Here is a 72,089-nt window from a genome sequence, read left to right on the forward strand (position 1 = left end):
GGACCTGGAGAATATTATGCTAAGTGACATGTGCTAGTCACAGAAAGACAAATACCATATGATTTCACTCACATGTGGAGTCTAATGAACAAAGTGAACTATCAAGGAAAATAGAGACAGACTCATAGATAGAGAGCAGGATGACAATTAGAGGGGAGGCAGGTCAGGGGGTGGAGGGATTGAGTAAAAGGGAACAGGATTCATGGACATGGACAACCGTATGGTGTTGGCCACGTAAGAGGAGGTATAGGGGACTAAATTGTAATAGAAAAAATATAATAAAGAAATGAAAACCTCTTTTCCAAAAGCAAATAGCCTCCTTTTATAATAGTTTACCTTGCTAAAATGTATTTTCTTAAATTACATTATCCACATGCCCTGGAACCCAAATGACTTTGTAATGAAATGATTCTCAATAAGGCATTTGCAAGTCTGATAACTGGCTACCTTATGGCCATCCCGAAGCATCACTTAGTGTTTCCCTTAAAGCTCATTGCACTCCAACCAACCCTTTGACCTCATAGTCTTACCCTACTTTCCCTGCTTTGACTCTTATCTTACCTTCTACCTCCCCCTTGTCAATCTATTCTACTTATAGCAGAGGCCTAAGAACACAGACAGACTCCAGAGCTCAAATCTCTGTTTCACCTCCACTAGCTGAGAGTCCTTATATAGCTGTATGTTTTAGTTTTTTCATCTGTGAAATGGGGATAGTTGCAGACTTACATTACATACATGCAATTAATATATAAACTTAACTTTATGTACATCAAATACTTAGGATAGTAACTAGTATGTAAGTATTTGATATTTTTATCATTATTCCTGGCAGAGGCTCTTATTTTTTAAATTTATTTTAAAGAGTGTGTTTAGTTTTACAGAGAGGGGAAGGGAGAAAGGGAGAGAAACATCAATGTGTGATTGCCTCTCACATGCGCCCTACTGGGGACCTGTGCTGCAAACCAAGCATGTGCCCTGACTGGGGATCGAACAAGTGACCCTTTAGTTTCCAGGCTGACACTCAATACACTGAGCTACACCAGCCAGGGCCATCTTATCTTATTCTAAAAATATTTTCTGACTAACATTGTGTTGCATTTCATAAATAATGCATCATTAGTACATTTCCTGAGAACAGAGACCATATAGATACAAACTTCTTTCCAAATATCTAGTTCAAGTTAGACTTATTGATGAAAAAACAATAAAAGTCTATGGAAATTAGATTTTCAAGTTTTCATATTTTTGCTACTGGTTACAGAAGAGCAGCCTTCTCACGCATAAAACTCCTCTTGGCTACTACTTTCAATGCTATGACTCTAATTTAATGACCCAGATCTTAGCACTTAGCCTAAATAATTTACATTGGAAACTAAATCCTAGAGGTATAACTTGGGATAATGGATGGGAAAGAGTGTCCAAAATACAGAAGTCTGGGATTTGCCCATTTTCCTAACCCTGCACAGGGTTTCATCTTCTGCAGATTGATATGATTGCAGGAAGCTGTGGTTTCACAGAAAATTACTCTGGTGAAAAGCTGAAACCACACAGGACTTAGGAGAAGACCTGATCAAGACACCTTGCAGTCCTCCCAAGGCTGACCCTGCACTGCAGATGCCCATGCTCCAGCATCACCCTCCAGCTGGGCACCTGTTCACTCGGTGGGGCGTGCTCTCAGGGGCACTGCCGTTTCTCAGCTTATGGACCACCAGGAGCTGTCATGGCTGCAGGTTGCTGGAGAGCCTAGTTAATCTTCAAAATATGTCTTTTTTGATTGCATGCTATAACATTATTCTTGCAAGTGCCATTTTCTGAAGGACTTCTAGAGCAATAGAAGGAGCCATAAATCACTTTCTATCACTGGGAAAAACCATGTGTCTGTTTAAGTATACAAGCATCTTCAGAGGGCCATTTGTGATTGCAGCATTTTTAGACTTAATAGAGCCACATAATAAAGCAAACTCTGTCTGAGCATTTAAGTGTCCTCTCTCTGTAGTTTGAAGCACAGAGATAAAGATAAGGGTATATTGGGGAGGAAAACATATTTCTCCCAGAGAGGCAGAATAGGCAGTATGATTGAAGTACCGAGAAAAAGGATAATGATTAGAATTTCAGGTATTCTTGAGCTAGTGGATCAATTCAAAATGCATAAGTTTTTCAATTTTTAGAGAAAACTATAAATGAAAAAAATTGTCATGCTAGTCTACACTCAAGTATTGCTGACTTGGAGTTTTTACAAAGCAATTTATATTGCTATGAATTGGAGATGGCAAAGATCTGCATTATCAGTGCATCTGTCCACCTGTTAAGTTCTTAAATTCAATTTTTCTTGAGTCTTTGATCTTAAAATAGTAACAAAACTATTGCATTCCTGTTGGATAGACATGTAACATAAGAAAAAAGAATGACTGTATTTATGTATTTATTTTTTAAAAAGCTAAGGAGAGAGAGCACTCTAAAATAGAGGTAATATTTATAAGAGGTATTTTAAAAATGTGACTAATCTGCTTCTCTATAATTAGATAGTGAAATGGGACATTGCAAACCTGGGAATGGGAGAAGAAAATTATCTCTCCCCATAGAAGTGATAGTCGGAATTTTCTGTTTTTATTAGAAAGAAGAATTAAACCTAAGAGTGTGATATCATCCTTTATCTTTTTTTGCTAACATTTTGGCCCATTTAAGAATTAAAATAATTACAGTTTCCTCAAGTCAGTAAGAGAATTCTCAAATACATGCTTAGAATGAAAAGATCAGAATGACCATTCTTTAATCTGAACAAGTAATTTATAGGATTATTAAAAATCCAGGTTTTTGACTATCCTCACTTCAGAGCAAGACATAATTAAATTATGACAGAATAAGGAGCCATGAATCTGCTATATCCGGTAATCACTCAATAAGTTCCAATGATAATTGAAAGCCGGTTAACGCAAAACTCTGCTATTTGTCTTTGATATACATGAGAACTCTCCGAACATTTCATCTAAATCACTTTGAGACACCCAGGAGCTTGGTACTACAATGCAAACAGACCCATTTTTATACCTCAGGTAGTGGTACCCATTCTTTAAAAGGTACACCACATAACTATAGGCAAAAGGCTTTTTCATTTTATTATATAACCATGACAGGAACTCAATTTAATAGTATAATGACTGAAACCAGCCATCCATAGCAGCAAAAATTTAATAGCAACCTTCTCTGGAATGCTGATGAGGAGCACTTCCCAAGAAATTATTACAGCCTCTTCAGTTTACAAAACAATTGGCTTTAATCTCTGATACTGTTAAGCAGTAGGGAGCAGATAGGCACATTAACATATCTTTACTTTTTGCAAATAGCATTTAATACATTGTATTCAGACACTGTTGGCCTAAGCATCCTATGTCAAACAGTTGTATAGTTGAGAGAAATGTTCAAGGATTTCTTTTTTCCTTAAAGGCAAAACAGTGCTCACATGCCCATGATGGGACTTAGGAGGGTTTGTATATTGATGAAGTTTGAAGTCAAAGAAACATTGAACATGTGTCCTTAAGGAAATGTACAATTCCTTGACATAAGTTTAAGTTTTAATAGAAAGAAAACTATTAAGAAGTTTTCTCAGTTCAACATAGAAGCATTAGCTTCATTAAGTCCATGCATTCAGCTTGGAGCGTGAAGTTACACTGTGGCCTCCCCACGCCAGTGCTTCGTCTGCTCTATGGTTTCCCATATTAAAACCTTTTCCATTATTGCGTGAAAGTCATGTGAATTTCCAATATTCTCTTTCTCAAGGGAGCTAGATTTTTAAATTGTTGTTGTCTTTAGATAACATGGAAGAAAGAGCTTAATGAGACTTCTAAAGTTGAAGGTTGGACTCGGACCTTTACTGGAATATTTGTGTTCAGCACGTGCTGGGTTGTACTTCAAGGCACACCATGGACCTGTGGCACACCTCCCTGGAGCATCAGGTTTCCTTGATGATAGGCAGTATACTTATTAACTTTGTGTTCGAACAGACACAATATGTTGTGAATACCTCAGACAACTTCCTGCATTTTAAGATAGTAAAATATAAAACTTTAAAGAAACTTCACATTTGCGCTGCACCACTGCAGAGGTGGGCTCTCAGGTTCCCAGGAATAAGCACACCTGCCTTTTAGGGAGGCCGTTGTGGGAGACAGGTCTGAGGGGGGCTGACTGAGCAGTAGGCACACGACTCACTGTCTGTAGAAAGCATGTGTTGGATTACACATCAAGCTGAAGAAATTCAAACATAGTTTTGCCTGGATGCACTCTGATGGCATGCTTTCTTTAATGGCGAATATTAGTAGAATTGGGTAAAACTCAGTTTTTGAATTCTTGACCTCATACTTAAAATGTAACAAAGCTATTGTGGAATTAATATAGGCATTATTTATTAAGAGAGAGTAGATGCATCAACCTGCTTCACACTTTTAACTTCTGACCTCTTTTGATTTGTCCCTTGGGTTTGTGGGGAGAGTTTCTTCTTGATCATCATCTATCTCACACTCATGAAGCTCTCCTACTTCCTAGGCTCTACCGACAGGTTAGCTGGTTGGACCATTTTGACTGAATTGCTGCTTAACTGCATTATGTATATAAATATCCTAACAGAAACAGTTTATAGGTATAAATTACCATTTTCTGATCTGATGTACATCTGTATCAATGAACATACTTTCTATGGAGAACTTCAAGTACACTGATGATCTTTCCTTTCTGAACATAATGCCATCAAACAGTCTGTTAGTCAAGGGAAATATCAGGCCCTAGCCCTACCTTCAAAGAGTTTAGTCTGTCATGGGAGATGAGGTAGAACACAGAACAGTTTTAGAGAAAGTGTGCACTGTACGGTGTTAAATGAAACAAAGAGTCCACTGGGCTGGGGTGGCTGTAACACCACGGTGGCCTTCCTAAGCAAACTGAAATCTAAGTCTATAAATGTGTCAGGCTTATGAAATCAAAACCCTAAGGTCAAACAATCACAGCCAACTAGGCTTTAAGCCATAGCCAACCAAGTAATTTCTTTTCCTTGCCTCTGCACTTTATATCTTTCCCCTGGCTCTGGTGAGCTGAGTGTTCCTAACTGCTTCTGCTTTGGTACTGTCCGTGTCAAACAGACTGCTGCTCAAATAAATTCTTAAAATTTTTAATATGCCTTTGTTTATCTTTTAATGAAGGTGTGGAAATAGAAGTTCAGAAAGAAAGTTGTGGACCAAGACACAGAGCCTTTCTTTATAGCTTATTTGAAAACCCCTAACAAAGGGCACGTATTCCAGTGTTAAAGGAGGCACTAGTCTTAGTGGCCATAGCTCCCCAGACTTTTTAAAGCAATCCCTCTTTTCTGGAGAGCTTTCAGATGATCCTCACAACAATCCTGGGAGCCAGGCTTCTATTTCACAGAGGAAGAAACTAAGAATCACAAGGTCACAAACCTAAAAAGAGTCAGCACAGCACTGGACCCCTTGCCAGTGATTTTGAGTTTAGAGATGTTTTCTCAAATACTATGCTGCAAAGTTTCATGCTGCCTAAGTACTTTATACTTATGACTTTGTATTTATGAGTATGACCTTGATAGTCACATTAAAAGAAATCAGCTCTTGAACTCAAACCCTGTACCTGGGTGTTTAGAAACAAACAAAGTAAATATTTCTCAAAATGAGTTCTGTGGAACTCAGAAAAGAGGAAAATGAGAGTATAAACTTGGGAAATACTATCTACTATAGGCCTCTCTAAGAGACTCAGTATTTATGGCATAGAAAAGACCAAGAGAAATACGACAAAAATAAATTTGTTTACTGATTTCCCAAACTAATTTGGACCTGGATCTTCCTTTCCACACCACTTATTAACAGTTCCCATAACTTGTCCCTGGCTGAGTATCTCAATTGCTTAGAGCATCATCGTTCTGATACAACAAGCTTGTGGGTTTGGTCACTGGTCAGGGCAAGAACCAGCCGGTGCTTGCACAAATAAGTGGGACAGCAAATTGATGTTTCTGTTTCTCTCTTTCAAATCAATAAATAAGTGTAAAAAGAAGAACAATTCCCATATTAATACTGAATTAAAGGTTATTTCAGAAATCTCCCTTTTACTTGAGTAGAACTGAAAATATAAACCTAGTTTGAAATTTCCAATGCCAAACTGGGTAGTAAATGCCTGGAATATGAATCTCATTCCCCTCTAACTTTGAAGGTCCCTATAAAGAAAGAAGAGGATCTTTCAGTTTCTTTTTTCCTTCTGCTTCCATCCTTTGGCTGTTTCCAGGACTGTTAACCACCATGCTGTGATGGTTTGAAATAGCCAGCCTCACTATGAAAAACTTTGATAGATTCAGCATCTCTTTATTTTCCTCCCTGTAGTGATCATTGTGGCACAAAATGATTTTTGAGGTTATGGGATAAGAAAAAATTTCTATGAAAGCAGGTCTTATTGATCCTATTGCAGGAGGTCTTATCACCGAGGACGGAAGATGTGGTTACTGAACTGCTTTTTACCAGCCTATGTAAGAGTCGATGCATTAAGTTGAAAAGAATGGGCTTAGATCATAAATCTGTTCTTTGGGGAAATTACAGATTCGCACTCTTTGAAGATATTTATTTCCTGAAAGTTCTTAATTTATGTTTATTCATTTTCCCCAGTTGATTTCAGCCACAAAGATAAGAAGAAAAACTTAATTCTTTACTGTGGCCATGCCTGGTCAGTGATTAGCATGAAAATATTTTCTAAGTTGTCCAAAATTCCATTAAAATAATTATATTTTGCTGCTTTCATTGGCATGCCTCTGTGTGTCTGATACGGTTTAAATCTTGTTACTTTGTGAATATTCTAGTAAAATCCTGAAGAAAAAAACCTGAAAGAAAATGCACCCAGTTATTAACAACAGTAGTTTTTGTAGGAAAGTGTAATGGTGAGCAATTATATTAATTTTTCTAATATCTTATGTGTGTTTCACACTTTCTACAATACTATAATAACATCATGTAATATTACTATGAAAATAGGAAAAAATATAATACAATTATATAAATTTAAAATTAAAGTCCTATTTCTTCCAAAACTCCAGATGTGATTTAAAGCTTTTTGTTTTCCCCTCAGTACTACCTTTAAAAAAAGGGGAGGGGAGAAAGTTAATGTATAATATTTCCAATAGTGATGCTTTGTTAAAATTAAATGATCACATAATGATGATTAAACATCTAGGTCTGCCTCCAATAAAGAAATGAGGAATGGCCTAATTACTGTAGTTTTCCAGTAACAACCTATTCATTTATCATTTCACTGAACATCACAACCAGAGTTTTACAAAAGAGTGTTTTTCAATCTGTAATTTCCCTGCGCACAAACAGGTTTCTTTTGAACCGACTGAGGTATTTAGCTGATACTCACTGAGGAGAGCCCTCTAAACTTTACTGTAGGGTCAAAAGTGCCTGAGGAGACTAATGCTGATTTATATGTCTCAGGTTTTGGGAGCGATTCCCCACAAAAATGTGAGACTAGGCATCTATCAGTCTTTCCCAACTTGTGTTTCTTATGCAGATTTATTTCCCATATAGATTTGCTTTGCTATTGGTTTTGATGTAGGTAAAGTTGGAAAGACTTTACAGGAAAGATTTGGAAAGTCAATTGAGATTGTTTTCTTTTCCCTCCTGAGAGAGATGGGGAAGAAGTTTAAATGAAGAGGTAAGGCTTTTTTTTTTTTTGAAGACACAGGAGGAAATATTGTATGTATAAAATATATCTCTGGGATTATTCCCTAGACTCACAATCAGGTGCCTAATTTAGCCATTCCTGTTTGACATGTTTTAGTGATGTTTTCTTAACTTCTCCATGTCTGACTATTCATAAGGCTAATAAATCTTGATGAAAAAAATTTTCCCAATAGTCAATGTTGAATTATCCTCAAATTAATTATAGGTTTTATGTAGTCTCTAGACCTCTGGGTTCTCCTCTATATCTTCTTTAACCACCTTAGTTGATGCTATGTCATGAGCTGCTATAGAAAATGAGATAATTGTGAAGTCCATATCACTTAGGAAACCCACACTAAGGGTAAGGTATTTCTTCAGAAGTGTATTAGAGGAACATTTAAAAAGACACAAGGAAGAAAGCATGTTACTAATGACTTGGCAGTGATTAAATCCTTGGATTATCTTATTGTCACCTTTCAATCTACTTTTCCAATCATTTTTTTTTTCAGTTCATCTCTCATGCATCCTGGATTCTAGAAGAGCGCTTTTTGATGGGACGTATAGACTGGTATAGTTGACTTTGATATCGCTGTCTCTTCCTGCTTTCCCTCCTGGTTGAGAATCATTGCTCTAGCCATGCCACATTTTTTTTTGAATACTTTGAAGGTTGGCCTCCTTATGAAACTGTCTGACCCTCCCGTTTCCTCATTTATAATGTTCCTCCCACCACTTCTCTGCTCCACTTCCTCCTAGATGCCACTCATTTTTTAGGAACTAGGTCAAGCAGTGCCACTTTTTGAAGATGTCACTGACTTCCTCTGTATTTCCATTGTACCTTGAAGTGTCTTTCTTTCAGCACATAGGATATGCTATGTTATGATTATTTATTCACACATCTGTCTCTTCCATTAAGATGTGAGTACCTCAATATCAGATAGTGGCTTACTCATCTTTATAATCCCATCACCTAGAAGAGCCCAGGAAGACATAGTTTCACAGTAAATACTGGCTTAATCATTCTTTGCTGAGTGAATTGTGGATCTGAAGGCTGTATAAAACAATTCTGGCAGCTGTGGTTGTAGAGAAGAATTTTAAAGGGATGAGCTGTATGTTCTGAAGGAATGGGTGGTCCATATGGTGCATCCTGGACAGTAGAGGGAAGTGGAGAACAAAAAGAGAAGAGTAGGTTTTCTGATACCAAATGTCAATTATTATAATATTTTTCTTAGAGCCATCCTGGACATGTCCTCTATCCCTTTCTTAGGCATTTATCTACTAGATAAATAAATTAATATAAAATGTGATCTCTGCTTCAAATCATCAGGGTTTGTTTTGTTTGTTTGTTTGTTTATTACTGTCTCACATAGAATGATGAAATTCTAAGAATTTTCCTGATTCTTTCCAGTCTGTGTTTATACATTAAGTTCATAAAAACAACCCAAATGACCTGATAGGAGAGCTTCCTGACTGACCTTTATGTACCTTCAATGGTTAAAGATCTCATGGTGAGGAAAATGACTTTGGAAGCTATGGAGATAGAGCCATAGATGGTTCATTAAATGGGACAAAACCCAGCCTAAGTCAGTGAAATAATGTGCATTTTAGAATGTCATTGGGGGCAAGAGGTGAGGTGAGGTATGATTTAGTTCCCTACACACTGGTTGCATCTCAGATATTTTGGGTTTAAACTCTCTAAGATTTGAGTCACAACATTTCTTTAAACTTTCTTTCTTTTTTTTTTTTCTGTGAGCAGAATTGAGTGCTCTGCTGGGTGCTGCACTCAACCATCCTGACTTCCTTCCTAATTGCACAAGTGGCTGAGCTCTTACAATGCCATATTTCTGTTCATTTGCATTTGCACAATATACTTCACTGTGTGCTTTAAATGCACCATTTGAATGTTGAGTCCTGTCTCCTTTTGGTTCTTACAATGGCCAGGCCCACGAATAGGGCAAGTCTGAGGAGAGCTTCTACAATCTCAATACGAGATTGTCTTCTTGTAGTCGGCCAATATTCAGCTGGCTTCTGAGGAGGTGCTGAGCAGTAATTCAAATGGAAGAACACAGCAATAAGTAGAGGGAAAGAACACCCAAGGTGATCATTTAGAAATCATTTTCAGGTCAGAATAAAATAACATGGGATTTGTTTTATTTTATTCCAAACACCATATAATCAAAAGGGTCTCAGGTTCCCAGGGAGTTCACTACATGGGGTTTCTTTATTGGACTGTTAAACAAAGCCTGAAAGAATTCTTGCCCTGTATTCTCTTCCTAACCCACATACTAGTTTTCAAATAAAATGGAGGGAACTCTCCAGTCAGATAATATGATTTCATCAAATGCTGTAACTTCAGTTTCTAAAGAAGGTCTGCTTAAATATAGAGTGCATTTGAGGTAGCAGACATATTCATAATGTGGTCTATCATGAATTTTGAACATATTCTCCTTTCAAAGTAACTAAATAAGGAAAAAGCTTCTGAGTTGTCCTGAATGGCAGAATCAGAGATGGAGGGGTGCTGATTCAGTCATTCCATACTGGCTTGTGCTAAATAGTTTTCTATGGCAGGTTTTTCTCAGTGACGACACTGCTCACATTTTAACTAGAAACTTCTTTGTCATGGGTGGTATTCAGTGCAGTGTGAAATGTTTAGCATAGTCCCTGGCCTCTACCCACTAGATGTTAGTAGTGCTCCTCTTGTTTTGACAACCAAAAATATTCCCATATAGTGCCAACTATCCCTTGAGGGGGGTCAAGATTGCCTGCGTTGAGAATAATTGCTCTATAATAGCAATCTTGGTAGCTGTGATCAGCCTAGTTGAGCAGTATTTTTATTCAGGAAGCATAACACCTAAGAAGATCCTTTTGATGCAGTGCTGAGGTTTGCCTTGTATTGTGGAGAGTGAACATTTGCTAATATCTCCAGTTCACAGATGAAGTGACCTGGACTTTCAGAATTTATGTTGTGATTTTCTCACCAGGCTGTGCCCAGTCATGGTCTCAGACTCTCTCAGCTCTCTCACTACAGGCCAGGTAGCACCATAGACTACTCTCCCTGTTGGTTTCCCAGCAACATTGCACGTTGTTTTTTACATATTAAATCCTAATATCAGCAGATTATTACTATTACTTTGAAATATTTAGCTTATCAATAAGATATCAGCAGTGATGCTGTTCTGTAATATTTCAAATTAGAATAAAAATTTTATACTTTTTTTGTGATTCACAATTCGGGTTTATAAATCTGCACTCACCTGAAGTTATAAACCCAGGGTTTAATTTATGAAACCTGCCAGCAAATCTTAGCAGTTTGCTTTTGATTTATGTTTCTCTTCGTTCTAATGGTAAGTGTAGCCAAACCATTTTTAGTGTTTTGTAAGTCCAAAAATTAATTTCCATATCTTTAAATTGGTTTATAAATCCTAATGTAGATTTACAAGTCCAGAAACAGATTTTCAAATAATGCCAGCAAATCCTAAATAAAAAGACTTGATTTACAAACATGGAATTTGCACCTGGTTTTCCAGGAAGTGATTATAAATCAGGAGTTGAGAGCACCCCTGGCAGAGTGAGCCTCGCTCTCTCTGGGAAGTCCTGCTCTCCTCGGTGAATCGCACAGGGCTGATTTATAAGCAGCAGCCCTGAGCTGGCCAAGCTCCTCTGGTTCTGACAAACTGGGGCTGGTGAGGGAGAAAGGGCCACATCCCACAGGCTGGTTAAAACGCCCACTAATCAGACTGAAGACAGCAAACCATTTGTTTTCTTTGTCAGCATTGGGAAGTGGTATCCAGATGTCAAGACTCCCATTTCTTCCTGAGTAAAACAGCAGACTTTTATGTGAGATGTTATGCTCACATTGTGCCTCACTGCCCAGGGCCAGGGCCAGGGTGAAGAGAGTGTGTCCTTTCTCAGATTGGGCTGAGGACTGGCATGTGTGTCTTGTCCCTTGCTGTTACAACGCTGCTGAAGATGTCTGGCCTGTGTCAGAGTATACACCAAACCAGGGACAATGGTCATTCTGGAGAATGGGCTGGAGGTAGACGGGAGGAGAAGTGGGAAATTGCATTTCTACTTTATTTACTTCTGAGCTATTTGAATGGCTGTCACAGTGAATGTATAGTAATCTCATTATTAAAGAAAGTTTTCTGAAAGGGAGTTTATCAGAAATACAAAGGGAATGAGGGGTTTTGTTTTTCTGTGCTCTTTAGTAAGTACCGAAAGTCGCCTGCCTCACACAGGGATCCTTTGTTAACTAGCATCTGTTCCACTCTTCATAGCTGCCCCTCACATTTATAAAGCAGATTAGGGTCCTTCCATAAAATGCTTTTTTGTTTACTCATCCTCTTTCCTGTGAACCAGTCATGATCCGATGTGGAAAATGAAGCTCCTAGGCAATAATGGCTTACTTTCACCCCAAAATATTTAAGTCAAAGGGACAATATTTGGAGCAGCTCTGATTTCTGGTTTTAAGACCATTGCTCTTTCCCCAGAACCATGTAGATGGCACACACAGACCTGCTTGCTGCAGAGGCCTGACGCACACCCTGTCTCCTCTGGTCTAGTGACCGGAGTGGCTGTTTACCCTTGTGTTATGCCGCAACCTGTGGTTCCACTAAAGCTGTGCCAGGACGATCTTCTTTGAAAAGCTATGAGCAATTAAATCCATTCTTTCTCTCTCTCCACCCACCATTTCACTGAGCCAAGTTTTGTCCAGTTCTTTCAAAAGTCTGTTCAAACACAATTTTTTCTTTTTCTTTCTTTTTGAGATAAAGTGGCCTTCTTGACCACTACACCTCAGATTTCTCTTTCAGATGACCATTGCTTTGATTGTTGGTTCATCTGACAGGTAATTATGCATCTCCTCACCTCAAGTCTGTCACTGTTGGTCAGAAAGCTGCCTGGATTTAAAACGGGAACTCTGAGCTTAGGTTCTGGCTCCACACTTGCTGGAAATGAAGGCTGATAAGCTTCAATTTGTTTAAGTGAGAGTATATTTTCACTTTCCAATCTGTTGAACACAGCGATTATAACACCCAAATGAAATAAAATAGGAGAAAATGTTTTGAAAACCTTAAATGCTATGTAAATAATGTAAATTACTAAGGTATGCCCACAGTTCAGGATCTGAAAACTTTAAAAATGGACTGGGACCATGATGTTTAACAGTTACTTTAATAGTGACTTGGACATAGTAAATGCAGCTCCATTATATAGTATTTGAATTTGCATTATGTAAATTTGAAGTATATGAAATATTAATAATGTCTTATTTTGAAATAGGGAATCCTCCAAATTAAAAAATAGTTCCCAAAAGTATACAATTTCAAAGCTGTTGGGATGTGTACATTATAAACTATGTATATGATATTGTAATTTGGCAGTGCAGCTTTAGCTGGTAAAGAGAAACAGCACTCACTCTTTGACAGAATATTGGGAATAAGCCTTATCTCCATGTGCTGAATGAAATGTGCTAGTTTAACTTTACTTATTATCATGAAACAACATAAAGAGTCGATAGAAACGTCATTAAACTTCATCAAGTAGTGGTGTTAGCAGTAGGGCTCTGAAGCCCCATCCCTTTTCTACCTTCCAGAGGAGTAATCTTGCAACATAATTTTGGTGTGATAATATGTCCATTTTAGTGTGCTATGATTTAGCAGAAAGAACTCTGGGAAACATTAGAAATAATCCTGAGTAAACTAAACAGGAACAGTTAGGCAGGCTTCTCTTCAAATTCTTTAGAGTTGTCTCATATTCAGTCGAGGATAATGGGAAAGCGTTAGTAAGAGTGTGGGGACATATCTGTACAATAGACATCACTGTATTCAGCCCCTAGACTGCAATGAGTGGAGTGGAATTCACTATGAGAATGAAAGCCTCTATTTAAATTTATTCCTTTGAGGAAATTACCCTTGGATTTTGCAAATTTTGAAATATCTCTTTAAGAATACCTCTCTTGCATAAGATTGGATTTCTCTGCAATGAATATGGTGAATATATAGCTCCTAAAAATTGACAACTGGGTACTGGAAACATTATAGGTAAGACTGTAACCTTTAAAATGTTGTCTCTAATTTCCAAGATCTTTTTATTTCTAAATCTAGATGATCAACTTCTTACAAGCAGGAAGCAGTCTATTTCATATACTTTGGACTGCCTCAACATCTAGTAAAAAAACAGGTATTTAATAGATATTTTGGAATAATTTATTGAAAATATATACCTCTGTTGTACATAGACTTTATTTTAGATCCTAATAAGAATTTTACCCCATGAATGACTTTAAAAGATTATTTCAATAAATTGGATGCTTTGTTCACAATAAGTCCACTGATTTGTACCTGGGCTCAGAGCTAAGATGTGATTTAAAGAGGCCTGCTGATTACTAAATGATTGTGTAAATCTTTGCTTGTTGTCAGAAGCCCTGTACTGAACACCGCGGCATGCTAAAGAGATGCTCTCCAGTCTAAACAAATAAATCAGATAATCCTACCATTATATAAGGATCTATGGACTTAATGAAAACCTTAACAGAGAAGATGTGTAATAAAAATATTTATGTACATCGCTTAATCTTATGGACAGGGAGAAGACCTGCAGCCTGCACACACAAGCAGTGCCCCCATCCTGACGCTCCCTCCTCAATGTCTGAGTTAGAACCATTGAACTGCCAAATGCTCATGCATGTATTAATTCCAGGTAGGTATAAAGTTTCTAACAATATTGAGCATTTAAAATAACCAGTAGAACCAATTAAATGGATATGCATCTCTTCTTTATGAGAATAAAATTCAAAGGGTTGTGAACTTGGATGGGAAAAAAAACTTTACATCTGTAGTTTCAATAACCTTTAACTAAAATTTTACATTCCTATCTGTAATGAATGTTGGCAGTGAACCACTATGGTAATGAGTAGTAGGTGTGACCTCAACACAGTATTTGCATATTACTGTTGATGCAGATATCTTTAAATACCACGTATGCCCATCTCTACTTAGAAATTATGGTCATTACTAGACAAATCCACTAGATCTTTTTATTAAATGCATTAATAAAGAAGCACATAGATCACTATATTGCAAATTTTAAAATGATATCTTTATGATATAGTTAGTTCCCTTTTAAATCCCACTTGTTTTATGTTTTGCATTTAAGAACATTTCTGGGAAGAAATGCAGAAGAGTCAGAGGGCCCTCACAGGGCCTATGACCAGGCAAGGGTAAGAAACCCTGGGCTAATGGCAGTTAAAACTGTAGTTGGATTGTCTTCATTTGGGAATTAACTGTCCCTAACCTTCGAAGCCCAGGAGCCTAACTCACAGCTGACAAAAAAAAGATTCTCCTACTGACCAGGTCTCTGATGAGGGGCCTGAGAGGCAGCACTTTGTTTCCACTGGGTCAGAAACGTCTGCCCAAGAAAAGAGGTCATCACCATTTGCTCTTTGTGACCCCCCCGCCTCCTCCCACCTCCTCTTGTACCCCTGCTTCGATATGTAGGTTAAAAAGTACTTTTACTCTATCTCTTTGGATGTTCTCAAAAACAGGTATATTATCTTTTAAAAAGCCACATAAAACAGAACTGTACTTAATTCTCTGTGCCTTATGAATAGGCATGAGATTGCCATGCAGCCATTATTATATATAGTGATTATGTCTACAAAAGAGTAATGGCAGTAACAATAATTCCCAAAGCTGTTCTTGTTCATTGAGATGAGTGATATTTGTTACTTTAGAAAATATTTCCTAATTATATATGGCTACTTCCTTGCCAAGTGCTGACCAGAACTGGCCTTCCCTTTCCAAGCTGACAGAAGGTTTCAGGTTGAAAGGAATTTGGACTTAAAACTGAATTTCTAATCTGACCAGCTTCCCAAATTGGGTTCCTGTTCTTGGCGAAAATGCACTCTGTATATTCCCAGAAAGTCATCAGTTTTTCATAGGGACCTTTCAAGTGTCAACATCTTAAACAAGAAAATGTGCCATGACAGAAGGAAGCAAGAATGGAGAGAATACATTGAGTTGATCCTGCTGAAAAGAAACTCTTGCTGTACCAGAGCTTTAGTCCTGGGAACCTTTTGATCCATGGCTCCTTAGACCAGCTGGGCCAAGAGGGAGCATGAGCACTGTGGAGATTTTGTTCCATTTGCCCTGAGGTGGGTGGTCTGGAATACTGAGTCTGTTTGTGCCTCACACTGTATTCCCTGAGAAGCACAAATATATATCACTTCATTCTTTATTGAAATTGGATTCCTTCCACTACATACTTGATTGTTTGATATTAATACAATTCTTTCAAATTCAAAGTTTTAGTAAAAAGTTGGACATGAAAAGTTGATTCCCCCTCATTTCATCTTAATAGATATTGAATGTCTACCACGTGCTTGAGATTATCCTAGTTGTTATAGCAGATACAGTGTTTGTTCTAAGAAAATTCAATCCAGAATAATTGATTGAACAAAGACATAATGGTTGTAGGTGTTTGAGTTAAGGGGTTCATGCCTTAAGAGAAGTAGATCAGAGAGTAGACCAGAGATGGTTGGGAATGGTTTCTGGCAGAGGGAATATTATAAGGGAAAGCAAAGTGTTGGGTAACTATGACATGGGTGAGAAACAGTGAGTAGTCTAGTTTGTGTGGAACATGATGTTTGCATTACAGAGTAGTGAGGAGACAGATACAGGGGAGTTTACTAGGCCATATTGTGGAAGTTCTTCATTTAGTTGAAAGTCACGGGAAAAAATAGAATACGTTTAACTGGGTCAGAGCTGTGCTTAGGAAAATTAGTTTGGCAATAGCATGTAGAATGAATTGAAGAGTGTAAGTACCACTCAAGGAAAAAGAGAGACTGCAGTAATCCAGCTAGGGAATAGCATAGGAATTCAGCAGCTAATTTGGGGCCTGGCTCAGTAGAGCCAATGAAGTTATGATGCTATGAAGCTGGCCTTTTGCAGTGGAAGGGGAGGCATTCAAGAGGCACAGCTTTCCAGCTTAACACCAGCTTTATAGGAGACAGGGGAGAAGATGTCAAGATGATTTGGAGGCTTGAGGCCTAGGTGACTGAAAGGAAGAGAGAGATAATGGACGTAAAGAAAGTGAGGGAAGCTGGCCTATTGGGTGAGGAAAATGGAGCAACTCAGAAGATCAATTTGGGGTATACTAAATTTAAGTTTTAATTGAGGCTTTTGAGTGGAGGTGACCAGCAGGCTGTTAGCAATTTGTGTATGGAACTGGAAGAGAGATAAGGATCAAAGTATACACTTAGGCATCGTTTAAAAGGAAGTAATTTTGAAGCTATGGAAAGCAATGAGGTTCCTGAGAAGATGAAGAGAAGAAAGCTGAAGTTAGAACATAAGCAAATGTCAACTGTTGTTGTAAAGGTGTAGATGAAGGCACCCTGGGAGGAGGGCTTGCAAGAGCCCTCCAGCACTAGGCAGGAAACTTAAAGAGGGGTGGATACAAGCCTGAGGTCAGAGCATACTTGCCCACTGAATGTGAGTTGGGGCATGTGAAGCACTAAGGAGGTAGGCCTGCCTTAAGGACACCACTGGGACTTAATTTTAATGAGTGGACCCAGTGTTGCCAGATTTTCTGAGGTTTTGAGAAGCCATAACTCTAGATTATAATGAAAATTATGGGGTTGTAATACATTAAGTGAGACTTTTCAAAATACTGTGCAGAACAGATATAATATATTTATAGACTTTGACTAGACCTGGGTCACAGAACTCTGCTTCTGAAGTGGATAGAGGTAGAACTGCCAGAGAAATAGAATTAGAGCCAAATTCCCATAATTCATAGGATTTACTAATCTCTATGATGTAATGAGAAGTGAGAATTTTAAATTGAGCAGGTTACGTTTTTCTGGGAAGCTAAAGAGGACAAAAAGTGAGAATGATGCATTGAGTCTGATAAGTCGGAGGCAATAGGTGACTCTCTAGAGACCAGTTTCAGCAGTAAGGTGAAGTTAGAGGTCAACTGAAGAGAGAGATATGCAAGTGAAGAGAGAGATATGCAGGAAAGGGAAAATTCTGAGTAGCTATTCTGGGTGGATAATCTGACATTGCTTTTGGTGGGCAGGCTGATGGGAAGTCTTTGGTAGCTAAGAACTGATTAAGAACATTTCTTGAGAAAGATAAAAACTTTACAAATTACTGCATTATTATGAATGAATTAGGAGAGCAATTCGATCACTTGGAAAATGCTCTTCTTTCAATACATGTAAAATATGGATTCTTGCTGAGATGTCTAAGCTGCTTCATCTAAATTATATGCTAAAGTAGAGAACAGATGTTAAATATGATTAAGACCAATTACAAATTCCACAGCACAATACTGTGTTTTACTTACATTAGTCTCCCCGCTGGCTTAGGTGCCATCCGCTTTGCCTTTATTTCCTGTTCATACCTTCAGGGTAGCAACATGAGGGATTTAAACAATTCCGACTGGAGCCTGACAGTGATACACAGATTCAAAAAGAATTGCCTCAGCAAATCTAAACTTCTAACATAAGGCTCATTGGAAAGGGAAGAAGAGTGTCTTTACTTTGCATATAAAGTAGATTATCAAGTTGGTGGACTGGCATATCAGTGCCTGTATCAAAACTAAATTTTGACTCAATTCTGGGTAGATTTTTCTGGATTTTTAAAAATCCTTTCAATAGCTATTGCTATCTGGAGCATAGGACAGTCTGAAGCCTACATTTTGTCATCCAGGGACTTGGAACAGAGATGCACTCACATACTTGGAGGAAAAACTGGTTTTAGTATCAACACTTTGGTAGCTTGTGATGAGACTCGATCAGGAATGAGGCAGCTCCAGGGACTTGCTCCTCTCGAGGCCTCCTGGTCCCCATCCTGTGCCTCTGCTGGATCAATGCCCAGGCTCCTCCCCCTTTCCTCTCCCGGGGGAGTCGTCTGTTGACTCACAGACCAGCCTCCTCAGTACTTCAATTCTCATTCAGACCTTGTGGGCATTCTGATGCTCCTTATTTCATGTACTTCAGCTCTCACTATCAACTGCTTCAGTTTCCTGCAATTTGTTCCATAAATGTCCTGGGAGAGAAATCTCATGGTTTCTGCTTATCTTTTTTGGGGGGTGGTGGAGGGCCCCAGACTACTGGCTAGCTTTTGGATTGGTTGGCCTTCTGTCAAGTCACCATCTCTGGCCAAATACTTTTGGTGGGAGTTTGTGAAGCATCTGATTAAATGTGTCTGCCCCTTGAGCAAGATTTGTAAATCTGGAAAATTTACTTGAATGGGACCATGAAGAGTATACTTAATATGGAATTTGTCTTGTTATTCTCATTGTCTAACACAGGGAAGCCCTCAATAAGTATCTGTTGAAGAAATGGCTGACTGACTGACTGACTGACTGAGTAAATGTACTAGCTTTGTCTTATGATTAGATGTATGTGCAAGTGTTTCTATGTGTGAGAATATTCTCACATTTGACACTAAAACATGTTCACTTATATACTTTTTAATTATTGCAACTGGAAAACTGAATGACAGGAAAACCCTCTTGTGCTGGAGCATCATCTGATTTAAAAATAGCTATATTTCTTATTAGGGTTTTAATGGTAAAACATATTCTAAATTCTTTTTAATTTCCAATCAGTCACTGGTTTTCTGCTCAATAGCTCACTCTCTCATTCCATCTTTTTTTTTTTTTTGTAAAATGGGGCCAATAGAGAAATCCAAGTTGATTTAAGCATATATCTTTCTTACAAAATGAGTCAATTAATAGTTTAAAACTCTTGATTTCTTGGGACTCAAATCTCATAAGAAGCTGATCATCATAATTCATTGTCAGAGGCAATTCTCTCAATTCCAATTAGAGTTAGAAGTTTCTAAGAAATTCTGAGTACTTGTAATTTGTATATAACATGAGCTATGCTTAAGTTATTCATTGGCTTGTTTGGGGATAGGTTTTTTTTTTCTCTTTTTCCCACTCCTTATTTTCTGAATGGATAGAAACCTCAGCCTCTTTTTTTTCTTGCCTTTCCCCATCTTTTTTCTATTATTATCCATTCCAAGATAGTCATAGTGTTAGTATCTCATTTATTTATTGAAGTTTTAGTAAATTATTGAGAATGTTACATTATGGAGGATTACTGGTGTACACATTTATTTGGAATGGAATGCATGACAGAATAATTAAAAAATATTTCCTCATTTTCCTTGATACCACTTTCCCCCTCTCACCTTCATCAGCAAATTATAGATATTAAGAAACCACAATGCAAAAAGGAAATGCTATTCTAATGAAACTATGCTTAGTGATATTCAGTAATTTCTATTTCACAGAGATAGGCTCCAGCAGTGATACATCTACTGTGGATTGCATGCTGACCCTTTAATGTCAAAGCAGAGGGTAATATTCAGGATAAGAACACAGATAGACAGAGGAAGCTGCAGGAAGCCAGGAGAGGGCAGCTGAACTAGGAGAGTGGCAGGCCTTGGGTCAGGCCAGTTTCGACTTCTGGAGCTTGAGTTTTTAATGGAGTGTTTAGTAAATTAATAACAAACAGATAAATAATTAAAAGTATCAAAATGAGTGTAAGAAGGCATGGGACAAACCAGCTAGCTAGCAGAGATCATGTTCTCCCTGTCCTATAAGGTATCAAAATCTAGTGTGGGATTCAGAAATATACATGATTATAATAAAGACTAGGGTAGAGCTCCTAACAGATATCAGCTTGGGTCTTCTTGGGTCTAGAGATATAGATAGCATTGCCTCCTATCTCTGATTATATGGCTTGAGTACATGTTAGCTTTCTAAATTTTTTTTCAGATTCACAGGGCTTACACTACTATGGTCTGGTTCCTATCTTATGCCCAATTCCTCTGCTTACTTTTTTATAGCACAAAGATTTGGCCTATATTGGTTCCCAAGTGTAAATTGCTATGCCAAGATTTCTTTGCATTTTTATAGAATGTACCAACAATTTCAGGTTATTTGTGGAGGGAAATCATTGAGTATTACTTAATCTGCTTTTTTAGAGTCCCCTGCCCTCCATCCCTTTGTCTCTGACTCTCACCTACTTATCCTCTTGCAGAACAACATATTTCTTCCACTGTTTCATGCCGGCAGTTCTCCAGTTCTCCCCACACCCAGCCCATTTGTGATCTTACCTTCTACCCTGGTCATTTTCAAGATATATTTCTTTCCAAAGAAGTACAATTCCCTTCCTAAGAGGGTTTCTTGTGCCAGAAATAAAATTTTCCTCCACATTATTATAAAAACATAATCACATTGTTCAAGTAGACAAAATACACTGAGATAGGGGGTTAGGAAATGCTGGCTAGGGGAAGTGAGCCTGGAGATATGAGCAGGAATTAGCAGAGGGAAGAAAGGAGTGTGCAAACAACCCAGGAAAGGCAGGGCACAGACGTTAGAAATGCTCTGTGTTAGGGAAACCAGTAAGGCAAAGGTATAATGAGTATTAAATGTTGAAGAATTTAGGTTTTAATCTGTACTCAGTGGGAAATTGCTAAAGCATGCTGTATGTGTGTGCACTTGTGTTACAGAGGATGGGGATGCAATGATCAGATCCATATTTTAGAAAGAAATCACTCTGGATACAGTGTGGCAGGTCGATTGGAGCAAAGAGGAGTAGTGGTTAGGTAACCCACCTATGGGCAACCACAGTTGTCCCAGCAAGAAATGACATGGCGCCATACACTGGATGTTGGCTTTCCTCCACAAACTTCATATGTGATAGCAGTCCCATTGGACTAAAACACATGGGAGTGGAAAAATAAAGTGGAAAATATTTTATTTAATTTTTCTTTGTAATACTTCATAGTTTTATGGGCACACCTTTTCTATGATATAGAGGGGAAGAGAATCTAATTTAGTGTCATGAGATCTAAGTTTGAGTCTCCAACTTGTGAATTCTTTGGTCACTATGTCCATAGGGCTGCTGTTTTGAGGTGTCTTAAATTGCCATTTGCATTGAGTATCTTATTATTAACCAGAGAGAGGCCTCTTATTTGTAGGTCAGACAAAGAATGTGAAGGTTTTGTGAAGTAGTTCCCTTGAATAGATTTACTGCTGTTCTATAAGGTTATCTTTGCTTTCTTGAGATATCTCTGGTTCACTTACTTTGATTGTCCTTGCAGAGTTCAAGGTTTGGTAAGGCAAAATCCCTGAATGTTTTAGCCCCAACGTCCCCTTCAACTTTTCCCTCAAAAAGTTGCTGCATCATATTAACTTTCAGAAATGTGAAAAATTTGAATATGCAATACTTATTTGCTTAACCACGGGAAGTATCTCTTTTGTAGGTATTTGGAATATTCTCCTTGAATATTTTCTTGGTAGTTTCAACCTCTAAATATCTGCACCTTTTCTTCCCTCCTCGGCATGGTAACTTTACACACTTCATTACTGTGTACTTGTGCTTGGACATTCCTCCAGCAGTTGCCATTCCTGGCTCCTGGTGACTTTGTGTTCCTGTAGTTTCTCTGAAGAACTTCTGAAGCATTTCCTGGAAGGATCCAGATACTCTCACTTCAGCTGGGAACACCATCTATGTCTTCTGAGTTAGAATAACTCTTTCTTCCCTAGGAAGAGAAAATCCAATAGATACACAGAGTTTGTCAGTTCTAATCTTAATTGGATCAGAAAATCCCTAAAAAAGCTTGTAAGAAATAAAACATTGCTTAGAATCAAAAATCTTTTTTTTTTGCATGTACCAGTCCAGTTGTCCCAATGCCATTTATTGAAGAGGCTATTTTTACTCCATTGTACACTTATGTCTTTTTTGTCAAATACTAATTGACCACAGAGACATGGGTTTGTTTCTGGGCTCTCTATTCTGTTCCATTGATCTATGTGTCTGTTCTTATGCCAGTACCAGACTGTTTTGACTACAGTGGCCTAATAGTGTAGTTTGATATCAGGTATGGTGATCTGTCCAACTTTATGCTTCTTTCTCAAGATTTTTGTGGCTATTTGGGGTCTTTTATGGTTCCATATACATTTTTAAAGTATTTGTTGTAGATGTGTGAAATATACCATTGGTATTTTAATAGGAATTGTGTTGAATCTATAGATTGCTTTGGACATTCTAGTATGGGCATTTTAATTATGTTAATTTTTCTAATCTAAGAACAGGTTATACCATATACCAGAATAAACTCAGAATGTATAAAAGACTTAAATATAAGTCATGACACCATAAAAATCCTAGCGGAAAACATGGTCAGTAAAACTTCAGATATATTGCACATAGCAATATTTTTGACAGTGTATCTCCTAGGGCAAGGGAAATAAAGAAAAAAAATAAACAAATGGGACTACATCAAATCAAAAATCTTCTGCAAGACCAAAGAAACCATCTTCAAAATGAAAAGGGAACAGACTATATAGGAGAATATATTTGCCAATGATTCATCAAACAAGAGTTTAATTTTCAAAATATATAAAGAACTCACATAACTCTGCACCAGAAAGATGAACAATCTGATTAAAAAATGGGCAAAGGACCTGAACAGACACTTCTCCAAGGAGGACATACAAATGGCCCATAGACTTATGAAAAATGCTCAACCTCACTAGCCATCAGAAAGATGCAAATTAAAACCACAATGAGATATCACCTCACACCTGTCAGAATGGCTATCATTGATAAATCTACAAACAAAAAGTGCTGGTAAGGATGTGGAGAAAAGGCAACCCTAGCGCACTGTTGGTGGGAATGCAGACTGGTGCAGCCATTGTGGAAAACAGTATGAAATTTTCTCACAAAATGTTGGGGACCACCCTGCCTGGTATCAGAAGCTGTAACCCCCCCCCCCCCCCCCCCCGGCTTATCTCCCTGGCAAGAGCGCAGCTTCTGCTGCTTCATTCATAACTGAACCCCAAAGCTTGGTCAGTTAGCCAATGATGGGTAAGATTCCCCAAGGGGGGGACAATCTAAGACAGGCACGATCACATTGGAGGCCTCCAAGAAAGGACCTTGGGGGCTACAGCAAAATGGGGTGATGGACCCTCGCTCCTCGGCTTTGACATAGCCTGAGTCCTCATCGTCTGGGAGAAAATCTCCTTATCCCTTGGCTGCCTTACTTCCCTTGCTCCACCTAAGCCTGAAACAATGACGGGGTGGTGCAGCTCTGTGCTGAAAAGGGCAGGTTGCCTGGGTGATCAGGCCTAAGAAAGAATATGTAAAATCCTGTGAAACCTGCTTTGTTTAGAATGCTCTCAGTTGAATGATAAGGGTCCAAGGAAGAAGTAAGTTTGTTCTTTAAAGTTTTACAGCTCTTTGATCCTGACTCAAAATAGGCCCTCAGACTTCCTTGCTATCTATTGTTTGATCCTTACTTCCTGACGATGTTTAATGAGCTTTACTTGAATCTCTATGCAAACAAAACCAATAAAAAGCTTCTCCGGAGGGGGAACGGGGCACTCTCTTCACCAGAGAGAGTGGCCATTCTGTTCCTACTTCCCCACAGGACCTGGTTGTCTCTGTGTATGTTTTTCTCGAGTGTTGATGAGCCATCCACAGTATTCCGTGGTCACTGCAGGCAAGTGATGGAGTCAACAAAATTAACAATGAAATTGTCTTTTAACCCAGCTATTCCACCAGTTCAAAAGAACTTATGTTCCCCTATGTTCATAGCAGTGCTATTTACAATAGCCAAGGGTTGGAAATAGCCTAAGTGCCCAGCAGTAGACGAATGAAAAGATTAAAAAACTGTGGTACATTTACACAATGGAATATTATGCAGCATAAAAAAAGGACTTCTTACTCTTTGTGATAGCATAGATGGAACTGGGGAATATTACACTGAATGAAATAAGCCAGTTAGTGAAAGACATACCATATGATCTCACTTATAAAAGGAATCTAATGAACAAAATAAACTAATGTGCAAAACAGAAACAGAGACATGGGAACAGGGAACAGACTGACAATTGCCAGAGGAAAGGGAGGATGGGGGAAATGGCAGAAAGAAGGGGAAGGGATTAGTCAAAGAACATGTATGAATGATCCATGGACATGGACAACGGTGTGGGGATGTGTTACAGGGTGCAGACAAGAGGGGGGACCCCAAATAGGCATTTGAAATGGGGTCCAGAACTCGAGGTGTCCAGGAGATTTTAAGATGTCTTCACCCCCATCCCCCAGGTGTGGGCTGGGGGAAGGGGACACGTGGAGCAGGGCCTTTGAAAGCTGTTTCTCATAGCAACAGCCTTGCAGCTAACCTCTGGCGTGGTCATTTAACATATCTATAGCCTTTGGCTGGTCGCTTGGATATGTTAAATAGCTGTGGCCATGCTCAGAGCCAAGGGAATGGAAGTAACTTCCCCACCAAGATGTAACTGGGGGGCAGGTCCCCCGAGTTACAGCACCTGCGTGGGAGCTTGGAGATGATTGGCTCCAGGACTTGGGGCCACACCTGCCCAGACTCATGATGGCAGTCCAGAAAAGCTGGAAGGGTATGAGTTCTGGCATGTGAGGCCGAGTGTGGGAGGAGTCGGAAATGGGGCTGCTGAGGAAGATTGGCGCAGGGATTTAAACCGAGATGTAGCAGCCATTGGAGAGAACCACACAGCCTTGGCAGAGTGAAGACTCCTGCAGCTCTGAGAGGGAGAACCATGTGGCTGTGGAAGTGCAGAAAAGATCACAGCTATTGAGGAGAGAGAACCACACAGCTTTAGCAGAGTGAAGACTCCCATGCCCCTGAGGGAGAGAACCACGTGGCTCTGGCAGAGTGGGGACTCCCGTGGCCCGGGGAGAGAGGACCACGTGCCTTTGCCAGAGTGGGGACCCCCGCAGCTTTAGAAGGGGGAACCACCGCCTGGTTTTAGCAGAGATCCCGGCGACTCAGCTGAGGGTGCCGGGAACCCAGGGAGGTCTCCCAGTCGAGATGGAGTACTAACTGGGAAGAACCAGAGGACTGCCTGAGCCATGGACTCCTATTTCCTTTCCTGAGATATGGTACTCTGGACTGGGCAAAGGGGGAAGGAAGGAAGGACTGTGTCTGTTTGTGGGTGTTTTAAGGGACTTTAGGATTTTTGATAAAGACATTAGGTCACTACTTTAAGTTTGTGTAGCATTAAATAAACATATCCTTTCCTTTTCACAAATCTCTGGCATTGAGAGACGTCTTTCCTCTGGTGGCGGACATGATGGACCTGGGGGCTTTTTTTCAATAATAGTATATTGTCCCAGGACCCCCTTGTTTGTTCTGTAACAGATGGACCGTGGGAGATGGGGGAGGCTGGACAGAAGAGGGCAAATGGGGGAAAATTGGGCAACTTAATAAGATAAACAAGAATGAAAATATATAAATTCACTATTTTCATAATAAAGGCAAAATAGTTGCATTGCAGAATAATAGAGAAAGAAAAAAGAATCAAGACTCTTTGGCTGCCTGATAGCTGTACAAATTCAGGAAAGTTAGAATATTTCTCTAAACTGTAAAGTCGTCTTTTAAGTTAATATAACTCTTTGCAGGGTTATTGGGAGAGTTAAATGAGATTGTGCATTTGAAAGCACTTTCTGAATGTTGCAGCTGTATATGAATTTTGGTGTTGATATTATCTTACATCACTTGTTACATGTCGTATAGTATTTTATTAATAGTGGACAGGCAAAAAAGCCCAATAAGTGATGTAAGTGTAAACACCAATCTAACAGCTCTGGTTAGTTGAGTTGAAGTAAGAAAGGAGGAAGCACCAGCATGCTGGAGACATAGTTATATTGTATTTAGCAACAGGTAGGAAGGGCCTCCTGGACATTGTAGCCATGAGCCTATAACTTAAGTTTACACCACAATCATGAGCTTCTATTTCAGTCCAGTATGTAAGAAAAAAACAGGATAATGACACAAGGAAGGCCAGTCTTGTAGAAAATTTAAATTAAAAGTGTTACATTCTGCCAAACATTGCAAGGAACTACCACTCAGAGATTTTAACGATAAGGACTCAAGAGAGAAGCATCTCAACATTTAGAATATTAAACATACCCTGAAGTTCTCCCACCCCAATTAAACCTGCCTTTCCAGCCCTTCCTTTGGGACAGTCAGCCCGCAGACAAGGACACCTCACCTGCAGTGATTTCCTCAGTAATTAAGAAAGAGCAAACATTAACGTTTGGAAACAAAGAAATTGTTCTGTATTTTTGATGATTCACAATCATTTGGACAAGCTTCCTCCATAGTCCAAAGCCTTCTGCAAAAATGCCACAAAGTTGTTGCAGTATCTCATGCTATGTAGGTTGATTTCATTTTTTCTCCCCTGGCAGTTTTTTACCTTTGTTTTAGCTACTTCCAGATTACACATTTGGAAAGCAGGCTTTAAGGTAACTTTATTTTAGAGAAGTCACTATAATTCCAAACTGGCATTTATTTATTTTCTTTTTTGTAAATGAGGGGATTTACTGAAATCAGATGGTCAAGTAATTGGAAGGAAGATGAGAGAAAAGCCCCAGGAAAGCATGTTAGTAGAAATTGGAAATATGTAGGTAAAGACTTGGGTATTTGGCATCTGTTCAACTGAATTTATAACTTAGGAGGAGTGACTAAAGAGATGAATAAAAAGAATTATTGCCATAATTTAAGAATAAGCTTTAAAAAACTTTGGTAAACAAAGATTAAAGTAACTAAATAAGTCAGAGAACATTTATTGACATTGTTTTGTTGTTGTTTTTGGATGATTTCTCTAAATGTTTGGAGGCTTTCTTATTTAAAGGCTTAGGAAGAACACATTCTTTACTGTTTTATTGATGGTGAAGAACTCACGTCTACCAAGGTGACTTATTAAATCACCCTGAAGCCTTTGCTTACAATCCCTCCTCCTGAGAAACTCTTCTAGTTTTGCTAAGTGAGTTGGGAAGTGAATCTGTATGAAACTTATTCCAGGTTTGCGTCGCTGCGAATCACATTCCGTGTTAGGAATGTCTAAAGATAAAAATGCTATCCTATCCCCATCTGTTAAGTATATTCTATGCATTTAGAGAACATATAAGAACAATGCCTCATGCGTTGAGGTTATCTTTCAGAGATGGGTGGCATAGCCAGGACGCCCACGAGAAACAAAGCCACCCCTTATTGTGCGCAGATGAACTCAGCTTCCTCTCTGTTGTGATGCCATATTTGATCCACTTTTATTTTTGTTTTTAAAGGCTGCATACTGACTCCTCCAGTCCTTTTTTTGGTCACCACTAATATGAACCATTTCTCAGAATAATCTAGTTCTGGGTCTATTTGTCTTACCAGGATTGGGTGTATACCTCAAACACTGAACTAGAATACATTGATTAAAAGTATTTTCAGTGTATAGGCAACTATTTACTGACATGTGAAGTTTGACTGGTAAAACTCTGTCAATCAACTCAAGAAGACAATCACAGAAATTGTCTTCTTGAGTTGATTTTTTGTTTTTGTTTATATGACATATGCTAAAGTAGCATACAATATCTTGTATCAGGTAGGCAGCATCCTAAACCCTGAAGTGGGACAGGTCACAACACAACCCAAATTTGAACCCAGTTATAACAGCAAAAGATTCTGCAAGAATACATCTGCTATCTTTGCTGGTTTCCTCTTTAGAAGAACAACCCAATATTTCTACACTATATTTACCTAATGGATGAGACTCAGTCTATTAGAGGAGTTATAAAATAAATTAAATTCTAAGGCAGGCGAACACCCTGAGGGCACTGTGGTTTGTAACACTGTGTTAATATTCTCCAAGACCACTGCATGAGCTTAGCAGAGCTGTCTTCAAAATTAGCTTTAGAGGCCACCTGCAGACTTCTCTTTTGCTCTCCTAATCAAAACTGCAATCCTAGGTAATTTAGCAAGATATTAAGTAAATAATTGCTTCAGAATATTTTAGGTTTAGGGACATAAATCTTATTCTTTTTACATGTCTTCTTATGCTAAGAGGCAGAGAGTTTCCAACCTTGCAATTTCAGTTTTGGGTGAGCTCTATTACTTTCCATTCTGAAAAATTAAATTCCTCCTGCAGACGGATGTAACAGAATCCTTAGTTAAATTATAGTGGGAAGAGGATCTGACTTCAGGGGTCTATACAGTGCAACTCTGGATGTAGATATAAAAAAAGGTGTAACGAGCTCTAGGGTTTTGGAGTGTGTCCATGTGTACTTAATGAACGTGAACTCCTTTTGGGGGATGGTTTCTATGCTCTTCCAAACCGATACTTTCTAAAACTGAGCGTTAACAGGGATAACAGAGACCTGTGGTGGGTGAGCCTCATAAATGCAGTTGTGGATGGAGGGGGGCTTCCTAATTAGACTTCGGCAGCTTAAATCTGGCAATCTCTGTTACAAAAATTGGTTGCAATATATAAGGACAGCCACAGGATGTACTGTGTGTGAACATAAAACTATTTATTTGCATTTTGAAATAAGCAATCTGCTTTTGGATGTAGCTCTTTCCTAGTGTCCATGTTTGGTTTAGATTCTGCTTTTGGTTTGCTGCTGGTTTTCCCTATTCTTGTTTTATCTCCTCTATTTTCAATAAGATTATTCCCTTCCACCAGCTCCCACCGCCCTTTCCTTCCCACCGCTGTTTATTTCCTTTTTCATCCCTTAATGATTCCATTCCTTTATACGTGTTTTTAATGTTACAATACCAGATATTAGTCAATGTCCTGTCCTCCTCCCAAATGATATGAAGCCATTAGAACTCAGTGGCTCTCATCACCTCTGTAATAGCTTGGATGTTATTGTCCTATATCTTAGTTTCATATGATTTTTATCTATTTTTATTTCTTATTTATTACTATATTTTATCATCTATGCTATTATAGTTGTCCCTACTTTTTTAAAAAAACCCCTCAAAATTAGTCATTATTATTAACTTACAGAGGTGATGGTTAGTTACTCCTATGCTTCCAATTCTTTGCCCACCATTTTTCCTTGTGCATCCTTTTCCTTTTTATTCACTCTTCCATTCTAAGTCTAATTTCAGCCTCCTAAAGTGCACCTTTTAAAAGGTCTGTTTGTAGGGATCTGCTGATGGCAATTACGCTCAGTTTTGTAGTCTGAAAAAGCCTGTATTTCGTCCTCATTCTTCAGTAATAGTTTGGGCATATAACGGTAAGGTGGCAGTTATTTTCTTTCAGAACTTTGTATCATTTTCTTTGTTCCTGGGTTCTAGTATTTTTATTAGGAAGTCTTCTATGAACTGTCTTCACTTTCTAGATTATCTGTCTTAAAACAGTATTTCATCTTTATTGGACTCCAGTTTCACAATGTGCTTGGCACCTTTCCTTTTTGTTTATCCTGCTTAACACCAGCAACAAGAATTGCCTGAAGACTCAGAAAGAAATTCTGTGCTACTTTTCCCAAATTTCCACTGCTCGTCAATGACCTTCACAATATTTGTTCTGTCTGCTTACCACTTATACCATCATTTACTTAATATCTTTCTTTAAATTAACTTAGCCCTTAAGTACAGTATGAATAAATATTGAAGAAAAGTCTGTGAAATCATGGGCTTAAAATGTCAATTATATTTTTCTAATGGAAATATATCTATTTCATATTTTATTTAAATAACTGTATGCACATCACAACAGAGAAGTCCACCTGTGGACCACCTAAACTATCTGCACACCAGCAGTGCACACACAATGGGGAATGAGAAATGCTACTTTAGCGTGCCATTGTTTGAGTTCCTCCTCAAACATATGAGGGGGATGTATTTCCTGACTGGCTGAAATGATTTCTGGAAGGTTCTGCATTTGGATAGAAGGTTCATTATCTGATTCTGGGAATCTTGCTTCTGGCCATGCTGGCCAATGGAAGTGACTAGAAGTAGTAAAGGCAGAGGTTAAGAATTGGGAATCCTCTAGAATCAATTTTCATTTCAATTTGCATCTCAACACTATGTTTGGGTCAGTCTCTTCCACCAAGAAAACTGAGTAAAGCAAAATTTAAGTTTGCACTTCACAGGAAGTTAGCCAAGGCAATAGAACACTATATCAGCTTACCACTGCTCTAGGGAGCCAAGGGTGAAAGAAACTTATGGACAGATTTAAAATGCTTTGCTTGATCAGACTATTCGCATGAGTATGCTAATTGAGGAAGAGATGATTCCTCAGTCATATTCCCACTCCAACTGGGATATTATCACTGTTTGAAACACCGAAGAGACTATGAAATGCTAATAGCTTTAAATTGGTTCACATTCAGATTTCTAGTGTTTGGGGAAACTAAACATGCTTTACAGTAATTGGCCTCTTCTGTAAATGTGGCCTTAGGTACCACTTCTTGCGCTGAACAGCCACTTCCACGTTCAGGAGTGAGGGATTTCAGGCCTACTCATCTCAGTTTCCTTAAGTAGACCTGGCTCACTGCCATCGTACTTGGGGGCCTTCCCTCGTGTGACACCTAGCTGCTTAGCTGGTTATAATTTGGTCTTTTATGGAAAGTTTTATTTAAAAACAATTATGAAATGCACCATTAATGCCCAAGAAGGTAAAATCTGGGCCAAGATAAAAAAGCATGCAAAGATGCCAGTAAACCATGAATACTTAAAGAGAAACTCCAGAGAAGGATTGAAATCAAACAAGTTTGATTCCACCACAATGAGCTGTGCTTAGTTTTATTTTTATTTTTTAAAATTTTATTTTAATTGTTGTTGCAGTACAATTTTCTATCTTTTACTCCCATCCCAACCCACCCACCCAGCCCTCCCATCCTCCCTCCCATTTCCACCCTCCCCTAATTTTTATCCATGTGTCCTTATTCTCGTTCCTGTAAACCCTTCCCCTTTTCCCCTGAAATTCCCCTGAAATTTCCTCTCCTCTCCCCTCTGAACTTGATTAGTTTTAGATAAATATACACTGGTGCACTTCATGTGGGGAATTAAAGAATAGCAGACAGATTTAAAATAGTTTCTTCTCCATTTATTAGAAAATGCATGAACTTAGTGGTGATTAAAGAGGGCACACATTAATACAACAGAAAAGTCTTTGAGGAACAATAGTCTCTGCTACTGAACAAGAAAAACTGGAAAGACATAAAAACACATATAAAAATATGGAAGAAAAACAAATGCCTAAAAGCTATAACTTCGATGTTTTAAGTTAAGGAAAAGAGAAGGCAGCTAAGAATCCCTTGCTCTCCCGCTGCCTGGGGGCTTCTTTACTGCCCAGGAACACAGAGGTGAAGGACAAGGAGCTGCTTCCGCTAGAGGAGACACTGTGGCCACAGGGGCTTGCATTTGGAAATGGTGTTAAGGGATAGGGAAGATGTGGATGCAATAGGCCCCAAAGTTCCTGATGGATGACAGTCAGCAGACAGCCTTCAGGTGTCTGATGGCAGTTTAGTTGCCATAACTGTGCCCAGATGTAGACTAGTAAGCAGACTTTGCTTAGGGTGCCAAGCTAAGCCTCTGTTGAGAAGTTGGTAACTCTTCAAAGTTGCTGAGAAAAGGGTGTGCATTAGTTTTCTAGACATGCCATAATAGAGTACCGCAGATTGGATGGCTTAAATAATAGAAATTTTTTTCCTTACATTTCTGGAGCTTAGAAGTCCTAGATCAAGATATCTATAAGGTTGGTTTCACTCTGAGGCCTCACTCCTTGGTTGAGTAGATGTGAATGGTACCTAACAAAGTCTTTGACTACCTATAAATATTATTGAAGCTAAACCTGCTTTATGTGATGTTTCTAAAATTAACAATTGAATAGTAAGGTATTATAAGAATATTACAAAGTTTTGAAATACTCTGTATTCTCAGCACACTCCAAACAGATTTTAGGAATCTTGACTGATGTCAAGTCCTGGTGATTACCCAATAATGATAGTTAATAATAGTAAAACAATTCTGAACAAGATAAAAAACTATAATAATGTGAGATTCTTTGTGACCCAAAATAAAACATATAATTCTTCTACATCTATAAGAATAAAAATTGTGTTGAAATAGGATAAGCCAGTTTCAAGGAACTTAAATTTCTTTCTTGTTGTGGAACTACAATGGCCTCAAGAAATACATCCCTACAGTTTCAGCTGCCCCTAAGCTGTGTCTCTGATATTTGGGAAAGGGTTCTGTTTCCAGTTGGCCAATTATGGATGACAAATAAATGATAAATACAGTCACAGACTGAAGTCCAAATATTTGAGGAGCTTTGAAAAAATTTCAAATGAGATTTAAAATGACATTTATACCTGTACCTGTGTTTTTCTTTCTTAACATGTTATCTTTTGTTGGTTTCTTTAAGGGAAAAGTTGGGTCTAGAAGTTTGGTAGTGTTGGACATGTTTGCCTCTCACATGGACTATAGGGTACTTTAATCTACATCCAAGCGCTTACAACTTTCTTTGTGTGCCCTGTTAGAGGCTTGTGTCTGGCTTAGAGATGCAAAGAAAAGCTAGAGGGAAAATTTGTATGTATGTTGATTAGGCTATACCTCTGCAGACTGCAAAAGACAAAGGGAAACTACATTCTAAAGGCCAGTGTCTGCATTCTCTCTGGGCTTCAGAGGATCAGGAAAAGGTTCAGTTAGCAGAAAATTAGGTTCACCCGAGATGAGATATTGTTCTCATTTTATCTTTTGTAAGAAAATAGAAAGTAAAGCCAAAACAAAATATATAGTTAATCTTGGAGGCATGATTCTAATATATTTGAGAAAATGCAATGTTCTAGACCAAGTTTTATCTCAATAAAAATTACTGATATAAAAATTATAAGAGTGAGGCATGTGTTGAAACCCTTTGGATAGAGATATATAATTCTTAAATTTATATCCAAGTGTTGGGAACTCCCTCTCCCCCCAACTACACATTGACTTTATTTTGTTTGTTTCTTAGTAAACTGATTTTACAACTAGATAACTTTAAAAACATCTCCCAAGTAGTAGTAATTGTAATTTCGTATGGCAATTCATGACAATGCTTGACATCAAATAAAAATTTGCCTTTAAAATGATGTGCATATATCTCCCAAATACCTCATTCCTTGTTTTTATGAGCATTATAGAGGAATTCATCTGTGGCGAAGGTATCCACAAATCTAATAGTTATGCTATTATTTCGGATTTTTTTTTTATGTAGAGCTTTTTATGTAGTGGTCCCCAAATACATTACAAATGTGGCTTCATCTGTTTACCCTGTGCTAGCCACTCCCAACTTTCTTGCTTACAAATGGAGAAAGGGAAGCAAGGAGGTTAGGCATGATTTTATTCAAATGTTCCCAATACTTGGAAAGACTTCCCAGGAGAGAGGATTTTTTTCTGGCCCCCAGGTTGTTATTCTAGCACCCACACCAGGCTTTCTCCCATGGGGAAAAATGAACCATCTCGCACAACATGTTTACAGTACAATATGTAAGACAAAACAGCAAAACACAGTTATGTCAATACCATTTATGAAGACCAAATTAAAAAAAGATCTCTTTCACAAAATCAATAGCATGGGAGAGAAAATCAAGATGAATGGCCGAGGGAGAGAAGGTAACCAGCATAACAAATGGATGGAACCTCTGCACACGCCTGCCTGAGTGAGCAAAGGTAAATAATTACTCACCGCATGTGTGTTTTCACTGAGCAAGTCGGGTGAACAGAGTCTGATCAGAGGAAGAGAGGATGAATAGTTGAGGCATAAAATAAAAATGTTTATCTGAGCATCTATCACCCCCCTGATCTAATGCGGAATTCATGGGTAGAGCTCAGCCCTTGGCAGGCCCGGCTCTCAGTTTATACATAGCCTCAGAATCGTTCAGCAAACCATAAAACGTGCTTTCTCACTTTTCTGCTTGGATGATTTCAGAGCTGCTCTCTAGGGACCAATTTTTCTAATGGCGAGATCTAATTCAATTGTGTGCTCACTCAGTTCAGAGGGAAGGCTGTGGAAGGAAGGGCACTGCAGACCAGCGTGTTTGGGGCTGGAGGGACGGAGATTCTGTTCCAGAAAGTGAGGGACCAAGTGTATTGCTTTCCACTGAATATGCTAGTCATGTGCCTCTCCAAATCTTTCTTACTCATCTAATTCAGGTGAAAGCCCCACTGTGCAAGGATTACATACATTTTGCCTGATTTTGAAATGACAGTGGCATTTTCTCTTTTTCCTGAATGCTACTTTTAATCCCTGTTATTTAGCACTTCAGGGAATAGAGTATGTCAGTTCTCTGAGTTTTTTCAACTTACTACAGCTCGTTACCATGCAATTGATTGGATGGCTTATACCCATTCTGAAACTGTCATTAAGGTCCTCAAATACCACATTATTTTCATGTTTTTATTTTTAAAGACCTGCACTGTAAACTCTCACAGGCCAAGGTTAAGCTATAGCTTCATTTTGTATTGTTCATATTTAGCATTTTGCTCATATTATTTTGACAAGTTACAAATACATGATGGTGATAATGAATTTATCTGAATGCCACATTTGCCTACAAATTTCTGACTTGCAGTAGAGTCTTTGCTCTGAGTTATTTGTGTGTAGCGATGATAGGTATGATCCTTAGATAGATGTCGTCTTTTAGCCATTTCCCCAGAAAATGCTCATTTCATTTGTGCCCTGAACAACAGGGAAAGGTGGATAGGCTGTCTTGTACATTAGGCCATTTTCACCAACTAAGTCTTTCCACTATTACACTTAGTAGGCTTATATTGAAAAGATCTGCAACCCAGAAATTTTCTCCTAGGTATCTGGTTTTCAGTGAGAACTATAGAATTACAGAATTTTGGAAACTAAAGAGAGCTTAGGGACTCTCTAACTCCCTGACTTTACAGATGGTGAAGTGAGGTTTCAAGGGGTGAAGTTACAAGATGATTAAATGGCAAAGTCAGTACTTGAACTTGACTCTGTCCTATTTATTTATTTATAATATGGGCCTCCTCTATGGCAGGCACTGTGCTATTGCTTTGGATATAGAAGTGGATGAAACAGATCTAGACTCTGAAGGATGACAACTCACTGGGTCTGTCTTCTTTCTGTTGGACCTGTGGGCTAAGTCAGCTGGATGTTGACCCCCTGATGAAGCACATTGATGACTTAAAGTAATGTGGAACAAACAAATTCCTAGGTAACTGTTTTTAATTCTAGCCTGCTTGTCTATGTTTAACATTATAGTTTTTTTAGGAAATGTATCTTAAACTAGCTTCACTAACATGTATATCCTTCTCCTCATCCTTTTAGTTTGTTTGAAGTTCTTTGACATTAGAAGTTACTATTCCAGTAACTTTCTTTGTGCTGGTGGTTTCTTCTATTTCCACTCTTCTCCAGTGCTGGTACTACAAAAGGAAACCCTCACAAAAAAACTACCAAAGCTAATGAGTGAAGGCAGAGCTTTCTCCAGCACTCCACAGACTGTTCATCTTAAGGATCGTTCCCATGAAGCCTTCCTCCATAGCCAGTTTCTAAAGGCATTTCTCAGATATAATTTATTCTCCCCTCGCCAAGTCTTCTTTTTCTTTTCTATCTTGGCAGATGCCAGAACAAAGACCTAAGGCTTATGTCTGCCAGTATGAAGCCTTGTTATTGGCTTTTCTTCTTATTAGCAAGAAATCATTTTCCATTTTCTTAATCTTGTCATTTTGTCTTTAATGAGAACTTATGTTTACATGAAGCTTTACTGTTTATCCCATGCTTTCATATATGCTATGCCATTGAGCCTCAGAGGACATAGACAAGGTTGGCAGACTTTTCTTTATCATTTTCACTTTACACTGTGGAACCACAGGCTCTGAGAGTGTGGTGATTACTCAGATGACATTAGTGGAGCTTGCTAGTGTTACAGGGTATAGCCAAGAGGGGGGGCCCCAAATAGGCATTTGAAATGGGGTCCAGAACTTAAGGTGTCCAGGAGATTTTAAGATATCTCTATCCCCCACCCCAGGGTGTGGGTTGGGGGAAGGGACAAATGGAGCAGGGCCATTGAGAGCTGTTTAGCATAGCAACAGCCTTGCAGCTAAGCTCTGGCATGGTCCTTTGGCATATCTATAACCTTTGACTGGTTGCATAGATAAGTTAAGTAGCTGTGATCAGCTCTAAGCCAGGGAATGGAAATAACTTCCCCACCCGGAAGTAACTTCCCCACCCGGAAGTAACTTCCCCACCCAGAAGTAACTTCCCCACCCAGATGTCACTGGTGGGGGGCAGGTCCCCTGCGTTACAGCGCCTGCGTGGGAGCTCGGAGAGGATTGGCTCCAGGACATGGGGCCACACCTGCCCAGACTCATGATGGCAGCCCAGTAAAGCTGGAAGGATACGAGTTCTGGCATGTGAAGCCGAGTGTGGGAGGAGTCGGAAATGGGGCTGCAGAGGAAGATTGGCCGCGGGGATTTCAAACCCAGATTTGGTGGCCATTGAGGGGGAGAGCCATGCTGCTTTAGGAGGGAGAGCCATGCACAGCCCTGAGAAGAAGAGCCATGTGCAGCCACTGGGGGAGAACCATGCTGCTTTAGGGAGTGAACCATGCACAGCCCTGGGAGAAGAAGCACGTGGACTTGACGGAGTGGAGACCCCTGCAGCCCTGAGAGAGGGAGAACCACGCGGCAGCCCTGAGGGAGAGAACCACGCGTCTTTAGCAGAGTGGAGACTCCCGCATCCCAGAGAGAGGGAACCACGCGGCCTGGCAGAGTGGGGACCCCCACAGCTTTAGAAGGGAGAACCACCACCTGGTTTTAGCAGAGATCCCGGCAACTCAGCTGAGGGTGCTGGGAATCCAGGGAGGTCTCCCAGTCGAGATCGAGTACTAACTGGGAAGAACCAGAGGACTGCCTGAGCCATGGACTTCTATTTCCTTTCCTGAGATATGGTACTCTGGACTGGGCAAAGGGGGAAGGAAGGAAGGACTGTGTGTTTGTGGGTGTTTTAAGGGACTTTGGGATTTTGGTGAAGACATTAGGTCACTACTTGAAGTTTGTATAGCATTAAATAAACATTTCCTTTCCTTTTCATGAATCTCTGGCATTGAGAGACGTCTTTCCTCTGGCAGTGGACATAACGGACCCGGGGCCTTCTTTCAATAATAGTATATCATCCCAGGCCCCCCCCCACCCTTGTTGTGTTCTGTAACACTAGAACAGTCATCTTGATTTGTTCCATTAAAGCCACACTACTGCCATGCTGATCTTTAAAACCACTTCTCTCCATTATTCATAAATTACATGGAAGAATTTCTGAGAAACAGTATTATGTCAGAGCATAGAATATGCTTTAAAACATGTTTGAGTAGAGCTTAGCAAAATTTAAATAGTAATATAAAGTTATGTCACCTTAACCATCTAAGAGTTTATGCAGGAATTGTCAAATAATTTGTATGAGTAATGGCATTTGCTCTTCAACCAGTAAGATCAGCTGCTTTGGGAAGGCAGTTTGGTTTCAGCATAGAGGTTCAGAGGGCAGAATCCAGAACCAGGCTGGTTTCAAATCTAAGCTCTGCCACTTCTAGCTGTGTGACATTGGGCAAATTATTTAGTATCTCTGTGCCTCAGTTTCTTAATCTATAAAATAAGCATAAAAATGAGTCCTGGGGCATAGGCTTGTTGTGAAGATAGAAAAGCATGTGTCCTACACATGTGGGCACACACCACCCACACCACACCCACACCATACGCATGTCATAACACACAACCCAGCATACATACTACGTACACTACACCAACACCACACTCCCATGCCACACACATCATACACATCACACATGCCACACCACATGCACCACAGACCATACCACACACATCATAACACACAACATACCACACACACACTATACTCTTACCCATACCACATACCACACACACCTCACACACCACACCCATACCATACCCACATCACACACAGCACATTCCACACCCATATCACCCACTCCACATGCCACACATACCACACACACACCACACACACCATATACAGTATAGAATAATATTTGGAATGTAGCAAGCCCAAGTGAAGTGTTAGCTATATATTGCACCAATATAGTATGACAGGAAAGCAATCTGGACCTGGGCTGGTAGGAAGATTGATTTCAAGAGTACAGGAGAACAAAGCACAGTAGAAAGGCAAGAGTAATTGTGATAAAGGTGGTGTTGGTGGGCCCAGCTGTGTTGGCAAGATCTTGGAAACCCAGAAAGAGTCAGGGTGTCCTTGTACAGGTGGCATGCTGCTTCCCTGCTGAGCTTGGTTCCTTAGCTGAGTCTTTATTACCAGACAAATGGTCAGAATAAGGACTTTGGAAAACGGCTATGTGAAAGCTCTCAACCAAGGGAACTGGGCCATACAGTGGTGAACTTGGCCTCCAATAGTCTGGAAGAGAGTTCCCAGATAAGAAACATCACAGAGCCCTGGCTGGGTGGCTCAGCTGGTTGGAGTGTGGTCTCATACACTAAAAGACTGAGTGTTTGAATCCCCCTTTGGGGTGAGTATAGGAGGCAACTGTTTGCTGTTTCTCTCTCGCATCAATGTTTCTCTCATTCTCTCTCTAAATTGATAAACGCATCCTCAGGTGAGGATAAAAAAAAAACAAACGGCATCATAGAGAAGATTAGTGCTCTCCCATCAACAGCTGTCAGTTGGGGTTGTGTGGTCCTGGCTGCCAGAGGAGGAGTCTGGGGAAATCACTCAGCTCTGCTTTCTGGGTCTGACCTTTAGGAGCAGAGCTTTGCTCCTTACATGGCCTGATATGGGGTTAGGAGTGGGCAGAGGGGAAAGGCTAGAGCTGCTTCAGAATTTGCTCTTTTAAATCAGGGTTGCTCTGTGACCAGGTTCAGGTTGGGGCTGTCCATGGTGGGACGTTTCCCTTCCTAGCTTCACTTTTAAGTGCAGGATATTTGAGGATGAGAACTGAGAACATGCACTGTTATTCCCTAGCACCTAGCTGGCATCTGGCATTCTCACATGTGATCAATGACTAATTGGTGAAGAATTGGAAAAGCTAGAGAGAAGAGGGGTAATGTAAAGCTGCTTTAGCCAAAGACGGAAAAGAAACTAGGTCTTGGGCCTGATGCCCGGTCGATTGAAGTGCCCACCAGATCAGTACTTTTCAGTTCACGGGAAGCTGCGTAGACTTCTGGTGACGCTTGGGATGCAGTGGAGCAGAAGGAAAGGAAAATTGATCCTATTTTTGGGGGGGATAAAATCATAAGAGACATTTCAGGAACTGAGAGAGCCAATGAGTATAATTTTAAAAATGAACACCAGTGTCCCTTATAAAGTGAATCAATAGGGATTATTATAATTTGCTAGAAAGTAAATCAATAGAGATTATTGGAATTTGCTGTAATTTGTAAAAGAAATGATTCAAGCCCCTATAGCAGAATAAGGCAGTAGCAGAGGGCAGGAACCAATCTATTTTATATGTTCTGTTCAGCCTTTCTGCTTTAAAATTATAAAATCCAAATACTAAATGGAGCCTCATTTGATTCTGGGGCAGAGACCTAGAAGGATTTAGTTCAGGACAGGTTCAATTTCCTCAGGGTATGGAGGGAGATCCAGGACTTCCTGTGGAGCAGGGAAGCGTAACAGATGCGAGGAACCATCTTCTAAATGGCTGTGTGGGATTCAACATCAGTATAGGAAGCTTCAGGCAGTGGCCTAATCCTTCCAGAAAGAAAGTAGTTCTGATCTCACTTTGAGCTGAATCCCCAAGCAGGTAGCCTGAGGTGGAGGGTGTTTGAAACAAGACATGACTTTAATTCAAGCAGAATCAGCTCAAGCAGAATGAAAGGCCAGCCTCCAGTTGTCTTCCCAGGACAATTGTCTTTCCCGCTCCTTACTTAGTTCAGACCATTTCAGTTACTTTCCACCTGCAGCCTGAAAGTAGTTTCTGAAGAGTCTGGGTAGCTACACAATCTTGGTTTGCAAAGAGCTATATTACTGCAAAAGTGCGGCAGCACTGGCTCAGCAATTTTAGTGATTTCACTCAAGTTGGGCCAGGCCTGATGGAGTGGTTAGGCTTCTGTGCTGGTCTCAAACACCTGCATTGTCCAAGCTGCTAAACTTTGCTTATTAATGGAGAAGTTGTGAAGCCAGCTTTTACACTGGTTTTAGAATATCAAAACCTCTATCTAAAACATCTAAAGTTAATGTAGGAAACCTAACTCAATGCTAAAAATGTTTTAGCAAAGCTGTCATAAACATCAGGATTTTTGAGATGGTAGCAGTGAGAGATAGGAAACAGGAAGACTATATTTTGATTTTCAAGAAAAGATCAGTGAAAAGAAATTGCTTTTTCTCTTTCTTCTTTCTTCCCTCTCCCAATTTTTAAAACTATAATAGATTTTGTCTATTTAGTTCTAGTACTGGACATGTATTGTAAGTACTTGATTTCATGGTACCCTGGGCTTTTTTTCCTCTCTTTTATCTTTTTATTTTGTATCTTTCTTGTTAGTTTTTCAAGCATCTTAAAATTACTCCTTTTTTCTCTCTATCCTCACTTCTTAGGATAGTGTCTGGTGCAAAATAGATCCTCAATAAATATGTGTTGAAGGAAAAAATCAATTCACAGTATGTAGAATGACCAAAAGATAATAAAAAGATTATTTAGATTACTTATATAATTCTTAGTTTAGTATCTTTCATTGAAAGTTTTAGGTTGTATTTTGATTTATACCTAACACTGTGCTGTACCACAGTGAGTCAGAGTGAAAATTATGGGTTCTGGAACCAGATTTCCCGAGTTTGACTCTCAGGTCTCCTACTCACTGTCAGTGTAACTATGAACTAATTACTTAACATTTTTGTGCCTCAGTCTTCTCATTTTTAAAATGATAATATTAGGATTAGGAGAATATATCTCATAGAGTCACGAGAACCAAGTGATTTAGTACAGGTAAAGCACTTAGAACAATTCCTGGTGCATACATAGTAAGGGCTGTATCAGTGTGAGCTAGTTTCTTACTCATGCCCTGGGAGCAATCCTCCCAAAGCAAGGCTACTAAAAGGGTTGTCTTATTACTAAAAAACTCAAATGAGTTTTCCAGCCTCTTTATATTGTTTTAATGAGCATTCAAAGTGACATGTGGTTTCCTCTCAGTTCTTTTCTGGGATTTATTTTTAGTAGTTGGGAAAGCTGATGTCTTAAATGGTCTTAGCTCCTGATGTCCATGGGTTTGGCCAGGACTAGTCTTCTGAAAGAATGCAGTCTGAGGATTGGTCAGGGATGGGCTCTAAAGTCACTCTTCCAGGAAAGATGTGGAGCGAGGGGATCACACTTTTATTATAAATCTAAAATGCAAAAATAATATACTCCCCAATAGTCTTTGTCCTCAACATTTGATTCTTGGTCGGGAGTGCTGATTCACACAACTTGTGTTAGGACAGAGGAAAACATGATGAATCTAAGAGTGAGTGCCTAGACTGATTGAAAACCCTTGCTCTCTGGATGGCTGCAGCTCTCAGAGATGGGAAGTTATGTAGAAGCAGTCTGCTGGCCCACTGCAGGGTGCTTGATGCAATTTTATGGCATGTTTAAATCTCAATGATCTAAGACACACTGCTCTGTTTTACCCTTAAATGGGCTCTTAGTATATTATCTTTTTGTTGCTTTTCCTTCCTGTTTGATTTACTTGTGTGTGTGTGTGTGTGTGTGTGTGTGTGTGTGTGTGTGTGTAGCTTCTCAAAGCCTTAACTATGTGAGATTATAGTAAGTGGCACTAGTAACCTAGCTGAATACCAATAAACATGGAATGGCTCATTATAAGGCAGGTATAAGGAAATGGGAAGTGCTAGCAGTTAAATAGGAGTTTATGTATCTACTAAAAAGATTGTTTTTCAAGCTACCTTTTGTGGCATATTAGATGTGTTTTCTTGTGTTGAAAATCTTGGCATCTCTTTCACACGAAATATTTCCAGATTGTTTAGTTATTTGTCCTTCAAATACAATGAGTGAAAGCTATCCCAAAAGGAGGAAAATGGAAAATTGCTGAAATTACAACTGTTTTTACATTTCTCTAATGGAAATAGTTTTAAAATCCATGGAGGGTGGGAAATCCAATTTATAGGAAAGTAGTATTAGAAAGCATGCAATTATATATAGTGAATATTTCCTCAATGATGGAAAAATTCAAAATACACAAAAAGAAGCTTCTGTGGGCATTTTCGTAACAAGGCAGGCTGATACCATACACTGCTACTGGGGACTCCTGTCACCAGAGAGGCAGAGGAGAAGTTGATGTGTTTTTGTGTTCTCATTGAGGGGGGGAGGTCATGTTCCAGAAGACACACAGGGATTAAAAACATGCAATTTAACTTTCCATTCTGATTCTGCTCCTAACAATATTAATAGTGATGATAACGGCAACTATCAAGCAGATTTAATTTAATAATACAATTGTTGCACACGTTAAGTGAGATAATTCTTGTAAGTTTCCAAATTCTGACATGTGAGATGAATCAAGCTCTACAATTAATTTTCTCTCCTATGATAAAACAGGGAATAAACTTTACTTTTTTACTCCCTTGACAATGGAGGCCCTTAAAGGTTTTATGTTAAATATGGAACATAGACTAATATAGAAGTTCATGTAACTAATTTTGTGAATTCTCCTGGGTGCTCGCTGAGCATCCTTCTCCACTGCCATGTGTTGGGGTGGCTTTTCATATAAAGTTGCATTCGGGCAGGTGTGAAACTACTGAATGCGGAAAACATGAAAATGACCTCTGTTTTCTTACTTAGTATGTGGGAAAATGGATAGAGTATTGTGAAGCATGCTCAAATGATGCGTGGGTCACTGGCCAGCAGTGATCATGGAACGCTGTGGATGGCTCGTCGAAAAACACGCGAGAAAAAAACATGCACAGAGACAAACTAGTTTCTGTGGGGAAGTAGGGATGAAATGGCCACCCCCCCTAGTGGGGAGCGCCCCGATATTTACCATCCACACCTGCTTTTATTGGGCTCATTTTGCATAATAATTCAGGTAAAGTACAGTACTTATCAGGGGGAAGTAAGGAACTATAGAAAACAAGGAACTCTGCCGGTCTATTGAGTCGGGGTCAAAGAGCTGTAAGACTTTGAGGAACAAACTAACTTCCTCCTTGGACCCCTCTCATTCAACTGAGAGCATTCTAAACAGAGAAGGTTTCACAGTAATTTACATATTCTTTCCTAGGCCTGATCACCCAGGGAATCCGCCCTTTTCAGCACAGAGCTGCACAACCCTGTCATTGTTTCAGGCTTAGGTGGAGCAAGGGAACTAAGGCAACCAAGAGATAAGGAGTTTTTCTCCCAGACGATGAGAACTCAGGCTTTGTCAAAGCCGAGGAGCAAGGGTCCATCACCCCCTTTTGCTGTAGCCCCCAAAGTCCTTTTGGGGGGCCTCCCAAAGTGATCGTGCCTGTCTTAGGTCATTCCCCCCGTGGGGAATCTTACCTGTCTTTGGCTAACCGACCAAGCTTTTTGGGGTTCAGTTATGAATAAAGCAGCAGAAGCAGCATTCCTGCCAGGGAGATAAGCTTTTGTCTCCTTGCTGGCTTACGGTTCCAAGGGCGTTCCCTTAGCCTTAGCCTTAGCCTAGGCGGGGGTTTCAGCTTCTGATACCAGTCAGGGCAGTTCCCAGCACTCAAACTCATCCAAGATGAATGTCAAACTTAGAAATTATGGGATGGAGTGCCCACAGCCTCTTGTATGGGCACCCAAGGGTGAAGCATTTATTTGGTCAGATCCAGGCCCTACCTCTCTAAACCTAAATTTTATATGGCTTATGGGAATGAGGCACTTAAAGAAATTAGATGAGGAGAAGTCAATCAGGCACAAACCCTCAAAACATTAGAAAGAGAATTGAAAGGCAATGAAATACATATAATTTTGCTCTCCATTTCTTGTGTCTACTGTTAAATAGAAGTATTTTCCCAGGATTTGACAATAGGGTTTGTGGGCTACCTTTCTTAATCCTTATGTTTTACAATCTGATATTCATGAGCTTTAGATGTTATGCATTTTTGCACATGTTTTGCTTACAACTAGATCATGTGCTGTGATAACTCAGGATCTGTAATGGCAGGCGCAGTGCCTTTTGCAAGGTGCACTTCAAAAATGTTTGATTCCTTTTTAATCTTCATTTTAGAAGTTACACTAAAATGTTAAAATATAGAAAAAGCTCTAAATAGTAATACAATGAATAACTGTATATCCACCACTCAGTTTAAGAAATAAATGTGACCAATAAGTTAGAGCTACCTATATCCTTTCTCATCTTATCCTTCCCACCCCAACCAGGTGCCCCTCTCTTGAGCTTGGTAGTTGTTATTCCCACTTACATCTTGTTATTTTACAAAAGACAGTAATATATAGAATACAATTATAAATATGCATGAGAAAATGGTTGTATAGCATTTCATATTTTAATGCTTTATAAAAATAGAGTAACCCATTCTACTGAAACTTGCCAATTTTTTTTGTTCAGCATTGTGTTTGAGAAACTCCTCCATGTGAATACGTGTGACTCTGGTTTATCCATTTTCACCTCTATGTAGTCTTCCACATATGAAGGCACTACAGGTAATTTATCCATTATTCTCTTGATCATTTTAGTTGTTTCTAGTTTCTGGCTTTGCAAACACAGTTGCCATGAGCACTGCTGGCGTGCCTTCTTCTGTACATGTATGAGGGTTTCTCTAGGGTACCTGCCTGGAAGAGGAATTACTGGGTCCTGAGACACGTGCTGCAATCTGACTAGGTGTTGCTGAATGAGTCTTCGAGGTGGTGAGTCTGCATTACACCCCTGGTAGCAGTGTATTGTCATTCCCACGGCTCGTTATGCCCACCAGCATTTGTTATTGATTGTCAAACTATTTAATCTTTTCTAATATGATGACTAAGAAGTGGTATCTTATGGTTTTCGTTTCTGTATCCCTTATTACTAATGAGAGTGAGCATCTATGTATGTTTATTGGCTTTTGGGCTGCATAATCTATGAATTTCTGTGTATATGTTTTGTACATTTACCAATTGATTTAATTATCTTTTTTCTCTCATTCTTGTTTTTATTGTAGTAAAATTACACATAACATTTTCCATTTTAGCCATTTTCACATGTACAAGTCAGTGGCATTAAGCTCACTCACAGTGTTGTGCAGCCATCACCACTATCTATTTCCAGAACCTTTTTACCATCCCAAATAGAAGTCTGAGCCCATCAAGCAAAATGTTCTTTTCTCCCTTACCAAATACCCTCTAGTCCCTGGTAACCTCTAATCTACTTTTTGTCTCTGTAAATTTTCCCAATCTAGATATTTGTGATAAATGGAATCACATTATTTTGTTCTTTCCATTTAGCTTATTTCATTTAGCATAATATTTGCAAATTCATCCATGTCATAGCATGTATCAGAACTACATTTCTTTTTATATCTGAATAATGTTCCTTTACATGTACATACCACATTGTGTTTATACTTTCATATGTTACTGGGCACTTCAGTTGTTTCCCACTTTTGGCTACTGAAAGCAATGCTGAACTGAGCATTGACATACAAGTATCTGTTCAAGTCCTTGATTTCCATTCTTTGGGTATGTATTTAGGAGTGGAATTACTGGGTCATATTGTAATTCTATGTTTAGGATTCTACACAAAACTGTTTTTTCAGAGGCCGAATCATTTCACAGTCCCATCATAATGTACAAAAATTCCAGTTTTCTCCTCACCTTCTCCAATACTTATTCTCCATTAAAAAATTATAGCCAGATTAGTAAGTATAAAGTGGTATTTTACTGTGGTTTTGATTTGCATTTTCCTAATGAGTTTTGATATTGAGCATCTTTTCATGTGTCATTTTTATATCTGCTCTGGAGAAATGTCTACTCTAGCCCTTTACCATTCTTTTAAATTGGGTTGTTTATCTTTTTGTTGTTGAGTTGTAGTTCTTCATATATTCTGGATATTAAACCATTATTCAGTATATGGTTTGCAAATGTTCTCTTCTGTAGGTTGTCTTTTCACTTTATTGATAATATTCTTTTATGTACAAAAATTCTTAATTTTTTTTAAAGATTTTGTTTTACTTTTATTTTTAGAGAGGGAGGAGAGGGAGAAAGAGGGAGAGAGAAACATCAATGTGGGGTTGCTGGGGGTCATGGCCTGCAACCCAGGCATGTACCCTGGCTGGGAATCGAACCTGCGACACTTTGGTTCGCAGCCCGTGCTCAATCCACTGAGCTATGCCAGCCAGGGCCAAAAATTCTTAATTTTAATAAAATCCAATTTATTTTTTGTTGTTGCTTGGGGAGTTTATTATCCTTTTCTTATTGATTTGTAGTAATTGTATATAGATTCTGGGTATAGATATTTTATTGATTGAATTCATTACAAATAACTTCCTCAAGTGTGTGACTTATTATTTTGCCTTTAAAATGATGTTTTTTAATGAGCAAAAGTGTAAATTTTAAATGAGTCACATTTATCAATATTTTAATTTATGATTTACACTTTTAGCTTTTCTTAAGAATTCACCTTGTCCAAAGTTTAAAAAAGTGTTACTCTATATTTTTCCTAAAAGTTTGCATTTTTCTTTTAAATTTAGTTCTTTAGTCAAGTTCCCCTCTCAGTGGGGCTCCCAACATTTCAAACATCTCTTGATGCCATTGTTGCATTCCAAATGTCACCACAGTGTCCCACAGGCAGCCCTTTACCTCCAGCTCCTGCTTCTTGTTGGGTCCTTTCAGGTTGTGCTACTGACTTTCCTCACGGACTTCTTTTCCCACAAGGAGCATCATGGATTGGCCTGGCATACCTCTTTCAGTCCAGGCCCGAAATAGTATTTGGCAGCATTGGGTTAAATCTCTGGCTTGTGCCCAGAATAAATATAAACTTACTAAATATAGGCTTATAAGTATAGACTTATTAAAAATAAGTATAAATTCTGTTTCCTCTATAATTTCACTAAGAATCTAGAAGGTGGGAGTGTAGGCATATGTATTGGTGCCATCCCAATGACCCTCTAGAGCCTGACTGAGTTGCCTTAGCCAATTGTAGTGTTGCCTGGAAGTGGAAGCCAGGTACCATTCTGGTCCTTCCTGACCTTGACATTTCAGATGTAAAATATCTCTTATTAGTGGCATGGCTTATAAAACTTGTTTCATGAGATGAGTATGTTTTTCTTTTATTCTAATAAGAAGTCCACTGGAAACTTATATCTTCATAAATTACATATTTTATTTGGTAAAGGCTAATTGATACTATTTTAGAATCCTAATATCTATCTGTACCTGCCTCTTGTGATGAGTGATGAAAATAATTGATAGCTCTGAACCTTTTAAGCAGGGAGACAAATGATCACTATTCATCTTCCCTGTGTTTGGCAGGGAATCAGGCAAACAGAGGAAGAGGGTAGGGAAGAACACTATTTGGGAGTTGGAAACATGCAGCTTTTGAAAATATTATAAGAAAACTTGTCAAATGCAAGGACTATAGCTGAAAGAAGCATGGCTGACTGCCATTCTCTTTAATAAACCTCAATGCGTCTATGATTGGGAAGTCCCAGGAAAAGGCAAAGGGATTCATCTGGGACTTAGGAGAGCTCGACTTTTCATCGTGGCTCTGAGTCTCCTTCCCAGATAAGCATGTTTTCTGCATCTTACCTTGGAGTCCTTCTGTCTACTTGGGATGGTGATGCCTGCATTGCTGTCTGTTATGCCAGGATTTTTGAAATATCATTTAAGACAACGTGTGGGAAAGGAATTCATGAAACACAAGCACAGGCCACCAGTTAGGAATCAAATCCAGCTGGTGAGATGAAAGCAACTGGTCCTGGCAGAGTTAGAAGACACCTGAAAGCCACAACTAAAGTGTTATTTTTAAATTCTCAAACTTTCCATATATATATATATGTGTGTGTGTGTGTGTGTGTGTGTACACACACACACACACACATACAGACTTTGCATCTCTATCCATGACAAAAGCACATAGCTGACATTTTAAATCAAAGATGAAATGGATAGTTTACTCTATGGATACATGGGGGAGAAAATGGGGTGTGTTGACCGTGAAGCAACCCCAGAAGTGGGGGAGAGCCTGGCATCTGGAATAAGACCTATCCTGGGTGGGACATCACACCATTGTGTTTCCCAGTCTTTCTGTGTTCCTGCCCATCTTCTGTGGTGGATCTTGCTGGTACAACTTGCAGTGGATTTGGGACTACAAAAGCATAATTATTTTTGGCAAAGAGTTCCAGGCACTTGGAGGGCTACTATAGAATAAAGCCTGCTCTGCAGAATGATTTGATTCAAAATGCATCCAATTTCCAGCCAGCAGAAGGCTCCTAGAAATGTTTGTAGTATCTGTGGGCTCTGAACTCCTCCAGCCCAGGGCTCCAGATGCTGACAGGCATTTTCCCCTATTAAATCAGTGTGGAAGGATTGCCACATGCGCTTCAATCAAACCTTTCCCACACACACATTCCCATAAAATTGTTGCTCTGCAGGAAATCTTTTCAACCACACTCATGTAAATGTGGCCTTTTCTACAAATGTAATAGAGTACATATAAAATATGGCTCAACAATGGCACTTTTATATGCCCCACCAGGCTCTATGCTGTGTGATGGGACACTGCTGCTAAAGCCTTTGGAGATTGCCAGGGACTGTCTGGTCAGGCTTTTCTCGCTGTGTGTATATAGTGGGTTCCATTATGCCGTAGGGTTGGGGCTCAAGAATAAAACTTGTTTTATGGATTTCCGATCCTGAGGTTCATTTCTCCAAACTTTATAGCTTTCAAAGTATTTTCCTTATACCCAGGTGAGGTAGGCAAAGCAGATGTTATTATTCACATTTTAGAGATAAAGAAACCAAAGCTTAGTTATGGCTTGAAAATGTTAAATACAGTTCACTGTACTACATTTAATAAGATTGCGCTATGTCATTTTATGTTATTTATATTGTAGCTTAATCTTTGAACAATGTCCAGCCAAAATAATAGGAGTCAGCCCTATATCCTTTTGAATTCTTCGAGACTATAGTGAAATGGATATAGATTTTTGGAAATATAAGCCAACATATTTTTCATTCCCCTTCAATTATTATGCCCTACAAAAGGCAAAGGCAGATGCCCCCTAGGAGAAATATATCCATAGGATAGAGAAAGGGGGTACAAGCTTCGGGATGTTGTTGCAAAGTAAGAAGCAGAAGTGAAAAGGTGGGGAGAAGAGAATGTCTTACTTCTTTAGCAGTAGCCTGGGGAGCAGCCATCCTGTCTGAGTAGCAGTATGTTGGACCAGATGCTCATGGGGGAAGAATGTGATTTAGCCATGGCTTCGAGATGTACCTGGGAGTCCTCAGTCTCTGAAGTCGGTGGGTGGGGTGCAGAGGATCCCAAAGTTGCCATGCACCCTGTTGGGGAACATGTCCAAGTAGATTAGACAATCAGGAATTAGGGATCCCTTCTCAACGAGAGTTGGGTAACCTTGAATGTAGACACCAGCTGCGGTACCGGTGCAGTGCTGCCCCACCGTAGTCACAGCACGGGACCTCCGGGCCCAGGGCTGTCTTGGTGACAGGACCCAGAGGACCCTCTGCTGAGCAAGTCCCAACCTCAGTCAGCCCCATCACACTGAAGACTTGTAAGCACCTCTGTATACCCACATGTCAGGTTCTCTTTTAAAAAATGTGGGGATGTCATAAAGAAAACTAGAGACTGAGTATATTACCAAATGAGACTAAGCATTCTTTTAAGCCATCCTAAACAGAGAAATCTTTATTAGTTTAAAAATGATCTCTGTTTCTACCTTTCCCACTCTCCCAAAGCCTAGTGAGATGAAGGCACTCATGAGAGGCTTAGTTGGGTGATAGATCTACAGAAGAAGCTGCAGTGTGTTTGAGTTTTAGGATGTGAATTGTTCATCTCACTATAATAGGAGAGGGAAATATTTCAGTTGAGCTGAAGGCTATGTTAGAGGTTAGTGTATATGAGAACCTTGGAAACAATGGGAAACCATAGGCATTTTTCCTTTCTGGTATTTGCTTTCATTCTTGCTTGCCTAAGGACCTTTTATATAATGGATGTCAGCAAAAGTGCCTTCCTCCAGGAGGGCGTCCCCCTGCCTACGGTGCAGGCCTCAAGGGGTCCCTTGGCTTCTCAATTTAATTACCATAAGACCTTTTGCAGTTGCCCCATGGTGATTCTAGGCTTTCCCAGAAGCTGTGCCATAAATCTTTCACCCACTGAAACCTTTTGTATATTCTTCAGCCAGAATAATTGGGAAGAAAATTATGTTCATGTTATTTCAGTTGGAGAAAATGCTAATAATTCAGTGTCTGGGCAGCGGGACACAGAAATCCATTACTTTTAGGGTTAGCTGCATATTCCATTGACCTTGGGCAACTCTCTGGGCCTCTGTGAAATGGTTTGGGCTATGTGATTTTAAATGCCATCACTTGTGATTTGCTTGATTTGCCTATTCATTTAACACATTTATTAGGGGACCTACTGTGCAGTCTCCTAGGTTCTGGGATGCAATTATGAACCAGAGAGGCATGGTCTGTGCCTTCTGGTGCTTTTCTATGGATAGAAAAATTAAGGAGCACTATACTAAATTAATCAGGTGACATTTACCATTAAACTGTGCTACAATCACTAATCCCCTTAAGATCTAATTAACTTTTCACAGCAACACTTTGCTCCAGGTCTTCCTGGGCATTCTTGACCAGCTATTTTAACAAGTCTGGTTCAAGTAGATTCCCATAAAGGGCAACAGGGAGAGCACTGAGGTCTCAGAACTGATTCTGATGGTAAAATAACTGTTTCATGATTGGGGCAAAATAATGGAAGTGACTAACAATTTGTGAGCACCTACTATACACTAAGTATTGAACACCACACTATGGGCATAATATGTGTTAACCCAGTTTGGGGAAATCAATCTCAATTTTTCTGGGCCTCGAACTTCCAAGTAAACTAAACTGCAGATGGCTTTCCATCAGAGCTTTTCATCTTCTTTACCATGGCCTTCTCATCTCATAAAGTGCAACATGAGAGACCAGCCAATGCACTCAATTAGAGAGAAGGGGAAACAGGTCAGGAAACTTCTTGGTAAAGGGAGGATATGCATGAAGGAGAAACAGATGAGGAATAGTAATACTCGTAAGTTTGCCTATTAATTTCATAGGAAAAGGGCATTTTGTGGTCATCTATATAATTTTGAAGTAATAAAACATTTTCCTAAGTGGGAAATCATATCTGCTGTGTCTGAGTAGTCTTAATCTAAAGAGAAACAAATTATTTCATGTATTTTTTGTAAGGAACTTGGAAAAAAATAACTAACCATTTGGTATGTTTTCAAATTTGCTCTGGAATGTATATTTTACATATTGTCTGGATTCTCATATTTTAATGCCAGTACCCTGTGGATACCCCCATTTCAGAGCTGCACATCCAGGTGATTGCTGCAAGGGGACCAAAACGAGTATCTGACCATCCTTTATTCAAAATGCTTAAGAAAGTAGAGTCTCAAGCGAGGGCATGTTCACCAAAAATACCCATGGGTAGCTCACATCTGGGAAGCTAAGCTAAACCTAAACTGGAACTAGCTCATTTTCTGAGCATGTACAGCTTTCCTTCTGTAGAGGAGTAAATATTTACATGCAGTGCTATAGCTGGGGGAAAAATAAGAAAATTTTTATTTACATAACCGTTCCTTTGCTTTTGAGTGCAATACTTGAAAATGGTGGTAGAAACTGAAATTTGTAAAGATATCTTGGTTTCGTATTTTGGATTAATTTTCAGTTAGTTTCAATTTCAAAATTTTATTACTGTTGTTTCTCCCCTCTTGAAGTTCTACCCTCCTTCCGAAGGTGGGCTGCTGGTATAGGGCAATTTAACTCAACACTGGCTGCTACTTAAAAAAAAATCAGATGGCTACTCAGCCACAGATTACATGTTTCTAGGCTAACAGTATCTTATGTTACAATGTTTACAAATCACTTCTTGCCAGTCTCTATGATCTTTTCTCTGCTATCTGGGATAACAAGTATTTTGGTTCTTTTAATGTACTCAATCAGTAATTATTAAGTTCCTTCTACATGTCAGTCTTAGGGTTGGACAGTTGACCAGTTGACCTGTGAACAACACGTTCACATTCTGGCATTCAGTCCCTGAATAGTTGGGCCTCAACTGCCTCTTCAACCTGTACTCCTGCTGACCTGCATATAACTTTTGACTCCCCTCAAACTTAACTACCATTGTCCCTCAGTATCCATGGATACTTAAGTCCCTTATATAAAATGGTGTAGAACGATGTGTATAGTCAGCCCTCCATAACCATGGACTCCCAACCATGGATCACAAATACTGTTCTCAATCCACAGTTGGTTGAATCCAAGCATGCACAACACAGGAACACAGAGGGCTGACTGTATGTTTATTGAAAAAAAAATCCATATAAAATGGACCTTTCTTTTATGCCTAAAATGTTTTTTTTCTTAAACTTTTTTCTGGTATTAATCCAACCATATTTAAGTGATAGACATTTTTTGTATTATATGCATTTATTTTTATTGAATTTATTGGGGTGACATTGACTCACAAACTGTAGAACTCAATTAAACATCTTCTGCACACTGCATTGTGGGCCTGATGATACATTATTTTTTAACCTTTTATTTTAAATACTTCTGAGTCCCTATGCTTTTTGTAATTTTTTTTGTACAAAGCCCAAATATGTATATAGTTTTAAACCCAATCTAAAATTTCTACTTATTAACTGAATAGTATACCATCAGTCTCCAACCTTTTGGGCACCAGAGACCAGTTTCATGGAAGACAATTTTTCCATGGACCAGGGTATGGGGATAATTTCAGGATGATTCAGCCACATTACATTCAAGCTCACCTCCTGCTGTGTAGCCTGGTTCCCAACAGGCCTAATACAGGTTCTGGTCCGTGTCCCAGATATTGGGGACCCCTGGTTTAGACCACTTACATTTATTATTACTTATACTTTTAATTTGCCTCATCTTAGTTTTGGCTTCCTGTTCAATTTTTTTTCTTTTTTCTGCCATTAAGTCCTTTGAGATTTTTGTTTGTTTTGTTCTCCACTGACACTTTGCTATTCTCTGAGTGAATACTCGTAACATTTTAATATGCCTACTTAATTTACCAAAGTTTAAATTCAATATCCCTGCTTTCTTCATGAAGAGTAAAGTAACTTAAGAATTCTTTAAACATGATTATTTTCTTCCCATCTTCTATGTTATTGTTATCTAGTATTTTAGCTCCTGCCTGTTTTTATATCCCCCAAATCAATCATTTTATAAAATCTGTTTACATCTGCCCTGGTTGGTATGATTCAGTGGATTGAGCACTGGCCTGCAAACCAAAGGGTCACTGGTTCAATTCCCAGTCAGTGCACATGCCTGCATTGTGGGCCAAGTCCCGAGTGGAGGTGTGCAAGAGGCAACCGCACATTGATGTTTCTCTCCCTCTCTTTGTCTCTCCCTTCCCCTCTCTCTAAAAATAAGTAAATGAAATCTTTTAAAAAATCTGTTTACATCTAACCACATATTTTCTGTTATAACAGAATAACATAGACTAGGTGGCTGATAAACAACAGAAATCTTTTTCTCACAGTTCTAGAGGCTGGAAGTCTGAGTGCGAAGAGGGTGCCGGAAGGGTTGTGTTCTGGTGAGGGCCCTCTTCTGGCTTGCAGACTATCATCTTTTCCTTGTATCCTCATATGATGAAAGGAATGAGACTAAAACCTAGTTCCTCCAAAGGTCTCATCTCCAAATGCTGTCACACTGGGGGTTAACATTTCAACATACCAATTTTGGGGGACACACACATTCAGTCAATAATAATCACTACCTTTTGTCTTTCATTGTTGCCCATAATTCTTAGGATTCTTTTATCTACTAAATAAATTTTGGAGAATGCTCAGTCATAATTTCTGCAAATATTGCCTCTTTTCGGTTCTCATATTCTCTTTTAGAAATCCAAACTGACATATGTTGGAGCCTCCAAAGGTTGTTGTTAAATGCAAGTGCAAAACTTACATCTGATTTTCAGTTTGATTATCTTTTTTCAGTTACTAGGTATTTTCTTTATACTTTATGATCTAATCTATACATTTCAAAAAGTATTCTTTACATTTTATCCAGGATACATAGAGGTTTCTTGCAAAAAAAGAAATTTCAAGATATTTATCTGTCATATTGCTGGGATTAAAATTTCAGAGTTCAGACCTGGCTGGTGTAGCTCAGTGGATTGAGTGTGGACCTGAGAACCAGAGGGTTGCTGGTTTGATTCCCAGTCAGGGCACATGCCTGGGTTGTGGGCCAGACCCCACTAGGCAACCACACATTGACATTTCCCTCCCTCTCTTTCTCCTTTCCTTCCCCATTCTCTAAAAATAAATAAAGAAAACCTTTAAAAAATAAAATTTCAGAGCTCACTCTACCTGAATTTCCTTTATACTTGGTCAGATTTTAATAAGTATGTATCCTGGTTTTTCATATTGTTGTGGTTTCCACGAATACAAAGCATTCCATAATCCTGCTGTTTGTTATTTGCTGTTTCACTCATTTATTCACAAGGCCTTTTTGATCTATATTCTTTCTTAATATATTAACTTATATTTTTTTCTCATGAGACTTTACTCACAAGCTCAGTGTGGGGATATGGTTTTTCTTAGATGCCAGATACATCGATGGAGGCAGAGTTAGGGAAGTGGACGCACTGATCATTGTCACCCCAGCTGAGGGGTCATGCTTACTCATGCCGAGACTGATACGAGAAGTAGGCAAGGTACGGTGCCTTTAAATGTGTCCCCATCGGAAATACATAGATGAACAAATTATTTCTGTGTAGGTATATGAGTCTCCAAGTATGAAAGGACCATGGTATAGGCAAAATTAATCTTTATGGCACTGACCAGCCTCTGTCTTTCTTGGACAGCTAAGCACCATTTGGGGGCTAGGAGGGGCCTTGGAAAACTGAGGAGACATTTTGAATCTGCTGCTGCACCGTGTGTGATCCCCTCATTTTAGGTTAGATGCTCGGTCCTGTGTTCCTTAAAGTCTTGTGGTTCTTTCCCACTAAGCCAGGCTCACCACCGGTGGTACTAACCTCCTTTGATATAATAAGTATCTTCCCAAGAATGCTGCACATTTACAGTATGGACTTAAATTGTTACAGTACAATGTGTTTAGATAAGACTTCAACTAGATTGTAAGCTCTAGTAAGGTTTTTTTTTCTTGTACCTTTCGTAACTTGTATCACATGGCTGTGGCAGATGCTGAACACACATGTTGAGTAAATGAGTGAATACACACATTTCTTCATGTATCTTGAGCAATCTAGCATAGAAATTCATGTCTAGAGACTATTTTGAAAGTGAGTTTTATATCCATAGCTGAAACTATCTTAGCCCTAATGGCCTATCATTTTAACAAGTTTTAATACTTAGTGACCATTTAATGTATGGATTATTGACCTATTCACTCTGTTCACTCATATTGCTGATGCTCTGAGCTGTCCAAGTCTGCCAACAGAAATCTGTTTTACAGACTTCAAAGTAAATGACTTAGTAGCTTTTAATGGTTGCTATTATGGATGGCTGTGCCCTTAATTGATAGTTTAGAAGATTAACAGCTCACCGGATGGATTATTTCACTCCTGTATGCATTGTAGAAAATGAATATATCTCTAATGGCTCAAGTCAAATCAAACAAACATTTGGCATACTTCCACTACGAACGGACACTCTCCAGGTACTAGAGTGGGGGTGGGGTGTGAGGGGATCAACTTTGAAAACATAAAACAATGACAAGGATGACAATAAAATGCATGAAATAAACTGCCCAAATTAAATAAAAATGTAACACCTGTGAAGACTGACCAATTTTATATCAATGGAGCACTAATAAGAAATCATATCAAAGTCATTATTCTTTTTTTTTAAATATATATTTTATTGATTATGCTATTACAGTTGTCCCATTTCCCCCCTTCTCTCCCCTCCACCCTGTACCCCCCTCCCACCCACATTTCCCCCTTTAGTTCATGTCCATGTGTCATACTTAAGAGTTCTTTAGTTTCTACATTTCCCGTACTATTCTTGCCCTCCCCCTATCTATTTTCAACCTACATTCTATGCTACTTATTCTCTATACCTTTTCCCCCTCTCTCCTCCTCCCACCCCCTGCTGCTAACACGCCATGTGCCCTCCATTTCTGTGGTTCTGTTCCTGTTCTAATTGTTTACTTAGTTTCTTTTGGTTTTGCTGTAGGTGTGGTTGTTAATATTTGTGAGTTTGCTGTCCTTTTACTATACATGTCTTTTCTTTATCGTCTTTTCTTAGATAAGTCCCTTTAACATTTCATAAAATAAGGGCTTGGTGATGATGAACTCCTTTAACTTGACCTTATCTGAGAAGCACTTTATCTGCCCTTCCATTCTAAATGAGAGCTTTGCTGGATAGAGCAATCTGGGATGTAGGTCCTTGTCTTTCATGACTTGGAATATTTCTTTCCAGCCCCTTCTTGCCTGTAAGGTCTCTTTGGAGAAATCAGCTGAGAGTCTCATGGGAACTCCTTTGTAGGTTACCGTCCCCTTACGTCTTGCTGCTTCTAGGATTCTCTCCTTTGTTTTTACCTTGGCTAATGTAATTATGATGTGCCTTGGCGTGTTTCTTCTTGGATCCAACTTCTTTGGGGCTCTCTGAGCTTCTTGGATTTCTTGGAAGACTGTTCCCTTTGCCAGATTGGGGAAGTTCTCCTTTATTATTTGTTCAAATACGTGCTCAATCTGTTGCTTTTCCCCTTCCAATTCTGGTACCCCTATAATTCGGATATTGGAACGTTTAAAGGTGTCTTGGATGCTCTTAATCTTTTCCTCAATTTTTTGAATTCTTATTTCATCATGCTTTCCTGCTTGGTTGATTCTATCTTCCTTCTGGTCCACTGTATTGTTTTGAGACTCAGATTCCTTCCTTTCACTATTGGCTCTCCTCCGCGTGTCTTCCTGCATCTGTTTTATGGTAATCTGCATTCTTTCATCTAAATTTCGTCCAAAATCAACCAGTTCCATGAGCTTTCTGATCACCAGTGTTTTGAACTGCGCGTCTGATAGATTGGCTAATTCTTGGTCGCTCAAAAGGATGAGTCCTGGGGGACTGATCTGCTCTGTTGAAAACATTTTTTTTTTCTCCCCTATCTCTCCTTTTTTTTTTTTTCCTGGTCTGGTTGCTCTTGTTACGGTGGGGGGCGGAGCCTTAGGTGCTCACCGGGGCTGGGCACCCCGGTCGCTAGATTGTGACGTTATATGTGGGGCGGGGCATGAGCAGGAGCGGGGCGGGAGAAAACAATGGCGGTAGTTCCGTTCCCCTGGACTCAGACCCTTGTCTGGGCTTCTGGGCCGTGAGTTCTGCCCTGGTCCACAATCGCTACCCCTCTGGGTCTGCCAGCCGCAGCTTGCGTACTCCGGGATCACCGCTGCCTTCTTGTGCCCCCGGATGGCTTTTACGCCGATTTCGCGCCAAACCTTCCCCCGACCTCCGCGCCGCCGACCTGAGCCAGCCCCACGCCCGCCCGGCTGGTCTTCTCCTACCAGTCCGGATGAATGCGTCTACTTCAACTTCTTGGCTGTCCGACTTCCATTCAGATAAATCCTCTGCCGGATCTGGGTGTTATTCTGATAGTAAATTATTGTTGTAAATTATTGGTTTTCTAATCTTGGTTGTACGAGGAGGTACGGTGCATCCACCTATTCCTCCATCTTGCCGGAAGTCCAAAGTCATTATTCTTAATAATTTCTAAAACTGATATTCACTCAGTGCTTGCACAAGTATGTTTGATTGTGATACGAGAGTGTGCTATTGAATATTATTGTTTATAAAACATGAAATTGTTAAAAATATTAGCAATGTTTGAGTAATTAAGGGCTGTGTTAGCAGCAGCAATAGCAGCAGTGGTAATCAAGACTGTGGTTAAAAAAAAAACAAAAAACAAAGAACTTGTCAAACATTCTGTGTGTGCTCTCTTCCTGGCTAGTAATGCCCAGTGTTAGGAAGCATTTGTTGGGAATAAGCAGGGCTCCTGTCTGTTTATGAGACTGTATGTGATGATCAAGAATGTGGGCGTTGCTACCACACAGATCTTATTTTGGATCTCTAGTTTTTAAGTACTGACAATATGAGGCTGGATAGTTTTATCATTTATGAAACATTCTGCAGCTTTGTCATTTATGAAATGGGTGTACTACTTACTTTGCCATGTACTTATTTTACCAGGTAGTTTTAAGTGTCTGGTGCATAGCTTGTGCAAAGTGTTCAATAAAAAGTAATAATAATTATTATAGTCATTTTATTAGTCCAAAATTTACATGTCTGCCATGACTGTAGACATCTAGCAATGCCATATATTATTAGGAAGCAAGTGTTTGAAAAGTCAAAGTGAACATTGACAATGAAGTGAGCTTGGGGCGCAGCTGGGAAGTTGGACTGGGAAGTTGGACTGGGAAAAGGTTGGCTGTAGGACGAGTTGGTGAGAACAGGAGATACAAAACTGTGGTTTCAGAAACTCAGTGTGGGTGGCTGTGAAAAGAAAGGGAGGGCTGCCACCGTGGTCTTCCCCTTCGAGCCCACGAAGACCGCTTGCTAAACCTAGTTTAAGAGAGAAACATCACCAGAGTTTGCTCTTTTCAGCCTGGCATTTCCTCTAGAAATAATTACAATTGCATTTCAATACCTAAAAAACATTTCAGGGCAGAAAAGATGATGCTTGCATGGAGAGGAAAATAAACATGAAATTTTTCTGAAAAAAAATCAGAAATATTATGCAAAATCATGACTATTGTCTTTCTTGCACTTCTGTGCATGATTTTTTTTTTTTACCTCCCATTCAAGACTTAGTTTTCCTGACTCTTTGGCCTTCCTGTACATTACTGTTACTGCAATTTACTGGACGGTCAGAGGTCAGAGAAATTCATGTGGTGCAGAAAAATAACGTGAAGAAAGACTTTATTTTCTCATTAATGCATTTTATTTACATAAAATGAAAGTGCTTGATTAAATACAAATAAATCTTGGGGGGAGAGTTGGCAGAATAATAAAAAGTTTCTCTCATGTCCACTAATGGTGCCTTTTGGATGCTGCAGAAGAACCTAGGTTGTGAACTCCGTGCCTCTCCCTGAGAGCAGTAGCTGTGCAGCCGAGGGTGGTTCTAAGGTTTCAAGTCCGGGGTCAGCTTATGGTTCCCATTAGGCCCCGGAGCCTTGTGATTCATTGCCAGTAGCCTGCCCCTGGATGCATGATTAATGAAGCCTGAAGTTTCATTTAAATTTTCCTTTCACAATCCTTCCCTTTCCATGAAGGTGAAAGTCAAGAGTTTTCAGATAAGCTTAGCTGGAGTGCAATCCACTCCTCTGAAATTTAAGAATGGCAACAGAAATGTGGGTGGGACTGTGTCTGATTTAACGGGGTGGGACTGCCCGGTGTACCTGCTGAGATGTTTCATGGGCAGGTACCAATTTGCCTCAGGCATTTAGAGGTCTTATTTCTTCAGGTGGGCTGGCCCATTATCTCCTCAGGGCACAAGCCTACTTTCCATTAGTGCTAATGTGAAGGGCATGCTCACTGAATCATGAGAGCACAGGCATGTGTGTTAACAGCAAGACGGAGACTGTCAAAAGGAGTTAGCAAAGAACAGGTCCTCTTGGAATGGTGGCAGTCATTCTTGCCTATGTATTTCTTGACATTTCTATTTCTATCTTTAGAAATAGAACCAGAAGACTTTTAGGACTATAAAAAGTCAAATGTAGAGCATGATAGTTTTTACCTGGCCCACAGGTATCTGCAGGCTAAGGAGACAGATTTTCAAACTGCCAGGGAAACAGATGCAAAGAACAAGAAAAGGAAGACAATATAGGACAACTAGTCTCAGCCCAGCAAACAAATGAGGAAGAGAGACAGGATGCACTGTGAGTACAGGTGTGGCTCGCTGCAGCAGAAAGCTCCTGACCTTCCCGATGTAGCAATGCCTCCTCACTGGCCCTGCAGAACACAGGAATTCTAAGTTCCTTGCTAAGTAATAATCTGTCACAGTTGGAGGTTCTAATAAAAGCTGTGTCATATGGATGCTGTTCTTTTGAAAAAAGAAAGGTTGAAGTGGGGATGAATAAGGAGGATCTGAAGCTGAATTTTAGGTGGCTTTGACTTGGGCTTTGTAATTGCTTATTTGGTAACCTTGATCCTATCTCCCAGGAACTTTTGCATCTGCCTTAATTTCTCTGGGTCAATTAATAAATTCAACCAATGTGGACTGAGTGAATTGGCTTCTCTGTAGTTGGAATGCAGTCCTCAGGCGATACGAGTAATTTTGACCAGTGTCATCCTGTCACGTGAACCACTAAACAATAGGTGCATGTTTTGCAGTGTGAGCCCAGCCACCTGCATCAGAACCGCCTGCGGTGTTTGTGGCAATGCACATTCCTAGGCCTTGTTCCAAATCTTGGTGCGTGTGTGCGCATGCGCGTGCACACACACACACACACACACACATTCAGGGGACCCTTATAAATCCAATGTTTGAGAGCTTGAGAACTGCTGCATTGTTGCTATCCATCAGTTGTAAAGTGTAGGTGGGAGATATCTGTGGAGGCAGCATTTCTCCCATACACACCTTTATGCCAGAGAAGGTGACATGCAAACACATTGCAGCAACGATCACTTGGCAGTTGCAGAGGTTTGAACTAGAAGGCTGTGCTTTCCCAGGAATCCAGGTTGGAACAGCAAATTTTTCATGCTTAAAAATATGTATGGATCATTCCAAATATTACGCTGATCAAACACATATTGGTAGGTTAAGTAATCACTCAATAATTCTTAAAAAATAAATGCCTTTTCATCTATACTTAACTTGTTATTTACAACTTAGTGTAACCACAGTCTTCCATTTAGGTTGATTTTTAAACATTTGAATGGTTTTTCTATCTTTTTGGAACTACATTGTAGAGACATACTGTCATGACACATAACATGTGTAAAGTGTGTGGCAGAGTGTGTGTCATACACTGATGCTCAGAAAATGTCCCGTGATTTGTTGTTTCCTCCGCTTTTCCTTCTTTCCCCTCTAGATGGCTCCAGGAATTTATAGTAACTTTGTGGCAACCAACTTTTTGATTCACAACTTCTGATTGAAGCCACAGTTAGTTTATTCATCCTTTTTATAACATTAGAGATAATTAAAGGTACCATTTGGTTCTTGATTGAAAGCATCTTCTTTGCCTGGCCTAGAGCTGTGTGTAAACTTGAAGATGTATCCTTCCAACTGTGTCTCTGCTCTCAAGATGGCTAGTGGAAAAAGAGAAGAAGGTACTTACGGGAAATCCCTTTATGGAAGGTGTGTGGGCACCATTTCCTGTTTGTCCCAATTGGATGAAAAGTACTATCCATGTTTGTTTTTGAGAAAAATGAATGAAGCAGCTATATTCTGTCATCAGTGTAATTGCAGAGTTTTAAATCAAGATTTTAACTAGACTAAGGACATTTCTGTTGATCTCCTGTGCTGGGATTGCAGCTGCCCCAGATTAAATAGCTCTGCTCTTGGATCAATTACCCAGAATCTTCTAATTGAGCAGCTCCAATTACAGGGTTTGGGAGAGAGTATTATATATTGATATTACCCTTTACCTCCATGTAGGTAATCATATGTAATCACACGAGAGAACTTCAAGAGGCGCAAAGAGGCCATTTGTAAATACTCATTCTTAAATACCATTTATTTAAGATCAGACCCTTCACCAACAAAAAGATTATGACTTTCTTTATTTGATACTGTCTTTGTTATGGCAGTTTGGGACTGAAATCTTGATGTCTCTGAGATATGCCTGTGTATTCGTACAGCTGTATCTACATCAGTATAATTTTAGCCCCATTGTAGGTGCTCCTTTATCGTCCCCTTTTCCTGGAGCAGAGTTGCCCAGATCTCTAAGCACACCCATCTCTTTCACATGCTGCCCTGGCTCTTTGTAATTCCTAATTTATGTGTTGGAAAATCCTATTAAACCGGGCTTGACAGGGCAAACAATAGTAATTTGCTTTTTCTGTTGATTGTAAATGTGGCCTCTGGGTTACCTAAGTTACTAATAGTTTCTTTTCTTCACTTTGAGCTGCACCGGGATTTTAAATAAAAAAGTCAATTTAATTTCCAGTGCCATTTGTTTTGAAAAGAAAAAAATAAAACACCTAGGGGAGTTGGGAATTTCTGAGGTATTTATACTCTATCAGAATCTGAAGTTACAGTTTGTGTCCAGTATGCCTTTTAACATTAATTTAGAAACAAAGTTAACATTAATGAAGGACTGAAAGAAACACAGTGGACGAGACAGTGGGAGAATTCTGATTTTGATGACAAGTTTGTACGAAGCTAACTCTGGGGCTCTAGCTTGCCCCCAGATGCCCACTGACGTGCAAAATCACTTACAAAGCTCATGAGTTGGGTGTGGGTTAGTAGAGGATGAATCTCAAAGAATATGGCTAAATGGCAGGATTCTTTGGATTTCATGTGCTTGAGGATGGTTCCTTCTAAAGATTACTGCCCTTGAAGCCAATAATGAGTTGGAAATCTGGGGTGCCAATACCTTCTGGGAGCACTAAGTCTACTTGTCAGATAACTAGTGCTTGGTACAAGCTGCTTAAATCAGATGAGCACTTGAGTGATGTCAGTTTCACGGAGCGGGGATCTTGGTTTAGGGGCAGAAGGAGTGGATTGAGGGGAGACGACAAACAGAAAGGGAAGGAAGGAGAGGAAGGAGGAGGATGCAAATACTATTCAAATAGGAAGTTTAAAAGTAATTATGATCTACTCAAGAGTACCCTGAGTGCACATTAAGTAGAGAAGTCTGCAATAGGCACTTTACATTAATAAATTTGATTATTTATTACTCTTTTTACCATGATACTTCTGTTAACATGGAAAAATGTCCTCAAAATATTCTTGAATCTTCAAAGAACATATTCAAAATCTTCTTGGCTTCAGGCTAATCCACTGTTTCTATTTGTGTCTCCCTTGACTCTGGGTCTAACCTGACCTTCATTTTTTGTTAACCCAGTTCTGTAAACCATAAAGTAACTACATTATTTAAGCTCATTATTTTACCCCCTATTGCCTGGTCCAGTATCAGGCATATAGTTTGTTACTTGTTGAAGTTGTGAAATCACTTTGTTTTCCAAGACATAATGAAGACTTACTGTAGTGTACCCATCTTTCCATACACAGCGGGGGTGTCTTGACTTCTTTTTCAGTGAGGATTCGTGTTGGCTGCTCTGTAGAGACGGTGCTCTACACACACTTGGCTCTCTCTAACGGGGGAGTCTCTCCCCCCTTACTCTCTGTCCCCTTCATCTCAGCCTGGCCGGTGCTGCTCCGCAAGTGGTAAGGACCAAAAGATTATATAAAAAGTAGCAAAAAAGGAAAGAGCCCAGGGGTCATTTCATTTGGGTCTTCCCAGTGCCCTCGCTTCCTCGAGGATGCTGGGGCAAGCTCCTACTCACGGAGACTGACAGCTGCTGCCTGTGGCACAAGTGTTTCTCTGAGTTTTACATAGGTTATTTCAGACGTTAAAACTCTTTTCCAGAGTTTAATGATTTGGGGCTTATTGCATCTGACCCTGGGGGCGGGGGTGTTTGCATGGTAATGTATAACTTTGCTAGTGAGAGGGGAGGTGGGAGTGGGATCCAGAGTATGTTGCCGCCATTCCAGGCCAAACTGTTTTCCTAAAGTAGGGGAAATGTTGTATTGAGGATAAAGTGTCCTCTTAAGTGTTCTCACCTCTAGTACGAAAAATTCAATTTCCCTGAAAGATATGTCACCACTTTTCCCTTCCTGAGACTTTAATCTCTGTATCACAGTGGAAAAGGCCCGGAGGATCAAAGACGCAATACAAATTACTGGGGCGCGTTCTGAACCCTCCTCGTGTGGTCACCAGAGCGCCTGGGAGCGCGGCGGCCTGTGGCAGATGGAGAGCCGTGGGAGTGTCGGGGAGCAGCGGGAAGGCTGGTGAAATTATCTGAACACAGAATGGTGATTTTGATGCTGTGTTCTGCCACCCAGCACAGGTTATTAGCTGTAAAAAAATCAATTTTCTTTGATAGTGTCTCTATGTCTCTTACCGCTTCTCTGAAATTTAGGCGATGATCAAAGTAACTGTAGACAGTATACTGTGCGGCACATTACGTGTTCGCTGCATTTAGTCGCTCTGGACATTATAAAATCAATAGACAATGATGCTGAAGCCAAATTTCAAAATGGATACTGTATTTTTCCTATCCGCCTTGTAATTTCAATCAGATAAGGTTTTTTGCTTCTTGTCCAAAGCTGTTCTGGTGAACATTCAGTTTCTGGCAAAAAGCTACATGTAATATGTGGATATACTTCAGTCTAATCACAACATATTTATTTAGTTCACATTTGTGCAACGTTTATACAAGGGGCCATGATAGAAACTTGGTGTTAGGCAAAGATCCTGCGCTGTTTTTCCCTTATAGATTTTACTCCTGTATGTTATAATGTTTTTACGTTGTTCAATATATGAGCTTAGTTTTTATGATAAATTAATATATCTACATTACCAACAAATTGGAAAAAGTGTTGTCTGTGAAGTGATTACCTTAACAAAAAATGACTAGCATTTTATTGTTTTCTTCTAGTGCTTTTTTCCTGGACATTTATGTTTTCCCTTTCAGTTGCGATAGTGCACATATATATGTATATACTTATAGCTTTTTTTACATTTTACAACGTTATAAACATTGTCCATTTCACTACAGAATTTTTACCTCTTTATTGTGAAGGCCCATAGTACTTTGAGGAATAGATAAGAGATACTTGTTTAAATAGTCCTTTGTTTTTATAGCTTTAGTGGCAGCATGAGATGATAAACAGAACATGGGCTTCACCGGGAAACTGGGCTTGAATGTGGGTTCAACAGCGTTTTGCTCTGTGGTCAGAAGCAAGTAACTTTCCTCTCTAAGCCTCAGTATTCATACCAGTGTGATTTGCCATATATTTGGTGAATGTGTGATCCAGAATTGGTAGGTACTATCATTTAGTCTCTCTCTAGGCTTTGATATTATAAATAATGAAATGTGGACCATCTTTGCATTTACAACACTTTAAGATTTTTGTATTGTTTTCTTTGGCTAGAACTCCAAAGTGGAATTCCTGAGTTGATCAATTTAAAGAATGTTGACTTGCTTTATCATGTTGCTTTCCAAAAGAATTTACTAATTCAAATCACACCATAAAGATATGAAAGGACCTTGTCTCACTTTTTGTTTTTTAGGCTAACTTAACAAATTTCCTGAAATTCCTGCAAATGTAAATGGGATTTTGATTGCAATATTCAACTTTCTTAACTGAGAATATTATGTTTACTCATTCATTAAAATATTTTCTATTTTCATAACTTGTATTTTTTATATAGGTCATTCTCATCATCCAGAACATGCATAAAGTTTTATGTCTTATTGGGAATATATATATGTCATAATAATTATAGATCATATAATTGTAGGCAATTATAAGATGTGATATGATTATATAATACAGTCTATATGTCTCACATTTCTTTAATATTTATGCCTATTTTGTTGGCTTTTACTAGTCAGTAGTTCTAAACTAATGTAAGTAGTAAGAGATAACAAACACCTTTATTTTATCTGAATATAAAAGGAATCCCTCTAAGACAACATTTCCTGAACTGTGTTCTGAGGGGATTAAGTGCTCTGAGCAAAAGCCCTTGCAGTCCGTTAAGATTTGCGATTCCCTACACTGTGATAGTGTTTCTAAGGTGTCCTGAGGTCAAAAACATGTTTAAACTTTGTCCAAGTCAACATTTCCCACATTTATTTGGACTAAGAGTCCTCATAGCTTTCCCCAATGCTTTTTTAGACCTGCACATATTAAAATTTTAGATGGCAGTATTTCTGAGCACTCCCATTTAGGAAAAAAATACAATATATTCCCATGAAATATAATGTCATAATTAATTGGGAAAAGATTTTGTTAATAATGTCAAGGAAGTAGCCATTATTCTTTTTTAAAATGTCATTAACAGGAATGCATATTAAGTGTCCTAAGGGCCCATTGAACAATCCAGGTTTTGTTATTTAGCCTACTAATATGATATGATGTAGTATGTTTCTAATATCCCTCATTAACATCCTGGGATATGACTACTTGGAATTGGTGGATCATTATTTTTTAATACACGTTGGATTATTTTTGCTAATACTGTACAGAATTTAGGATTTTTGCATCTATATTCATAACTGAGATTGGTCTATGATTTTCACTTTTGTGTTAACTTTGTTAGAGTCAGGCATCGGGGTTATATTTACTCCATTGAATGATGTGAGTACTCTCCTATATTTTTCTCAAGACAGTAACCGTTTATATTCAACAAGGGAATTCTTTGCTCCTTGAATATTTGTAATAGTCCCCTGGTTAATGGGCTGAAGCCTTTTATGGGAGATGGTCTTTAATAACACTATTGATAATTTTCCCAGTATTCCTCTTGTCAGGTTATCTTCTTTTTATTAAGTCGGTTTTGGTAATTTATATTTTGCTGAGATTCCTAAATTTATTTGCTTATAATTATCTATAGTGTATTTTATAATTTTAAAATATTTTCTGTAATTGTTTTATATATATTTTCCCTAATTGTGCTGTTTCTGCCTTTCTTTTTTAAGGGCTTTGTTTTTAAGAGCTATCAGTTAACTCTACTATTTTTCTTTTTTTAATTTCTGATTTTATTACTAGTGTTTGTCTGCTTTCTGAAACTGCTTATATTTCATTTCCTAAATTATTAATTTGATTTTTCCTTTCTCTTTTATTTTTTCAAACAATGAGAATATTTGAATATAAATCTGCCTATGAGCAGATCAATGGGTTCCATACAGTTTATTGTGTTTTATTACCACTTTTTGTATCTAAATAAGCATTTATTGTATTACTAGGTGGCCTATTGAATTTCTCAGAAAAAAAAATCCCATGAATGGGTCTCAGATTGTGGCTTTGTCATCATTATGCGTTACCTTTTCCTCCTCATTTTAACTTCTAGGTCCAACAGGCTAAGATGGCTGTTCAGAAGCAAGGGTGTTAAAGTCACTGTACCCCACGTACAAGTTTGACTTCTTACTGCTCAGAGGATAGCCACGGCCTTCAAAGTCTGGTTAAAGCCACTTTAAATTTAAACAATATTACTACATCAATTATGTAACAGGCACCACTTTAAGCATTTTGTGAATACTAATTCAATTAATTACATAACAACCTTGTGTGATAGACACTATTTACCCCTTCACAGACGGGGAAGCAAAGGCACAGAGTCTAGAGAGAGCCAGGGCTTGAACCCAGTAGGTCTGCCTCCAGGGGCTGCAGTCTGAACCTTAAGTCAAACTGCTTTTCTGCTTTGAAATTCTACCTGCTTGTTCCTTTGATACAAATATCCCCATAAACAGAGTAGAGAAAATTGTATTCCTTTGTGCCCTGTTTAAGATTTTTAAAAAGATTATAACTGCATACCACCAGAGAATTTAATACCTGCCCTGGGAAAGTAATAAAAAGGGTGAAGAGAATCAGGAGATGCCACCCTAAAATATGGCATCTTTGCATCTTGGATAATTTAAGCTGAAGAAATTTAAGAAACAGCAGAAGCAGCAGCTCTCTGACCTCCTAGTCTCTGGAGGTCAGCGAGCCGGGAGGAAAGGAGCATCTTTACTTAGAAGACAAGTGGATTGCTGTGAGGAATCCCAATGAACAGGCTTTGCTAATTTTCCCTTAGCTTATTGCCCTCAGCTCATACTCTTTGTCCTAGCATGTTTCCCTGTGACTTCCCACTCTTTACCAAACCTAGCATAAAAATGCTGAGGCTTAACCTTTGGGGGTGGGGGAGGGGGAAGTGGGGCGAGGATCTGCAGTTCCTTATGACAGCTCCTGTATCACCTAAAATTTATATTTAGTGAATTTGTATACTTTTCTCCTGTTAATCTGTCTTTGTTGGTTTGATTTTTAGGCATAGCCAGGGACCCTAAGAGGGTCCAGGAGAAGAGGAAAAATTTTCTTTCTCCTGCAGGGGTCAGAATACACCGCTTTCAGCCCACTCCTATCACCTCGCTTAGCAGCAGGCTGCAGGCGAAACTTCATGTCCATGACCACTGCTTGGCCAGTCTTAACAGCTCTGCAGAGTCCGGAATGTTCAGACCATCCCCCACCGTTGACAGAGGGCTGCAAGCAAGGTGGACTATACTGAGACAGTCCTTGTGCTGCATCAGATGGAGAACAAGAGGAGAGGAAACGGGGACTAGTCTCTGTTCTCGGTTTTCTGCAGTTTCTGATTCAAACCAGTCAAAAGAATGAAAGCAAGTTATGGCCCAGGAGAGCAAGTGGCCCCAAGTTTGGAGGTCTGAGAATAATCAGAAACCCCTCAGTGCCTCGGGAGAAACACTGGGAACACAGGTTCTGACCCTGCAGCACTCCGTGTGCAGGGTGCCTCAGAGAGCAGTGAGTTCTGCTGGGAAAACTAATGCCCACCACTCAGGGAGTCCCCTTCCGTTGTAAATGGAGCTTTGAGGTTCCTGTTGGAACCACTCTTTGTTTTTCTGACCAGGACATCAAAGTACACAAAGAACTTCTCTCTCATCTCTTTTTTCACTATTTTCCAATTCAGCTGCTCAGAAGGACAGAGTTTGTTTCAGTAGGTGCTATCTAGCCCTCATCTCCCACCCACAAAGCAAATTTTACATATACTTAGAGTGTATAGTTTACTTCAGACCATGCTAAATACAGCATTGAATAATAAACACACAGAAATTGATTTTTATTTACATAGGTTGGTTTCTTACTTAACCCAATTGTTTTTGAGAAGATAGTTCTTTCTATTTTTCCCCCTAGTAAATACAGTTTTAGTTGAATTATATTGTTATTTTTTGTTTTAGTGTGTTGTGGTGTCTATTTTCCTCCTTGTGTTTCTATATGCATACCTTTTGTTTTTAGTATTAAAATGATTGAGCAAACACATGCAGCTTTTTAATGAATGGGACAGGGATACTAACCTGAACCACACTTAACTGGCATACAACATGAGAAATGTTATGTTTCATTTTTAGCTAGTGGAGTTCTGTATCAGTTATTAAGCTGATATGAGCATATAGTTTTTTCCAAAAACACTTTCACTTTTTGGTAGGTCATTTGTTGAATCTCAGGATTTACTTAACAATGATGTCACCTAGTTACAAATTAACTGTAACATCTGGAAGGGCATATTTCATAATAAAACAATCCTATATTCACTGTAAATCACATCATCATTCTGTGTGACTTTTTTTGTATATTCTTAATTATCTCAAGTCACAGAGAATGATTCATCATGCAACCGTTTCACTTGCATCTTTTGGTTCTTTATGGCATCTGATTTCTGAGCCAGCATATGCTGTTATAACAGACTGGGGTGGGCAAATTATCGTCCTCTGAGCCTCTCACTAAGGATGAGTACCAGACTCGTTTCAGAAATACCTGAGCGCCATGGCCATGGGACAGAGCTTCTCAGGCATCTGCAGACACTGCAGTCACCTAGAGGGCTTGTGAAAACCATGACTGTTAGGTTCCCTTTCCAGAGTTTCTCATCTGGCAGATCAGGGTGGGGCACAAAGATCTGTATTTTTTAATAAATGCCCAGGTGATTTTGATGCTGTAGGCCCCAGACTACACTTTGAGAACCACTCCTTTAGAATTGCATAAGAAACACGTAGAACCTTTGCTCCCACATACAACATAAAGGGATGTTGTCAAATTTGTCAAGTCCCAAATAATCTCTAGACACCAGTCTTGGTTGTAAGTCTGAAACAAAAAACTTTTCTCCCATAAAGAGTGCTCTTCAGAATCCATCTTCTTGGCTTTCTGGCTGGCTTAGTCTTAATCTGGGGAGTTATCATTCTCAGACGTGGTAGCACAATCATGCAGCCCGAGCTGTGGCATGATTTATTCCTGTGGCAGACATCATTCGAAACAGACAGACTCTTGCTCTCTCGAGCACCTGAAAGGAACTTCTTTGCACTTTGATCTTGTTTCTTGCTTACGCGAGTGAGATAGACAAGAGGAATGCAGAAATGGCACAGCAAAGACAGATGCTCCTAGAAGCCAACAGAACAAGTGTGTGCGTTTGAGACTGTCTGAGCTTTTGCTGAATTCCTTTGACTCACTCTTGCCTCTGGGTGTGCGCATTCTTTTGATGCTTAGATTATGTGATTTTTTTCTATTCTAAACAAAAGAATTAAGATTCTTTTTGGGGTCTCCTTGCTTTATTACAACATTACAACATTTTTTAACATCCTGTGGGATTATGAAGTGTTCCCCATATTAATCAAATTTGTGTCATCAGTAAGTAAGGTTACAAGGAGAGGCTTTCAGGTTATCTAAGAACTTCTTTAAACATGTTTGAGGGCAGACTTCCTCTCATCCTAGGTAGCTTGTTTTAATGTTCATTTATCTTTATAAGGATGATGTTCTTTTCCTTATTTTGTACACATCCTTAAAATTCGAGCCCATTTTTTTTCTGGTCTCATTCTTCTATAGAGATGGGGGTCAGGCCAGGTGTCTCCTCATGATAACACAAGCACTGATTAAATCACACTTTTTAAGGCAAAACAAATTGAGATTCTTTAATTTTTTATGGGTCTATTAATACTGTTTTTTAAGTCTTATCCCAAATATTTGTAAGCTTAATTTTCTTCTTTATTAATAACATGTTTTCTTAATTGCTATATGTCAGGCAATGTTCTAAACACTTCACATGTCATTAATGCTTTACCAAATTAGTAGATATGCATTATTGGAACCTCTTAATTTTCTAAAAAATCATTTTGTGTAAAGATTCAGACATGTGTCTTAAGTGAACAAAAATAATTTTTCCTGGTCATTATTTTTTTTATTTTTCTATCTTGTAAGTGTTCTCTAAAAATGGATTTTTGATTTGCATCAGTTGTTTTAATATTCTAGTGTTTTTCAATTCTGTCAGTATTACTAGCTTCGATGAATACTGCAATTTACTCTGGCGTTCAGGAAAGCTCAATATGCTAATTAAAACATGTTGATCAAGAGATGTTAAATTTCTTTCAGAATCTCAGTTAAATATAACACAAATATTCCTGACAGAAAAGAAACTAATGATAACAAATATAGAAGCAGGTAGCAGAAATTGTTGAAAAGATCTCTAGATGTCATTCTGGAAGATTAAGCAAAATATGAATACTCTCCCGAACAGAAAAGTTTAACCCTTGATAATTATTGAAAATCTTAATGTTTAACATAGGAGTTTGTTCTTCATTTGGTTGTTCAAGTAACAATCATACGTAGTCCTTTATATACATGGCCCGGTGCTGAGCCTGGGGCACAGGACAAAATCCTGGTGGTTTTCCTTGGTGAAGAAGCTCTCAAAAGGCAGAAGGATGAAGGCAACATTCACCTCACCTGCATATATCCTG

The 72,089-nt window shown here is 39.2% G+C and overlaps 1 long non-coding RNA gene across 1 annotated transcript; it reads right to left on the minus strand.

Moving 5' to 3' along the window:
- Positions 1–39,034: 39,034 nt before the first annotated feature.
- Positions 39,035–54,034, minus strand: LOC118499911. Its single transcript, XR_004902449.1, has 3 exons — positions 54,015–54,034; positions 50,773–50,775; positions 39,035–39,053 (listed from the first exon to the last, which is right to left on the minus strand). It is a non-coding gene; the product is annotated as an uncharacterized LOC118499911 (long non-coding RNA).
- Between the last annotated feature and the right edge of the window lie 18,055 nt (positions 54,035–72,089).

Source organism: Phyllostomus discolor, chromosome 4 (genome assembly GCF_004126475.2).
Source record: "Phyllostomus discolor isolate MPI-MPIP mPhyDis1 chromosome 4, mPhyDis1.pri.v3, whole genome shotgun sequence".
NCBI classification, from domain to species: Eukaryota; Metazoa; Chordata; class Mammalia; order Chiroptera; family Phyllostomidae; genus Phyllostomus; species Phyllostomus discolor.